This window comes from Phyllobates terribilis, unplaced genomic scaffold, assembly GCF_046119375.1.
Source record: "Phyllobates terribilis strain yellow unplaced genomic scaffold, ASM4611937v1 Scaffold_12__6_contigs__length_324123572, whole genome shotgun sequence".
Taxonomy (NCBI): domain Eukaryota; kingdom Metazoa; phylum Chordata; class Amphibia; order Anura; family Dendrobatidae; genus Phyllobates; species Phyllobates terribilis.
In genome coordinates, this window is record NW_027362772.1 from 95,857,321 (window position 1) to 95,929,409 (window position 72,089).

The following is a 72,089-nucleotide window of genomic DNA, read 5'->3' on the forward strand; positions in this document are numbered from 1 at the left end:
ACTATTCTGCTGGTGCAGTCACTGTGTACATACATTACATTACTGATCCTGAGTTACATCCTGTATTATACTCCAGAGCTGCACTCACTATTCTGCTGGTGCAGTCACTGTGTACATACATTACATTACTGATCCTGAGTTACATCCTGTATTATACTCCAGAGCTGCACTCTCTATTCTGCTGGTGTAGTCCCTGTGTACATACATTACATTACTGATCCTGAGTTACATCCTGTATTATACTCCAGAGCTGCACTCTCTATTCTGCTGCTGTAGTCACTGTGTACATACATTACATTACTGATCCTGAGTTACATCCTGTATTATACTCCAGAGCTGCACTCTCTATTCTGCTGGTGTAGTCACTGTGTACATACATTACATTACTGATCCTGAGTTACATCCTGTATTATACTCCAGAGCTGCACTCACTATTCTGCTGGTGCAGTCACTGTGTACATACATTACATTACTGATCCTGAGTTACATCCTGTATTATACTCCAGAGCTGCACTCACTATACTGCTGGTGCAGTCACTGTGTACATACATTACATTACTGATCCTGAGTTACATCCTGTATTATACCCCAGAGCTGCACTCACTATTCTGCTGGTGCAGTCACTGTGTACATACATTACATTACTGATCCTGAGATACCTCCTGTATTATACACCAGAGCTGCACTCACTATTCTGCTGGTGCAGTCACTGTGTACATACATTACATTACTGATCCTGAGATACCTCCTGTATTATACACCAGAGCTGCACTCACTATTCTGCTGGTGCAGTCACTGTGTACATACATTACATTACTGATCCTGAGATACCTCCTGTATTATACACCAGAGCTGCACTCACTATTCTGCTGGTGCAGTCACTGTGTACATACATTACATTACTGATCCTGAGATACCTCCTGTATTATACACCAGAGCTGCACTCACTATTCTGCTGGTGCAGTCACTGTGTACATACATTACATTACTGATCCTGAGATACCTCCTGTATTATACACCAGAGCTGCACTCACTATTCTGCTGGTGCAGTCACTGTGTACATACATTACATTACTGATCCTGAGTTACATCCTGTATTATACTCCAGAGCTGCAGTCACTATTCTGCTGGTGTAGTCACTGTGTACATACATTACATTACTGATCCTGAGTTACATCCTGTATTATACTCCAGAGCCGCACTCACTATTCTGCTGGTGCAGTCACTGTGTACATACATTACATTACTGATCCTGAGTTACATCCTGTATTATACTCCAGAGCTGCACTCACTATTCTGCTGGTGCAGTCACTGTGTACAAACCTTACATTACTGATCCTGAGTTGCATCCTGCATTATACTCCAGAGCTGCACTCACTATTCTGCTGGTGGAGTCACTGTGTCCATACATTACATTACTGATCCTGAGTTACCTCCTGTGTTATACTCCAGAGCTGCACTCACTATTCTGCTGGTGCATTCACTGTGTACATACATTACATTACTGATCCTGAGGTACATCCTGTATTATACTCCAGAGCTGCACTCACTATTCTGCTGGTGCATTCACTGTGTACATACATTACATTACTGATCCTGAGTTACCTCCTGTATTATACTCCAGAGCTGCACTCACTATTCTGCTGGTGTAGTCACTGTGTACATACATTACATTACTGATCCTGAGTTACATCCTGTATTATACTCCAGAGCTGCACTCACTATTCTGCTGGTGCAGTCACTGTGTACATACATTACATTACTGATCCTGAGTTACCTCCTGTATTATACCCCAGAGCTGCACTCACTATTCTGCTGGTGGAGTCACTGTGTACATACATTACATTACTGATCCTGAGTTACCTCCTGTATTATACTCCAGAGCTGCACTCACTATTCTACTGGTGCAGTCACTGTGTACATACATTACATTACTGATCCTGAGTTACATCCTGTATTATACTCCAGAGCTGCACTCACTATTCTGCTGGTGCAGTCACTGTGTACATACATTACATTACTGATCCTGAGTTACCTCCTGTATTATACTCCAGAGCTGCACTCACTATTCTGCTGGTGGAGTCACTGTGTACATACATTACATTACTGATCCTGAGTTACCTCCTGTATTATACTCCAGAGCTGCACTCACTATTCTACTGGTGCAGTCACTGTGTACATACATTACATTACTGATCCTGAGTTACATCCTGTATTATACTCCAGAGCTGCACTCACTATTCTGCTGGTGCAGTCACTGTGTACATACATTACATTACTGATCCTGAGTTACCTCCTGTGTTATACTCCAGAGCTGCACTCACTATTCTGCTGGTGCATTCACTGTGTACATACATTACATTACTGATCCTGAGTTACCTCCTGTATTATACTCCAGAGCTGCACTCACTATTCTGCTGGTGGAGTCACTGTGTACATACATTACATTACTGATCCTGAGTTACCTCCTGTATTATACTCCAGAGCTGCACTCACTATTCTACTGGTGCAGTCACTGTGTACATACATTACATTACTGATCCTGAGTTACATCCTGTATTATACTCCAGAGCTGCACTCACTATTCTGCTGGTGGAGTCACTGTGTACATACATTACATTAGTGATCCTGAGTTACCTCCTGTATTATACTCCAGAGCTGCACTCACTATTCTGCTGGTGTAGTCACTGTGTACATACATTACATTACTGATCCTGAGTTACATCCTGTATTATACTCCAGAGCTGCACTCACTATTCTGCTGGTGCAGTCACTGTGTACATACATTACATTACTGATCCTGAGTTACCTCCTGTATTATACCCAAGAGCTGCACTCACTATTCTGCTGGTGCAGTCACTGTGTACATACATTACATTACTGATCCTGAGTTACCTCCTGTATTATACTCCAGAGCTGCACTCACTATTCTGCTGGTGCAGTCACTGTGTACATACATTACATTACTGATCCTGAGTTACCTCCTGTATTATACTCCAGAGCTGCACTCACTATTCTGCTGGTGCAGTCACTGTGTACATACATTACCTTACTGATCCTGAGTTACATCCTGTATTATACTCCAGAGCTGCGCTCACTATTCTGCTGGTGCATTCACTGTGTACATACATTACATTACTGATCCTGAGTTACCTCCTGTATTATACTCCAGAGCTGCACTCACTATTCTGCTGGTGCATTCACTGTGTACATACATTACATTACTGATCCTGAGTTACATCCTGTATTATACTCCAGAGCTGCACTCACTATTCTGCTGGTGCAGTCACTGTGTACATACATTACATTACTGATCCTGAGTTACATCCTGTATTATACTCCAGAGCTGCACTCACTATTCTGCTGGTGGAGTCACTGTGTACATTACATTACTGATCCTTGGTTACCTCTCTGGGTTTTTCATGGTTTTACGTTCAGGGATAATTGAGACAATGTGTTAAGAAAATAACAGAAAGCGAAGTGTAAAAGCCTCAGGGTTTTATTATAATAATGACTTTGGTTTCCAGTTATAATATTTATTTATTATACACCTGGAATAATCTCCCCGATGATCAGTAATATTAGACGAGCGAGGGGTCTGCCTGTAAATGCTGCCATCTACTGGTCACACAGTAATTAGCAGGTTAATGAGTGATACATTCCAGTGTTTGACATTTTCTCACATCTTTCTACATTCTATATAGAGAGTAATAAACTCTGATTGTCTTTTCATGTCTGGCAGGCCTAATATGCTTTATCCTGAATCCGTCCCCCCGCTGTGTGCTCACTCCTGTCTGCTGAGCTGTGCACTTTTCGGGGATGTATTGAGTTATTGTGGGAGTGTTGGGACCTGGACCCCCACTGATCTGCAGGTCATTAAGGTATCGGCCAAATAGGAAAAATCATATCTAAAGTTTACATATGTTTTTAGTATTTCGGGGGTTGACAGTAATTTGTAATAAGTCAGCCATTGTGTCTTCTGCGGACCCCCACGCTGATGTCTATGAGATATAAATATACAAGCGCTCGCTTGCACTGGCCGACTTGCGGCTGTCGTTTTGCCAGTGATCGGCTGCTGGATTTCACGTTTCCATTAAAGAACAATACAGAGAATTCAATGTAACGAGTCTTTCTGGGTCGTTACCTCGATATTATTCTCCCCAGTCAGATGTAATTCTGCAATCTCAATCCTCCCGGTCTCCTGATAGCAGCAGCATTATGGGAGCGCAGCTCCGGCCACACGTCTGTAACAACCCTATCAGAATTCGCTTTACCATTATTGCACTTGTCATAGGAGAACGCGTCGCTCCAGGTCACGTGGTGACGGCGGCAGGTCCGAGGCGCTGGCTGTACAGGATGATGAGGGTTAATGTAGCCGACTGAGAAGACAGAAACTCCAGTTTTACCAGGAGCTTGTCTTAAGCCTCATTCACACCTGAGTATTTTGATTGGTATTTCAGAACCGGAATGGAAAGATTGGAATTTCTTTCTTGTTTTGGATCCAGTCCTGGGCTCATGAATACAGATTCAATTAACTGAGCAGAATACACAAATGTGAATGAGTCCAGCTATAGTTCTTGTAAGATAAAGGTGGTTTTGTTACACAATAGACTTGTAATTAGTGCAGAATCTTGCGGACGGCGACGCACCCAGCAAAGTGCGGGTGCAAAGCGGCCCCTGCATTACAGCAGCTTCTAACTCAATGATTAGGTCTCATTCACACGTCAAAGCAAATAAGTTTGCAATGCACGTTGAGGCCCGGAACAGGGTGTCGTGGCGATAGCCGCAGGGAGCAGGGGACGGGCTACGGGGAGCAGACTCCAGCGATATAAGTGCACATGTACGCTGGACGGATCCTGGTAAGGCTCTTCACTCACATCCAAAGTCAGAAAAGTAACATTAGATTCTGTAATGTAACAAAGTGAATCCTGTGCTGGTAACAATGTGGCACATCCCCGCACGGATCTGCACGCGGCCGGGGGACAATGGCTTCACTCAATTGTTGTAGTCTGAATTTTCATTATATATCGGGTCTCGGATTTCAAGCCGTTCAAAATAAAGTTTCTGATAAAAATGGATTTTTGTTAAAATAGTTTCCTAAAATGTATAAAACTTATTATTAAAACATTGTTCATCAGTGTCCAGGATCAGCGGAGAGGAAACGACATGAACCTCAGTGCATGTAGGGGTACTGCCATTCAGTCAGAGGAACGTGGGTTTCTTTAATGACCTGCGGTGACGTCCAGCGCAGGATGTAGTGAGGACCCCCGGGTTTGTCATTTGTTCCTGTTGAAAGAGTAAAATTATTTAGTCCAAGTGATGTAGAGAAAAATAAGGAACATGGTGACATCGAGGCCGCGCTCTAACCTGCAGGGAAAGGGGATCTGACAGTAGGATCAGCCCTACAAAGCGTCTATAGGGCCGCAGGTCACCTTTATATCTGCAGTCCTATGACTGCACCAGCAGAATAGTGAGTGCAGCTCTGGAGTATAATACAGGATGTAACTCAGGATCAGTAAGGTAATGTATGTACACAGTGACTGCACCAGCAGAATAGTGAATGCAGCTCTGGAGTATAATACAGGATGTAACTCAGGATCAGTAATGTAATGTATGTACACAGTGACTGCACCAGCAGAATAGTGAGTGCAGCTCTGGAGTATAATACAGGATGTAACTCAGGATCAGTAATGTAATGTATGTACACAGTGACTGCACCAGCAGAATAGTGAGTGCAGCTCTGGAGTATAATACAGGATGTAACCCAGGATCAGTAATGTAATGTATGTACACAGTGACTGCACCAGCAGAATAGTGAATGCAGCTCTGGAGTATAATACAGGATATAACTCAGGATCAGTAATGTAATGTATGTACACAGTGACTGCACCAGCAGAATAGTGAGTGCAGCTCTGGAGTATAATACAGGATGTAACTCAGGATCAGTAATGTAATGTATGTACACAGTGACTGCCCCAGCAGAATAGTGAGTGCAGCTCTGGAGTATAATACAGGATGTAACTCAGGATCAGTAATGTAATGTATGTACACAGTGACTGCACCAGCAGAATAGTGAGTGCAGCTCTGGAGTATAATACAGGATGTAACTCAGGATCAGTAATGTAATGTATGTACACAGTGACTGCACCAGCAGAATAGTGAGTGCAGCTCTGGAGTATAATACAGGATGTAACTCAGGATCAGTAATGTATGTACACAGTGACTGCACCAGCAGAATAGTGAATGCAGCTCTGGAGTATAATACAGGATATAACTCAGGATCAGTAATGTAATGTATGTACACAGTGACTGCACCAGCAGAATAGTGAGTGCAGCTCTGGAGTATAATACAGGATGTAACTCAGGATCAGTAATGTAATGTATGTACACAGTGACTGCCCCAGCAGAATAGTGAGTGCAGCTCTGGAGTATAATACAGGATGTAACTCAGGATCAGTAATGTAATGTATGTACACAGTGACTGCACCAGCAGAATAGTGAGTGCAGCTCTGGAGTATAATACAGGAGGTAACTCAGGATCAGTAATGTAATGTATGTACACAGTGACTGCACCAGCAGAATAGTGAGTGCAGCTCTGGAGTATAATACAGGAGGTAACTCAGGATCAGTAATGTAATGTATGTACACAGTGACTGCACCAGCAGAATAGTGAGCACAGCTCTGGAGTATAATACAGGATGTAACTCAGGATCAGTAATGTAATGTATGTACACAGTGACTGCACCAGCAGAATAGTGAGTGCAGCTCTGGAGTATAATACAGGATGTAACTCAGGATCAGTAATGTAATGTATATACACAGTGACTGCACCAGCAGAATAGTGAGAGCAGCTCTGGAGTATAATACAGGATGTAACTCAGGATCAGTAATGTAATGTATATACACAGTGACTGCACCAGCAGAATAGTGAGCGCAGCTCTGGAGTATAATACAGGAGGTAACTCAGGATGAGTAATGTAATGTATGTACACAGTGACTGCACCAGCAGAATAGTGAGTGCAGCTCTGGAGTATAATACAGGATGTAACTCAGGATCAGTAATGTAATGTATGTACACAGTGACTGCACCAGCAGAATAGTGAGTGCAGCTCTGGAGTATAATACAGGATGTAACTCAGGATGAGTAATGTAATGTATGTACACAGTGACTGCACCAGCAGAATAGTGAGTGCAGCTCTGGAGTATAATACAAGAGGTAACACAGGATCAGTAATGTAATGTATGTACACAGTGACTGCACCAGCAGAATAGTGAGTGCAGCTCTGGAGTATAATACAAGAGGTAACACAGGATCAGTAATGTAATGTATGTACACAGTGACTGCACCAGCAGAATAGTGAGTGCAGCTCTGGGGTATAATACAGGATATAACTCAGGATCAGTAATGTAATGTATGTACACAGTGACTGCACCAGCAGAATAGTGAGTGCAGCTCTGGAGTATAATACAGGATGTAACTCAGGATCAGTAATGTAATGTATGTACACAGTGACTGCACCAGCAGAATAGTGAGTGCAGCTCTGGAGTATAATACAGGATGTAACTCAGGATCAGTAATGTAATGTATGTACACAGTGACTGCACCAGCAGAATAGCGAGTGCAGCTCTGGGGTATAATACAGGATATAACTCAGGATCAGTAATGTAATGTATGTACACAGTGACTGCACCAGCAGAATAGTGAGTGCAGCTCTGGAGTATAATACAGGATGTAACTCAGGATCAGTAATGTAATGTATGTACACAGTGACTACACCAGCAGAATAGTGAGTGCAGCTCTGGGGTATAATACAGGATATAACTCAGGATCAGTAATGTAATGTATGTACACAGTGACTGCACCAGCAGAATAGTGAGTGCAGCTCTGGAGTATAATACAGGATGTAACTCAGGATCAGTAATGTAATGTATGTACACAGTGACTACACCAGCAGAATAGTGAGTGCAGCTCTGGGGTATAATACAGGAGGTAACTCAGGATCAGTAATGTAATGTATGCACACAGTGACTGCACCAGCAGAATAGTGAGTGCAGCTCTGGAGTATAATACAGGATGTAACTCAGGATCAGTAATGTAATGTATGTACACAGTGACTGCACCAGCAGAATAGTGAGTGCAGCTCTGGAGTATAATACAGGATGTAACTCAGGATCAGTAATGTAATGTATGTACACAGTGACTGCACCAGCAGAATAGTGAGTGCAGCTCTGGAGTATAATACAGGATGTAACTCAGGATCAGTAATGTAATGTATGTACACAGTGACTGCACCAGCAGAATAGTGAGTGCAGCTCTGGAGTATAATACAGGATGTAACTCAGGATCAGTAATGTAATGTATGTACACAGTGACTGCACCAGCAGAATAGTGAGTGCAGCTCTGGAGTATAATACAGGATGTAACTGAGGATCAGTAATGTAATGTATGTACACAGTGACTGCACCAGCAGAATAGTGAGTGCAGCTCTGGAGTATAATACAGGATGTAACTCAGGATCAGTAATGTAATGTATGTACACAGTGACTGCACCAGCAGAATAGTGAGTGCAGCTCTGGAGTATAATACAAGAGGTAACACAGGATCAGTAATGTAATGTATGTACACAGTGACTGCACCAGCAGAATAGTGAGTGCAGCTCTGGAGTATAATACAGGATGTAACTCAGGATCAGTAATGTAATGTATGTACACAGTGACTGCACCAGCAGAATAGTGAGTGCAGCTCTGGAGTATAATACAGGAGGTAACTCGGGATCAGTAATGTAATGTATGTACACAGTGACTGCACCAGCAGAATAGTGAGTGCAGCTCTGGGGTATAATACAGGATGTAACTCAGGATCAGTAATGTAATGTATATACGCAGTGACTGCACCAGCAGAATAGTGAGTGCAGCTCTGGAGTATAATACAGGATGTAACTCAGGATCAGTAATGTAATGTATGTACACAGTGACTGCACCAGCAGAATAGTGAGTGCAGCTCTGGAGTATAATACAGGATGTAACTCAGGATCAGTAATGTAATGTATGTACACAGTGACTACACCAGTAGAATAGTGAGCGCAGCTCTGGAGAATAATACAGGATATAACTCAGGATCAGTAATGTAATGTATGTGCACAGTGACTGCACCAGCAGAATAGTGAGTGCAGCTCTGGGGTATAATACAGGATGTAACTCAGGATCAGTAATGTAATGTATGTACACAGTGACTGCACCAGCAGAATAGTGAATGCAGCTCTGGAGTATAATACAGGATATAACTCAGGATCAGTAATGTAATGTATGTACACAGTGACTGCACCAGCAGAATAGTGAGTGCAGCTCTGGAGTATAATACAGGATGTAACTCAGGATCAGTAATGTAATGTATGTACACAGTGACTGCACCAGCAGAATAGTGAGTGCAGCTCTGGAGTATAATACAGGATGTAACTCAGGATGAGTAATGTAATGTATGTACACAGTGACTGCACCAGCAGAATAGTGAGTGCAGCTCTGGAGTATAATACAAGAGGTAACACAGGATCAGTAATGTAATGTATGTACACAGTGACTGCACCAGCAGAATAGTGAGTGCAGCTCTGGAGTATAATACAAGAGGTAACACAGGATCAGTAATGTAATGTATGTACACAGTGACTGCACCAGCAGAATAGTGAGTGCAGCTCTGGGGTATAATACAGGATATAACTCAGGATCAGTAATGTAATGTATGTACACAGTGACTGCACCAGCAGAATAGTGAGTGCAGCTCTGGAGTATAATACAGGATGTAACTCAGGATCAGTAATGTAATGTATGTACACAGTGACTGCACCAGCAGAATAGTGAGTGCAGCTCTGGAGTATAATACAGGATGTAACTCAGGATCAGTAATGTAATGTATGTACACAGTGACTGCACCAGCAGAATAGCGAGTGCAGCTCTGGGGTATAATACAGGATATAACTCAGGATCAGTAATGTAATGTATGTACACAGTGACTGCACCAGCAGAATAGTGAGTGCAGCTCTGGAGTATAATACAGGATGTAACTCAGGATCAGTAATGTAATGTATGTACACAGTGACTACACCAGCAGAATAGTGAGTGCAGCTCTGGGGTATAATACAGGATATAACTCAGGATCAGTAATGTAATGTATGTACACAGTGACTGCACCAGCAGAATAGTGAGTGCAGCTCTGGAGTATAATACAGGATGTAACTCAGGATCAGTAATGTAATGTATGTACACAGTGACTACACCAGCAGAATAGTGAGTGCAGCTCTGGGGTATAATACAGGAGGTAACTCAGGATCAGTAATGTAATGTATGCACACAGTGACTGCACCAGCAGAATAGTGAGTGCAGCTCTGGAGTATAATACAGGATGTAACTCAGGATCAGTAATGTAATGTATGTACACAGTGACTGCACCAGCAGAATAGTGAGTGCAGCTCTGGAGTATAATACAGGATGTAACTCAGGATCAGTAATGTAATGTATGTACACAGTGACTGCACCAGCAGAATAGTGAGTGCAGCTCTGGAGTATAATACAGGATGTAACTCAGGATCAGTAATGTAATGTATGTACACAGTGACTGCACCAGCAGAATAGTGAGTGCAGCTCTGGAGTATAATACAGGATGTAACTCAGGATCAGTAATGTAATGTATGTACACAGTGACTGCACCAGCAGAATAGTGAGTGCAGCTCTGGAGTATAATACAGGATGTAACTGAGGATCAGTAATGTAATGTATGTACACAGTGACTGCACCAGCAGAATAGTGAGTGCAGCTCTGGAGTATAATACAGGATGTAACTCAGGATCAGTAATGTAATGTATGTACACAGTGACTGCACCAGCAGAATAGTGAGTGCAGCTCTGGAGTATAATACAAGAGGTAACACAGGATCAGTAATGTAATGTATGTACACAGTGACTGCACCAGCAGAATAGTGAGTGCAGCTCTGGAGTATAATACAGGATGTAACTCAGGATCAGTAATGTAATGTATGTACACAGTGACTGCACCAGCAGAATAGTGAGTGCAGCTCTGGAGTATAATACAGGAGGTAACTCGGGATCAGTAATGTAATGTATGTACACAGTGACTGCACCAGCAGAATAGTGAGTGCAGCTCTGGGGTATAATACAGGATGTAACTCAGGATCAGTAATGTAATGTATATACGCAGTGACTGCACCAGCAGAATAGTGAGTGCAGCTCTGGAGTATAATACAGGATGTAACTCAGGATCAGTAATGTAATGTATGTACACAGTGACTGCACCAGCAGAATAGTGAGTGCAGCTCTGGAGTATAATACAGGATGTAACTCAGGATCAGTAATGTAATGTATGTACACAGTGACTACACCAGTAGAATAGTGAGCGCAGCTCTGGAGAATAATACAGGATATAACTCAGGATCAGTAATGTAATGTATGTGCACAGTGACTGCACCAGCAGAATAGTGAGTGCAGCTCTGGGGTATAATACAGGATGTAACTCAGGATCAGTAATGTAATGTATGTACACAGTGACTGCACCAGCAGAATAGTGAGTGCAGCTCTGGAGTATAATACAGGAGGTAACTCAGGATCAGTAATGTAATGTATGTACACAGTGACTGCACCAGCAGAATAGTGAGTGCAGCTCTGGAGTATAATACAGGATGTAACTCAGGATCAGTAATGTGATGTATGTACACAGTGACTGCACCAGCAGAATAGTGAGTGCAGCTCTGGAGTATAATACAGGATGTAACTCAGGATCAGTAATGTAATGTATGTACGCAGTGACTGCACCAGCAGAATAGTGAGTGCAGCTCTGGAGTATAATACAGGATGTAACTCAGGATCAGTAATGTAATGTATGTACGCAGTGACTGCACCAGCAGAATAGTGAGTGCAGCTCTGGAGTATAATACAGGATGTAACTCAGGATCAGTAATGTAATGTATGTACACAGTGACTGCACCAGCAGAATAGTGAGTGCAGCTCTGGAGTATAATACAGGATGTAACTCAGGATCAGTAATGTAATGTATGTACACAGTGACTGCACCAGCAGAATAGTGAGTGCAGCTCTGGAGTATAATACAGGATGTAACTCAGGATCAGTAATGTAATGTATGTACACAGTGACTGCACCAGCAGAATAGTGAGTGCAGCTCTGGAGTATAATACAGGATGTAACTCAGGATCAGTAATGTAATGTATATACACAGTGACTGCAGCAGCAGAATAGTGAGCGCAGCTCTGGAGTATAATACAGGAGGTAACTCAGGATCAGTAATGTAATGTATGTACACAGTGACTGCACCAGCAGAATAGTGAGTGCAGCTCTGGGGTATAATACAGGATGTAACTCAGGATCAGTAATGTAATGTATGTACACAGTGACTGCACCAGCAGAATAGTGAGTGCAGCTCTGGAGTATAATACAGGATGTAACTCAGGATCAGTAATGTAATGTATATACACAGTGACTGCAGCAGCAGAATAGTGAGCGCAGCTCTGGAGTATAATACAGGAGGTAACTCAGGATCAGTAATGTAATGTATGTACACAGTGACTGCACCAGCAGAATAGTGAGTGCAGTTCTGGGGTATAATACAGGATGTAACTCAGGATCAGTAATGTAATGTATGTACACAGTGACTGCAGCAGCAGAATAGTGAGTGCAGCTCTGGAGTATAATACAGGAGGTAACTCGGGATCAGTAATGTAATGTATGTACACAGTGACTGCACCAGCAGAATAGTGAGTGCAGCTCTGGAGTATAATACAGGATGTAACTCGGGATCAGTAATGTAATGTATGGACACAGTGACTGCACTCACTATTCTGCCAGAATGGAAAATGTCATTGATCAGACTAAGCCACTGCTTCCATCGCTCTGTGGTGCAGTTATTGCAGGCGTTGTCAGTGGAGCGGGGTCAGGGTGGGCTCTGTGACCTGCGGCGGTGCAGCCCCTTTTACCTGTTCTGACACATTCCTATAGTGACATTAGTGATTTGGGGAATAGTCGCTCTTCTGTGAGATCGGACCACACACCGGCCTTCGTGCCCCATCATTGGGCTTTGGGTTCCCATGAATGATCCGTGTCGCTTGATTTATGATCCTCGGACCACCCTCATATGACCCTTTACAGCAATCACTATTGGTTTTCTACACTTTGGGAGCAGTGATTTGTATCGGATTTCACACGATAGGACACAATTTAAGTGGGATCAGGACCCCGTACTCACCCGATGCACGTGATCCCCCGAAGGGCTGCTGAGCCACCACTGCCCCCGTGGACTTATCATTGATGTAGAAGTTTCCGGCAGCATTTCTCAGCGCTGCGGTCGCCTCCTGCACCATGCTCCTAAGTGCAATTATAATAGGATTTTACTGAAGAAAGAGAATCAGAGCCACAAAGACTGCGACACGGAACAGTCAGCGAGCAACGAGTCCAGCTGCAACGCGTCAGAGTCCAGCTGCAACGCGTCAGAGTCCAGCTGCAACGCGTCAGAGTCCAGCTGCAACGCGTCAGAGTCCAGCTGCAACGCGTCAGAGTCCAGCTGCAACGCGTCAGAGTCCAGCGCACGGGTAAAACTCACATGTGAAACTGCTTATAACTCCTATCACAAAGTTGTAGAAGTTGTCAATATTTACACAAATCTTATACTTTGTGACGTTTTCAGCGGAAGTTATTACTCTGTGATAAGGATCCGGGGTGCGATTTGGACGGTTCCCTAGAGATCAGACTGCGCTAGAACGAGCGCTACTGTATACGGGGGGCGGGGGGCAGATGCCGGCCGAACCATCGTTCAGCCCTCTGAGGGGGGCTCCATGTGGGGGCCGGCATCTCTGGACATACCCAGCTTTATCCTGAGACATTCATTGTCTGCAGGTGAGATAAGTCCAATCACTTCTGTAATCAATGCGGGTTTAATATTAACTGGACTCAGTAATAAAATCATTTACTGCAGATAAGAGAGGAGTTATCAGGAGAGTATAAAACCCCTGGAGACTAAAGATAAGAGAGTCTATATCGTTCCCCAGTATATAACCAGGGTGATACATTGTCTCTAGGCAGCTGCTGCTCTCTGTATTCTGCCAGGGTGATACATTGTCTCTAGGCGGCTGCTGCTCTCTGTATTCTGCCAGGGTGATACATTGTCTCTAGGCAGCTGCTGCTCTCTGTATTCTGCCAGGGTGATACATTGTCTCTAGGCGGCTGCTGCTCTCTGTATTCTGCCAGGGTGATACATTGTCTCTAGGCAGCTGCTGCTCTCTGTATTCTGCCAGGGTGATACATTGTCTCTAGGCGGCTGCTGCTCTCTGTATTCTGCCAGGGTGATACATTGTCTCTAGGCAGCTGCTGCTCTCTGTATTCTGCCAGGGTGATACATTGTCTCTAGGCAGCTGCTGCTCTCTGTATTCTGCCAGGGTGATACATTGTCTCTAGGCAGCTGCTGCTCTCTGTATTCTGCCAGGGTGATACATAGTCTCTAGGCAGCTGCTGCTCTCTGTATTCTGCCAGGGTGATACATAGTCTCTAGGCGGCTGCTGCTCTCTGTATTCTGCCAGGGTGATACATAGTCTCTAGGCAGCTGCTGCTCTCTGTATTCTGCCAGGGTGATACATTGTCTCTAGGCGGCTGCTGCTCTCTGTATTCTGCCAGGGTGATACATGGTCTCTAGGCAGCTGCTGCTCTCTGTATTCTGCACTATGAATAGCAGTGGATACAATTACACAGCAAGTACGCACTTATCCTGGGCGAACACTGCCCCCGTGAGGCTGTACGGCGAAGTGGAGTCGATCAGCTGCAGAACCTCTTTGTACTTATTCTCTGGGTAGACGTAAACAGTTAACACCGGTCCAAAGATTTCCTGCAGGAAAAATAAAGATGAATGTAGTTAATATTGGGCTATACGGCAATAATGGATGGTGCATGGCACGGTGCCCAGTACATGGCATCAGGTATATCACATTGCTTGCTTCTCATTGCAGCCTGGCATTGAGTATGGACGTTGTACAATTAGCGGGACATTATATAATTAGTAGGACCCGTTACCTCCGACATGATTTTCTCCTTCGGATCTTTGCTCTCGATAATCGTCGGCTCCACAAAGTATCCAACTCTGTCGTCGCACTTTCCCCCGGCCAGGACAGTCAGACCGGGGGTCTCCCGCGCGTGATTTATCCAGCCCTGGATCCGTCTGAATGACTGCGGGAAGGAGACACAGTGATCGCACCCACCCGGGCAGTGACAGCGCTGCAGGTATATAACTGCTGTACCCAGAGGTATACATATATACCGACATTCCGATAATATTCTGATATTCCAGAAAGTCTGAATATTCAGAATTCGTTTCCAGCAAAAAAAAAAATCGCCAAAAAATGTTGAAATTTTACAGACGGGAAATTTATAAATCTCATGAAATAACGCCCAGCTCTAGCTCTACAGCCCACCGAGAAACGGACCACCACGCATAAGGGCGTCAGGTCCTGGGGAGGGGGGAGCGTCAGGTCCTGGGGAGGGGGGGAGCAGGTTAGGGTGCAAGGTTCTGGGGATGGGAGACAGTGTTAGTCCCTGGAGAGGGTGGTGTGTGTGTGTGTGTGTGTGTGTGTGTGTGTGTGTGTGTGTGTGTGTGTGTGTGTGTGTGTGTGTGTGTGTGTGTGTGTGTGTGTGTGTGTGTGTGTGTATATTTCTCCTGGTTGTCTCCCTGCAATTATCAAGTCTTATTGATGTTGGATTACAGGATTTGTACACTTCTTGCAGGGTCTTCAGATATTCCGCCCCCTGGAGGAGGAGGCTGGTACTTGCCTTTTCATCAATGACGGCGGACATGAAGGTGCTGAAGTCATCTACAGGCTGGGAATTAAAGCAGAGAATCCAGGATCAGAGAATATCAGGATCCAACATTCGCTAATTTGTTACCCAAAGCTCCTAAGTTCTTGTCATGGATCAAAAAGCCGGGTGAGAACACGGACTAAATCCTCGCACAACCTCGGGCTTCTGCAGCGACGCGTCCCACCTGACAAGGAGCCGACGCCTCGATTCAATTACCGTACAGGGTTAGCGGCTGCTTACAATAAATTCTGCCGCTTTCCCCAACTCTGCATTTCCTCCTCCTCACTGACAGGATAAGAGGAGGCGGACGGTTCAGCAGGTATTAGCCGAGGCCCAACGCTGCCGCTAATCCCATCAGACACCGCTGAGCGCGTCCTGACGGGAGGAGGAATCCGCACTCACGTTCCCCACTTTGATCTTGCCATGCTCCTCCAGCAGCCGAGCTTTCATCTGGGGCCACAGAGAGTCCGGAGCGTAGAGCCGGGAGCAGGCCGAGCACTTCTGGCCGCTGTACTCGAAGGCCGAGCGGATCACGCCGTTCACCGCGCTTTCCACGTCGGCGGACTTGTGTACGAAGTGGAAGTTTTTTCCCCCACATTCTGCATAGGAAATAAAGCCAAATTATTAATGCTGTGACTGATGCTAATGTCTCCCCTCGCTGAGATACGGGGGGGGGGCTGTTTGCAATGCAAAAGTTAAATATGCAAATTGTCTCTTCAGAGAAGAAGAGGACTAGAACTCCAGCCTACTGCAAGCAGCGATCTAGGGTTCTAGTCCTCTTCCTTTTCTGATAATTTGCAACGATGTATCAGTGCAGGTAAAAGATCAGTGAAGCTCAAAGGGGATTGTCTGGATTAGACACAATTGTAACAAACACTCATCTGTGAGAATCATTAGATATGTTAGATGATGTAGGAGAGGGCGACTTTGCTTTTTCAAGTTTCCATGCTTAATATCACGTTATGGCGGCAATCTTGTGTTCTCACCTCCTGCCAAGCGTGGGAATGTCCGATACCGCTCCAGTTTCTCTGATACTTGTTTCCACAGATGCCTGAAGGTTCTGAGCAAAAACATATTAAAAAAAATTGTACAAATGCAAGAAATCAAGGACAAACCACATTCATTCAGTCTCATTACTTATTTTTAACGTGTGATTTCAGAAGTGTCCCCCTGGTGTATACAGGTCATTATGTGTGTTGGGAAATCTCCTGCCTTTTTTAGTTGCTCATTCGAAAAACGCACTGTTCATTGGCATCTTTAAATGCACAGCGGGCACGAGTATAAGAGAAGTAACGTGTTGCTATACGGTGTGCTGTTTTGTGTACTTCCACCATGCCGCCCTTGGTGCGGCCCATTACTTACGGAACGCTTCCGGTGAAGTTTATTCCGCAGAGGTGCTCCGAGCCGGTGACCGTGTCACCAAATACCGGGCCATCCGACGGCACAAACTGTATGATGTTAGGAGGGAGCCCGGCCTCTTGGAGGATTTTATACACGGCGTAATTGGACAGTATGGCGGTATCGCTGGGCTTCCATAGAACCACATTACCCTGGAGGAAGAAAGAACAATCAGTAATGGAAAAGATAACGAAGACCTGCAATGTGCCGATCACCTCTGGGGGGACCCTACACACCCAGAGAATAAAGGGGCACTATGCTCATAGAGCTCTATGTAACTCCGGTAAGAGAATAAGTGATTTTCTAATGATAGGTTTCCTTAATGCACAGCTGCTGAGCTGTTACAATGTATCAGTGTAGGAAAACCATCAGCCAGAAGTCTAGGACAGGAGAGACTTCAGCTCCCGCTCGGTTAGGCCATATTCACATGTAGCATAAGTGAATTTTTTTCCCCTCTCGCTTTTTTTTGTGCAGAAGTTATCACCTAAATTTATGGACCTGTGATAACTTCTCTTCACTGGTCAACTGTAAGATCCCTGGACTTGATACAATTGTGACAACCTCTGGGGTTTAGGATGTGTTTGCAGCCTCTAAATGTGCAAATGGTCTCTTCAGAGAGGAAGAGGACTAGAACTCCAGCACTACCTACTGGAAGTCCTATAGTTCTAGTCCTATTCCTCTCCGAAGAGACAATTTGCATATTCAAATTTCCCAGAAGAGCATGCATGGCTTACAAGTCTCCTCACTCTGACATGCCAGGCCTGGCTTGTCACTCTCCAATAGGAGAACCGTTACCCCTTAAAACCCTAGCCTTTAAATGGAAATGAGTTTCTATTTGCTGACCACAAGCAGATCCTGAAGCTGGTGTGTGGGACTGAAACGCGTTGTATACTAGAAAAATAGGCAATTACTTAATAGATGAGGAGTAAAACTTAATATTAGTGGGGGATAAAAGTAATAGGAGGAGCTGTCATGGAGTATAGAGAAAGTGGCGCAAGATAAATGGCGCCGAAATATCAGGAGAATATATTGGAGCAAACCGCGTGCTCTGATGATTTATTTGGGGCATTTCTGGCTATATTATGATAAAGCCAGAAATGTAAGGACGCATCATTCCCTGGAAGGATAATACTAGGTCAAGACACCTGCTGGAGCAAATGGAGTGGCGAAACATTTGCACTATTTTCCTTTATAATGGACACAAATCACACTTACCATCAAGGCCGGGGCCCCGGCCAGGTTCCCCCCAATAGCCGTGAAGTTAAATGGAGAAACAGCAGCGATAAACCCCTGAGGAAGACAGAGATGAATTTCAAGCTTTCGGGTATCTGCTTGCTTGGTGGCTTTTCTCTGTCCGCCGGTGTCCTACCTCCAGGCCCCGGTACACCATGGTGTTGGTGCTGATCGGCACACTGATCGGTTGTTCGTGTTGCACCTGCAGGGCAAATTTCGCATTGAACCGGAAAAAGTCGATAAGTTCGGCAGCAGCGTCGATCTCGGCCTGGATGACGGTCTTACCCTAAAAGAGAATTTGTAACTTATCGTGAGATTGGATTTATCATCTCATGTTCTTTTTTAGGAGACTGATGGCTTGAAGTTACAAGGCCAAGTCCTGAGGCTGCACTACTGAGACTAGTCTGTGAGGTGCGAGATGTATGTATCCAAATCACCCTCCACATCGATCACACACCATCACTCGGGCAGGATGTAGATATTGATGCAAAGGGCTGATGGATGTTTGATTTAAAAAAGTTTCTTTTTTTCTATGCTTAGTCTCGATAAAGAGCAAGAAAGAAGAGAGAGGAGGGAAGAGCGGATGTTACGTCGGGTTATTAAGCAATAAAACATTGGTTAATAAAGCTGCAGTGCGAAACGCGCGTCGGGGCGGCAGTGATGGTTGTTAGAAAGAAGAGAGAGGAGGGAAGAGCGGATGTTACGTCAGGTTATTAAGCAATAAAACATTGGTTAATAAAGCTGCAGTGCGAAACGCGCGTCGGGGCGGCAGTGATGGTTGTTAGAAAGAAGAGAGAGGAGGGAAGAGCGGATGTTACGTCGGGTTATTAAGCAATAAAACATTGCTTAATAAAGCTGCAGTGCGAAACGCGCGTCGGGGCTGCCGTGATGGTTGTTAGAAAGAAGAGAGAGGAGGGAAGAGCGGATGTTACGTCAGGTTATTAAGCAATAAAACATTGCTTAATAAAGCTGCAGTGCGAAACGCGCGTCGGGGCGGCCACGATGGTTGTTTCTTTTACATCATGGGTAAGATATAACACTTTACTTAGGTGACTTAGCCTTGTTTATAGGGGTCAATTCAGAATGTGTATTTGTACAAATGTGCGGCAGCCATCCTTGAACATTTGCATGCTTAGCAATAAAACATTGCAGATGTCTTCATTCGCCATCAATTTGTTACCTGGCCGATCATGGTCTTTGCCAGGATCTCCGCTCTTCTGGGGCCGCTAAGGAGATCGGCGGCTTTGAAGAAGATCTGTGCTCGATCCTCCACCGGCTTCAGGTCCCACTCCCTCCGCGCAGACAAGGAAGCGTTGACGGCCCGATTCAGCAGTGCCTGCGAACACAAACGACGATAGCTGTTCTCGTGTATCTCTCAAATATCAAAGATTTTCTTTTCTTCCTAATCTGCACAAACCCGACCCGCACTCACCGCGTCCGCGTAACAGTATTTGGCCACTTTGTGCGAATGGTGGAACGGCTGAAATGAGAAACAATTATTTTTTTAGGAGAGAACTCTGCTTTACGGGATTTTGGTTTCTATACTCTTCTGCGTTGCGTTAAAAGTTACATTTCAGAATTTCACTGGACAATCATCTATCTACAGTATACATCATTTACTGATCGATGGGGTCGGTGTCCCACCACTAGGACCCTCATCATTAGTTGCAACAGAATAAAATCTTCCTCTTCGGGCTCAATAATGGGAGATCTTACCGAGAGCTGGTACCGGACATCCTTCGTCCACACCTCTTCTCCCCCCACCACACAGGGGATTTCTTCCGTCTTGCCTTTAAGATCCTCGAGCGCCTATAGTCGTACAAAAAAAACGGCATAAAAATCAAATGCACCCGACATCTTTCTGGGCCAAGAACTCCAGACGATAAATGTCGCAACGTAAAACCTTTAGTCAATTATTGATGGAAGTAATCCAACTGACCTGAAAACAATGACACAAGCTAATAATTAAAGGGAACTTCCATCTTACGGCGTTTGCATTCCCTATCAGAAGTCTGAGATCTTAGGAAACGTAATCAATATTATTAGGTTACAGGACTATTCAATATTTGCCTAGTTTAAAAAAAAAACTAAGGTTCCAAAATCTAGAAGAATGTCCTTCTCTCTGGAGGAGCTTGTGCACTGCAGACTGACCACTGGGATCTGTGCAACATTTTATGGTAGCTGTAGGAGTGTTGTAGGGGAATTGCACACTTGCTGCCAGGGTCTCCAGCACATTATAGAGGGGTCTCGGCAGCAGGACGCTTGTAACAAAAAGGGAAGGCGCAAAGCAAAGAAATCTTTACTGGAAGCAGAAAACCCTTAAATGTAACAGAATCAGATCCTTACTTTCTGCAGAGCGGCTCTCTCGCGGCTGCCATGTTTAAACTCCAGGATTGGTTCATTCTTCACCTCGGCGGCCGCACAGTGATGGAAGCGGAGCCTGAAACCGAATGGATACAGGTTAGGATCCAGGAGCCCGGAGCCCCGAGCGTTCAGAGTACGTGACGGTGCAAGGACGGAGCGACGGCAACATTGGGGAACGAGCGGTGTCCCCGGAGCAAGAGCCACAAAGGAGGAGGAGAGACAGGTATTGAAGGGCTCAGCCTACAGACTGAGGTGTATGGGGGCTCCCGACTGTCCCCCAACACATGATAAGGATCCGGCATGTGTAATCTCGGACTGTCGAAACGTCTGGCCGCGGCGCACTCAGAGAACACGGGTCCTCGGCAAGTCTCCCCCATGTGTAAAGCACTGAAGCCTGCGGTGTTACAATGTATCCACGAGGTTATGTGTCCGATATCAGCGAGATACAATTGTTAATCATTTACTAGATGTGTGAAGTGCGGAGAAGCTGCAGATGGTTCACTAACAAAAACACCCACGGATCCAGCTGTGCCGCCATCACCGACCCGTGGGCAGCGACTTCTGAGAATGTGGTACGTTGTGCCAGGACGTTGTAGTTCACTTTGTCTGTGGTGGAGAGTCGGGGAGTTGTCAGTCCCCCAGTCCATGCATATGGCCATGATACAGATCTACATTGTACCTCCAATATCATTTTCTCCGCCATGATAGGTTGCATTATTCCTAATTCCATGATCCGTGTACGTGACGCGTTTCGCGTTAGACTAAACAAGTGAATAAGATTTATTGAATAATAAAAAATTACCCCAAACCTGTGCGTGACCCACCTAGAACTGAGAATGAGGTTTTATAAATCCTCACTGATTTCTACTCGTACACCTGAGGAAGGCTGGATGGCGGTGAAACGCGTAGGGTTTTTTTAATCAAAGGTTTTTATTACCTTTATCTGCACTCATTGGATTGATTTGCAAAGGGACAATAAATCCCCGGTGGTCCGGTATTTTTGGGGGGTTCGTCGCCCTTCTCTGTATTGGGGGACCGTTCCTGAAGATTTTCTCCCCAAATCGTGAATTGATACTTTGCACAATTGTGACATTTCTTTCCTTTTCGCACCATAAATCCACAATAGAATCCGCATGTGAACAATGATTTAATGTTGCGGGGGGGCATCACTTCATTTTTGATAAATGTCAATTGAAAGCCTGTTCTGCTCGCACGTGCCGCATCCACTGCAGAACTTCTTTAGCGAAATCTGAAGCACCAAAAACGGCTGAGGATTTTGCTGGATGACGTCTGCCGGACCCCGTCTCAGCCTCAGGGTGGGTCATAGTCCTCTTGGTGGTCTCATTTAGGCTGTTCACTGCTTTGAGAAGAGGTCACATAATACTCCTCTGACAGAAGCTGTGACGTAGCCCCCTGTATATATAGACATAGAGGGTCACCTGTATCCCCCTGTATGGAGCAGCGTGATCCACGGCTATAGGTCCCATGTAAGGACACAGCGATGTCTGAGCAGCCCCCCGCCCCAGGACCCTCGTAAAGCATATACTGGGGAGCAGATACTCAGGGCATATCGGCGCTGCCATATTCTACACCCCCCACCCCCGACGTGATAGTACTGATCATGGCACCCCCAGTAGTCACTAGTCCAGACCGATGCTGGTCTAATGACTGCAAGTAATGGGGGGAGCGGGGGCTTTCATTCTGTAATGGTAATAACTGGTCATACAGTGAGAGCGCCATGATGGGTGATGCTGGCAGTGCGGGCACAGGACGCAGAGGACCGGCAGTGGGGGCATAGCAGGAGGCGGAACTGGTAATGAGGGCACTACTGGGGTGGCACTGGTAATGAGGGCACTACTGGGGTGGCACTGGTAATGAGGGCACTACTGGGGTGGCACTGGTAATGAGGGCACTACTGGGGTGGCACTGGTAATGAGGGCACTACTGGGGTGGTACTGGTAATGAGGGCGGTGCAGGAAGTGGCACTGGTAATGAGGGTAGTGCAGAAGGTGGCACTGGTAATGAGGGCACTACTGGGGTGGCACTGGTAATGAGGGTATTACTGGGGTGGCACTGGTAATGAAGGCGGTGCAGGAAGTGACACTGGTAATGAGGGCACTACTGGGGTGGCACAGGTAATGAGAGTAGTGCAGGAGGTGGCACTGGTAATGAGGGCAGTGCAGGAGGTGGCACTGGTAATGAGGGCAGTGCAGGAGGTGGCACTGGTAATGAGGGCAGTGCAGGAGGTGGCACTGGTAATGAGGGCACTACTGGGGTGGCACTGGTAATGAGGGCAGTGTAGGAGGTGGCACTGGTAATGAGGACAGTGCAAGAGGTGGCACTAGTAATGAGGGCAGAGCAGGAGGTGGCACTGGTAATGAGGGCACTACTGGGGTGGCACTGGTAATGAGGGTAGTGCAGGAGGTGGCACTGGTAATGAGGGCAGTGCAGGGGGTGGCACTGGTAATGAGGGCAGTGCAGGGGGTGGCACTGGTAATGAGGGCAGTGCAGGGGGTGGCACTGGTAATGAGGGCACTACTGGGGTGGCACTGGTAATGAGGGCAGTGTAGGCGGTGGCACTGGTAATGAGGGCACTACTGGGATGGCACTGGTAATGAGGGTAGTGCAGGAGGTGGCATTGGTAATGTGGGCACTACTGGGGTGGCACTGGTAATGAGGGCAGTGTAGGGGGTGGCACTGGTAATGAGGGCACTACTGAGGTGGCACTGGTAATGAGGGCACTACTGGGATGGCACTGGTAATGAGGGTAGTGCAGGAGGTGGCATTGGTAATGAGGGCACTACTGGGGTGGCACTGGTATGAGGGCAGTGTAGGGGGTGGCACTGGTAATGAGGGCACTACTGAGGTGGCACTGGTAATGAGGGCACTACTGGGGTGGCACGGGTAATGAGGGCAGTGTAGGGAGTGGCACTGGTAATGAGGGCACTACTGAGGTGGCACTGGTAATGAGGGCACTACTGAGGTGGCACTGGTAATGAGGGTAGTGCAGGAGGTGGCATTGGTAATGAGGGCACTACTGGGGTGGCACTGGTAATGAGGGCAGTGTAGGGGGTGGCACTGGTAATGAGGGCACTACTGGGGTGGCACTGGTAATGAGGGCACTACTGGGGTGGCACTGGTAATGAGGGCAGTGTAGGGAGTGGCACTGGTAATGAGGGCACTACTGGGGTGGCACTGACAGCAGACCTTGTCTATGGCCATTATTGCGGTGCCCTATGGCGGGGGGCACTCGGCAGCACATGGGGCAGGTGGCAATGGTAATGAGGGCACTACTGGGATGGCACTGGTAATGAGGGTAGTGCAGGAGGTGGCACTGGTAATGAGGGCACTACTGGGGTGACACTGGTAATGAGGGCACTACTGAGGTGGCACTGGTAATGAGGGTAGTGCAGGAGGTGGCACTGGTAATGAGGGCAGTGTAGGGGGTGGCACTGGTAATGAGGGCACTACTGGGGTGGCACTGGTAATGAGGGCAGTGTAGGGAGTGGCACTGGTAATGAGGGCACTACTGGGGTGGCACTGACTATGGCCATTATTGCGGTGCCCTATGGCGGGGGGCACTCGGCAGCACATGAGGCAGGTGGCACTGCTTGTGTCCAGTATTGGGGGCACTCACCCCGCCCAGGGCCGGCTCAGGACCCTCCGCAGCTGCAGCATGTTCCTCTGTCAGTGACCGCCTGTCTGGGCTCCCCGTGCTCTCCACTCAGAGGAGGGGCCTCGCATGTATCGCTGCTCCCTATTGGTGGAGCGGAGGGGGAGGGGCTGGAGCCGCCTGACATCCGGGTGACATGGAGGCGCTGCTGCTGCTGCTGCACTCGGCCGCAGTGTCAGTACAGGACGGAGCGCAGCGGATACAATGTGACAGCTGAGACCGCAGCAGCCAATCAGGAGGCGCCTGACAGCGGCAGCGTCTGGACTGATCCATTCTGCTGTCATAGAGGGGGAGGTCGTGTCCTATCGCTTTATGTGGGTGTTTTTTCCGGCTCTGCCTCCGGGCGGCGCTGACATCACACCGGGTCACCGGCTATTGTTTCTTCCGTAGCGCTGTACGGGTCAGCACCCCCAGCGTAGTCAGAATGGTACAATCTGGGGGCCGGACCCGGACAGCCAATCACAGGACACACTGCAAAATTCCATCCAATGAGAATCCTCACAACGGGAGCCGCCCCTGTGCTCTGACCATATAAGGAAGAGGTGTGACGTCAGCGGTTTCCTTATTACGTCATAGCTTGAAATGAACAATTTACATTATAAATTAGATGTGATCTGTGGTTGGAAGAAGGAGGGGGTTGTGCGATATTCCCAGGGGTCCTGTGCGCCCCCAATAATGATTGTGACCCCAGAATGAGATACAGTCCACTCTTGTGTTTTTATATAATGTATTTTTTTTTTACCAAATTAATTTTTTCCAGACTTCCTACAATTATTACATTTTTTTTAAAGGGCTCGTCCAGTCCGGGGCGCTGATGGCAGCGCCCGTACATCGCCAGTTCTAGAATAGCTCGTGCAGCGCTCGTACATCGCCAGTTCTAGAATAGTTCGTGCAGCGCTCGTACATCGCCAGTTCTAGAATAGTTCGTGCAGCGCTCGTACATCGCCAGTTCTAGAATAGCTCGTGCAGCGCCTGTACATCGCCAGTTCTAGAATAGTTCGTGCAGCACCCGTACATCGCCAGTTCTAGAATAGTTCGTGCAGCGCTCGTACATCGCCAGTTCTAGAATAGCTCGTGCAGCGCCCGTACATCGCCAGTTCTAGAATAGTTCGTGCAGCGCTCGTACATCGCCAGTTCTAGAATAGCTCGTGCAGCGCTCGTACATCGCCAGTTCTAGAATAGCTCGTGCAGCGCCTGTACATCGCCAGTTCTAAAATAGTTCGTGCAGCGCTCGTACATCGCCAGTTCTAGAATAGTTCGTGCAGCGCTCGTACATCGCCAGTTCTAAAATAGTTTGTACAGCGCCCGTACATCGCCAGTTCTAGAATAGCTCGTGCAGCGCCCGTACATCGCCAGTTCTAGAATAGTTTGTGCAGCGCTCGTACATCGCCAGTTCTAGAATAGTTCGTGCAGCGCTCGTACATTGCCAGTTCTAGAATAGCTCGTGCAGCGCCCGTACATCGCCAGTTCTAGAATAGTTTGTGCAGCGCTCGTACATCGCCAGTTCTAGAATAGTTCGTGCAGCGCTCGTACATTGCCAGTTCTAGAATAGTTCGTGCAGCGCTCGTACATTGCCAGTTCTAGAATAGTTTGTGCAGCGCTCGTACATCGCCAGTTCTAGAATAGTTCGTGCAGCGCTCGTACATTGCCAGTTCTAGAATAGCTCGTGCAGCGCCCGTACATCGCCAGTTCTAGAATAGTTTGTGCAGCGCTCGTACATCGCCAGTTCTAGAATAGTTCGTGCAGCGCTCGTACATTGCCAGTTCTAGAATAGTTCGTGCAGCGCTCGTACATCGCCAGTTCTAGAATAGTTTGTACAGCGCCCGTACATCGACAGTTCTAGAATAGTTCGTGCAGCGCTCGTACATCGCCAGTTCTAGAATAGTTTGTACAGCGCCCGTACATCGACAGTTCTGGAATAGTTCGTGCAGCGCTCGAACATCGCCAGGAGGTAACTCAGGATCAGTAATGTAATGTATGTACACAGTGACTGCACCAGCAGAATAGTGAGTGCAGCTCTGGAGTATAATACAGGATGTAACTCAGGATCAGTAATGTATGTACACAATGACTGCACCAGCAGAATAGTGAGTGCAGCTCTGGAGTATAATACAGGAGGTAACTCAGGATCAGTAATGTAATGTATGTACACAGTGACTGCACCAGCAGAATAGTAAGTGCAACTCTGGAGTATAATACAGGAGGTAACTCAGGATCAGTAATGTAATGTATGTACACAGTGACTGCACCAGCAGAATAGTGAGTGCAGCTCTGGAGTATAATACCGGATGTAACACAGGATCAGTAATGTAATGTATGTACACAGTGACTGCACCAGCAGAATAGTGAGTGCAGCTCTGGAGTATAATACAGGAGGTAACTCAGGATCAGTAATGTAATGTATGTGCACAGTGACTGCACCAGCAGAATAGTGAGTGCAGCTCTGGAGTATAATACAGGATGTAACTCAGGATCAGTAATGTAATGTATGTACACAGTGACTGCACCAGCAGAATAGTGAGTGCAGCTCTGGAATATAATACAGGATGTAACACAGGATCAGTAATGTAATGTATGTACACAATGACTGCTCCAGCAGAATAGTGAGTGCAGCTCTGGAGTATAATACCGGATGTAACACAGGATCAGTAATGTAATGTATGTACACAGTGACTGCACCAGCAGAATAGTGAGTGCAGCTCTGGAGTATAATACAGGAGGTAACTCAGGATCAGTAATGTAATGTATGTACACAGTGACTGCACCAGCAGAATAGTGAGTGCAGCTCTGGAGTATAATACAGGATGTAACTCAGGATCAGTAATGTAATGTATGTACACAATGACTGCTCCAGCAGAATAGTGAGTGCAGCTCTGGAGTATAATACAGGATGTAACTCAGGATCAGTAATGTAATGTATGTACACAATGACTGCTCCAGCAGAATAGTGAGTGCAGCTCTGGAGTATAATACAGGATGTAACTCAGGATGAGTAATGTAATGTATGTACACAGTGACTGCACCAGCAGAATAGTGAGTGCAGCACTGGAGTATAATACAGGATGTAACTCAGGATCAGTAATGTAATGTATGTACACAGTGACTGCACCAGCAGAATAGTGAGTGCAGCTCTGGAGTATAATACAGGATGTAACTCAGGATGAGTAATGTAATGTATGTACACAATGACTGCACCAGCAGAATAGTGAGTGCAGCTCTGGAGTATAATACAGGAGGTAACTCAGGATCAGTAATGTAATGTATGTACACAGTGACTGCACCAGCAGAATAGTGAGTGCAGCTCTGGAGTATAATACAGGATGTAACTCAGGATCAGTAATGTATGTACACAATGACTGCACCAGCAGAATAGTGAGTGCAGCTCTGGAGTATAATACAGGAGGTAACTCAGGATCAGTAATGTAATGTATGTACACAGTGACTGCACCAGCAGAATAGTGAGTGCAGCTCTGGAGTATAATACAGGATGTAACTCAGGATTAGTAATGTAATGTATGTACACTGTGACTGCACCAGCAGAATAGTGAGTGCAACTCTGGAGTATAATACAGGATGTAACTCAGGATGAGTAATGTAATGTATGTACACAATGACTGCTCCAGCAGAATAGTGAGTGCAGCTCTAGAGTATAATACAGGATGTAACTCAGGATGAGTAATGTAATGTATGTACACAGTGACTGCACCAGCAGAATAGTGAGTGCAGCTCTGGAGTATAATACAGGAGGTAACTCAGGATCAGTAATGTAATGTATGTACACAGTGACTGCACCAGCAGAATAGTGAGTGCAGCTCTGGAGTATAATACAGGATGTAACTCAGGATGAGTAATGTAATGTATGTACAAAATGACTGCACCAGCAGAATAGTGAGTGCAGCTCTGGAGTATAATACAGGAGGTAACTCAGGATCAGTAATGTAATGTATGTACACAGTGACTGCACCAGCAGAATAGTGAGTGCAGCTCTGGAGTATAATACAGGATGTAACTCAGGATCAGTAATGTAATGTATGTACACAGTGACTGCACCAGCAGAATAGTGAGTGCAGCTCTGGGGTATAATACAGGATGTAACTCAGGGTCAGTAATGTAATGTATGTACACAGTGACTGCACCAGCAGAATAGTGAATGCAGCTCTGGAGTATAATACAGAAGGTAACTCAGGATCAATAATGTATGTACACAGTGACTGCACCAGCAGAATAGTGAGTGCAGCTCTGGAGTATAATACAGGATGTAACTCAGGATCAGTAATGTAATGTATGTACACAGTGACTGCACCAGCAGAATAGTGAGCACAGCTCTGGGTTATATTACAGGATGTAACTCAGGATCTGTAATGTAATGTATGTACACAGTGACTGGACCAGCAGAATAGTGAGTGCAGCTCTGGGGTATAATACAGGATGTAACTCAGGATCAGTAATGTAATGTATGTACACAGTGACTGCACCAGCAGAATAGTGAGAGCAGCTCTGGAGTATAATACAGGATGTAACTCAGGATCAGTAATGTATGTACACAGTGACTGCACCAGCAGAATAGTGAGTGCAGCTCTGGAGTATAATGCAGGATGTAACTCAGGATCAGTAATGTAATGTATGTACACAGTGACTGCACCAGCAGAATAGTGAGTACAGCTCTGGAGTATAATACAGGATGTAACTCAGGATCAGTAATGTAATGTAATGTACACAGTGACCGCACCAGCAGAATAGTGAGTGCAGCTCTGGAGTATAATACAGGATGTAACTCAGGATCAGTAATGTAATGTATGTACACAGTGACTGCCCCAGCAGAATAGTGAGCACAGCTCTGGGTTATATTACAGGATGTAACTCAGGATCTGTAATGTAATGTATGTACACAGTGACTGGACCAGCAGAATAGTGAGTGCAGCTCTGGGGTATAATACAGGATGTAACTCAGGATCAGTAATGTAATGTATGTACACAGTGACTGCCCCAGCAGAATAGTGAGCACAGCTCTGGGTTATATTACAGGATGTAACTCAGGATCTGTAATGTAATGTATGTACACAGTGACTGGACCAGCAGAATAGTGAGTGCAGCTCTGGAGTATACTACAGGAAATACAGGATGTAACTCAGGATCAATAATGTAATGTATGTACACAGTGACTGCACCAGCAGAATAGTGAGTGCAGCTCTGGAGTATAATACAGGATGTAACTCAGGATCAGTGATGTAATGTATGTACACAGTGACTGCCCCAGCAGAATAGTGAGCACAGCTCTGGGGTATAATACAGGATGTAACTCAGGATCAGTAATGTAATGTATGTACACAGTGACTGCACCAGCAGAATAGTGAGTGCAGCTCTGGGGTATAATACAGGATGTAACTCAGGATCAGTAATGTAATGTATGTACACAGTGACTGCCCCAGCAGAATAGTGAGCACAGCTCTGGGTTATATTACAGGATGTAACTCAGGATCTGTAATGTAATGTATGTACACAGTGACTGGACCAGCAGAATAGTGAGTGCAGCTCTGGGGTATAATACAGGATGTAACTCAGGATCAGTAATGTAATGTATGTACACAGTGACTGCACCAGCAGAATAGTGAGAGCAGCTCTGGAGTATAATACAGGATGTAACTCAGGATCAGTAATGTATGTACACAGTGACTGCACCAGCAGAATAGTGAGTGCAGCTCTGGAGTATAATACAGGATGTAACTCAGGATCAGTAATGTAATGTATGTACACAGTGACTGCACCAGCAGAATAGTGAGTACAGCTCTGGAGTATAATACAGGATGTAACTCAGGATCAGTAATGTAATGTAATGTACACAGTGACCGCACCAGCAGAATAGTGAGTGCAGCTCTGGAGTATAATACAGGATGTAACTCAGGATCAGTAATGTATGTACACAGTGACTGCACCAGCAGAATAGTGAGTGCAGCTCTGGAGTATAATACAGGACGTAACTCAGGATCAATAATGTAATGTATGTACACAGTGACTGCACCAGCAGAATAGTGAGTGCAGCTCTGGAGTATAATACAGGATGTAACTCAGGATCAGTGATGTAATGTATGTACACAGTGACTGCCCCAGCAGAATAGTGAGCACAGCTCTGGGGTATAATACAGGATGTAACTCAGGATCAGTAATGTAATGTATGTACACAGTGACTGCACCAGCAGAATAGTGAGTGCAGCTCTGGGGTATAATACTGGATATAACTCAGGATCAGTAATGTAATGTATGTACACAGTGACTGCACCAGCAGAATAGTGAGTGCAGCTCTGGAGTATAATACAGGATGTAACTCAGGATCAGTAATGTATGTACACAGTGACTGCACCAGCAGAATAGTGAGAGCAGCTCTGGAGTATAATACAGGATGTAAATCAGGATCAGTAATGTAATGTATGTACACAGTGACTGCCCCAGCAGAATAGTGAGTGCAGCTCTGGGGTATAATACAGGATGTAACTCAGGATCAGTAATGTAATGTATGTACACAGTGACTGCACCAGCAGAATAGTGAGAGCAGCTCTGGAGTATAATACAGGATGTAACTCAGGATCAGTAATGTATGTACACAGTGACTGCACCAGCAGAATAGTGAGTGCAGCTCTGGAGTATAATACAGGATGTAACTCAGGATCAGTAATGTAATGTATGTACACAGTGACTGCACCAGCAGAATAGTGAGTGCAGCTCTGGAGTATAATACAGGATGTAACTCAGGATCAGTAATGTAATGTATGTACACAGTGACTGCCCCAGCAGAATAGTGAGCACAGCTCTGGGTTATATTACAGGATGTAACTCAGGATCTGTAATGTAATGTATGTACACAGTGACTGGACCAGCAGAATAGTGAGTGCAGCTCTGGGGTATAATACAGGATGTAACTCAGGATCAGTAATGTAATGTATGTACACAGTGACTGCCCCAGCAGAATAGTGAGCACAGCTCTGGGTTATATTACAGGATGTAACTCAGGATCTGTAATGTAATGTAATGTACACAGTGACTGCACCAGCAGAATAGTGAGAGCAGCTCTGGAGTATAATACAGGATGTAACTCAGGATCAGTAATGTATGTACACAGTGACTGCACCAGCAGAATAGTGAGTGCAGCTCTGGAGTATAATACAGGATGTAACTCAGGATCAGTAATGTAATGTATGTACACAGTGACTGCACCAGCAGAATAGTGAGTACAGCTCTGGAGTATAATACAGGATGTAACTCAGGATCAGTAATGTAATGTAATGTACACAGTGACCGCACCAGCAGAATAGTGAGTGCAGCTCTGGAGTATAAAACAGGATGTAACTCAGGATCAGTAATGTATGTACACAGTGACTGCACCAGCAGAATAGTGAGTGCAGCTCTGGAGTATAATACAGGACGTAACTCAGGATCAATAATGTAATATATGTACACAGTGACTGCACCAGCAGAATAGTGAGTGCAGCTCTGGAGTATAATACAGGATGTAACTCAGGATCAGTGATGTAATGTATGTACACAGTGACTGCCCCAGCAGAATAGTGAGCACAGCTCTGGGGTATAATACAGGATGTAACTCAGGATCAGTAATGTAATGTATGTACACAGTGACTGCACCAGCAGAATAGTGAGTGCAGCTCTGGAGTATAATACAGGATGTAACTCAGGATTAGTAATGTAATGTATGTACACAGTGACTGCACCAGCAGAATAGTGAGTGCAGCTCTGGAGTATAATACAGGAGGTAACTCAGGATCAGTAATGTAATGTATGTACACAGTGACTGCACCAGCAGAATAGTGAGTGCAGCTCTGGAGTATAATACAGGATGTAACTCAGGATCAGTAATGTATGTACACAATGACTGCACCAGCAGAATAGTGAGTGCAGCTCTGGAGTATAATACAGAAAATAACTCAGGATCAGTAATGTAATTTATGTACACAGTGACTGCACCAGCAGAATAGTGAGTACAGCTCTGGAGTATAATACAGGAAGTAACTCAGGATCAGTAATGTAATGTAATGTACACAGTGACCGCACCAGCAGAATAGTGAGTGCAGCTCTGAAGTATAATACAGGATGTAACTCAGGATCAGTAATGTAATGCATGTACACAGTGACTGCACCAGCAGAATAGTGAGTGCAGCTCTGGAGTATAATACAGGATGTAACTCAGGATCAGTAATGTAATGTATGTACACAGTGACTGCACCAGCAGAATAGTGAGAGCAGCTCTGGAGTATAATACAGGATGTAACTCAGGATCAGTAATGTAATGTATGTACACAGTGACTGCCCCAGCAGAATAGTGAGCACAGCTCTGGGGTATAATACAGGATGTAACTCAGGATCAGTAATGTAATGTATGTACACAGTGACTGCACCAGCAGAATAGTGAGTGCAGCTCTGGGGTATAATACTGGATGTAACTCAGGATCAGTAATGTAATGTAATGTACACAGTGACCGCACCAGCAGAATAGTGAGTGCAGCTCTGGAGTATAATACAGGATGTAACTCAGGATCAGTAATGTATGTACACAGTGACTGCACCAGCAGAATAGTGAGTGCAGCTCTGGAGTATAATACAGGACGTAACTCAGGATCAATAATGTAATGTATGTACACAGTGACTGCACCAGCAGAATAGTGAGTGCAGCTCTGGAGTATAATACAGGATGTAACTCAGGATCAGTAATGTAATGTATGTACACAGTGACTGCCCCAGCAGAATAGTGAGCACAGCTCTGGGGTATAATACAGGATGTAACTCAGGATCAGTAATGTAATGTATGTACACAGTGACTGCACCAGCAGAATAGTGAGTGCAGCTCTGGGGTATAATACTGGATATAACTCAGGATCAGTAATGTAATGTATGTACACAGTGACTGCACCAGCAGAATAGTGAGAGCAGCTCTGGAGTATAATACAGGATGTAAATCAGGATCAGTAATGTAATGTATGTACACAGTGACTGCACCAGCAGAATAGTGAGCACAGCTCTGGGGTATAATACAGGATTTAACTCAGGATCAGTAATGTAATGTATGTACACAGTGACTGCACCAGCAGAATAGTGAGTGCAGCTCTGGAGTATAATACAGGATGTAACTCAGGATCAGTAATGTAATGTATGTACACAGTGACTGCCCCAGCAGAATAGTGAGCACAGCTCTGGGGTATAATACAGGATTTAACTCAGGATCAGTAATGTAATGTATGTACACAGTGACTGCACCAGCAGAATAGTGAGTGCAGCTCTGGAGTATAATACAGGATGTAACTCAGGATCAGTAATGTAATGTATGTACACAGTGACTGCACCAGCAGAATAGTGAGAGCAGCTCTGGAGTATAATACAGGATGTAACTCAGGATCAGTAATGTAATGTATGTACACAGTGACTGCAGCAGCAGAATAGTGAGTGCAGCTCTGGAGTATAATACAGGATGTAACTCAGGATCAGTAATGTATGTACACAGTGACTGCACCAGCAGAATAGTGAGTGCAGCTCTGGAGTATAATACAGGATGTAACTCAGGATCAGTAATGTAATGTATGTACACAGTGACTGCACCAGCAGAATAGTGAGTGCAGCTCTGGAGTATAATACAGGATGTAACTCAGGATTAGTAATGTAATGCATGTACACAGTGACTGCACCAGCAGAATAGTGAGTGCAGCTCTGGAGTATAATACAGGAGGTAACTCAGGATCAGTAATGTAATGTATGTACACAGTGACTGCACCAGCAGAATAGTGAGTGCAGCTCTGGAGTATAATACAGGATGTAACTCAGGATCAGTAATGTATGTACACAGTGACTGCACCAGCAGAATAGTGAGTGCAGCTCTGGAGTATAATACAGGATGTAACTCAGGATCAGTAATGTAATGTATGTACACAGTGACTGCACCAGCAGAATAGTGAGTGCAGCTCTGGAGTATAATACAGGATGTAACTCAGGATCAGTAATGTAATGTATGTACACAGTGACTGCCCCAGCAGAATAGTGAGCACAGCTCTGGGTTATATTACAGGATGTAACTCAGGATCTGTAATGTAATGTATGTACACAGTGACTGGACCAGCAGAATAGTGAGTGCAGCTCTGGGGTATAATACAGGATGTAACTCAGGATCAGTAATGTAATGTATGTACACAGTGACTGCCCCAGCAGAATAGTGAGCACAGCTCTGGGTTATATTACAGGATGTAACTCAGGATCTGTAATGTAATGTATGTACACAGTGACTGGACCAGCAGAATAGTGAGTGCAGCTCTGGGGTATAATACAGGATGTAACTCAGGATCAGTAATGTAATGTATGTACACAGTGACTGCACCAGCAGAATAGTGAGAGCAGCTCTGGAGTATAATACAGGATGTAACTCAGGATCAGTAATGTATGTACACAGTGACTGCACCAGCAGAATAGTGAGTGCAGCTCTGGAGTATAATACAGGATGTAACTCAGGATCAGTAATGTAATGTATGTACACAGTGACTGCACCAGCAGAATAGTGAGTACAGCTCTGGAGTATAATACAGGATGTAACTCAGGATCAGTAATGTAATGTAATGTACACAGTGACCGCACCAGCAGAATAGTGAGTGCAGCTCTGGAGTATAAAACAGGATGTAACTCAGGATCAGTAATGTATGTACACAGTGACTGCACCAGCAGAATAGTGAGTGCAGCTCTGGAGTATAATACAGGACGTAACTCAGGATCAATAATGTAATATATGTACACAGTGACTGCACCAGCAGAATAGTGAGTGCAGCTCTGGAGTATAATACAGGATGTAACTCAGGATCAGTGATGTAATGTATGTACACAGTGACTGCCCCAGCAGAATAGTGAGCACAGCTCTGGGGTATAATACAGGATGTAACTCAGGATCAGTAATGTAATGTATGTACACAGTGACTGCACCAGCAGAATAGTGAGTGCAGCTCTGGAGTATAATACAGGATGTAACTCAGGATTAGTAATGTAATGTATGTACACAGTGACTGCACCAGCAGAATAGTGAGTGCAGCTCTGGAGTATAATACAGGAGGTAACTCAGGATCAGTAATGTAATGTATGTACACAGTGACTGCACCAGCAGAATAGTGAGTGCAGCTCTGGAGTATAATACAGGATGTAACTCAGGATCAGTAATGTATGTACACAATGACTGCACCAGCAGAATAGTGAGTGCAGCTCTGGAGTATAATACAGAAAATAACTCAGGATCAGTAATGTAATTTATGTACACAGTGACTGCACCAGCAGAATAGTGAGTACAGCTCTGGAGTATAATACAGGAAGTAACTCAGGATCAGTAATGTAATGTAATGTACACAGTGACCGCACCAGCAGAATAGTGAGTGCAGCTCTGAAGTATAATACAGGATGTAACTCAGGATCAGTAATGTAATGCATGTACACAGTGACTGCACCAGCAGAATAGTGAGTGCAGCTCTGGAGTATAATACAGGATGTAACTCAGGATCAGTAATGTAATGTATGTACACAGTGACTGCACCAGCAGAATAGTGAGAGCAGCTCTGGAGTATAATACAGGATGTAACTCAGGATCAGTAATGTAATGTATGTACACAGTGACTGCCCCAGCAGAATAGTGAGCACAGCTCTGGGGTATAATACAGGATGTAACTCAGGATCAGTAATGTAATGTATGTACACAGTGACTGCACCAGCAGAATAGTGAGTGCAGCTCTGGGGTATAATACTGGATGTAACTCAGGATCAGTAATGTAATGTAATGTACACAGTGACCGCACCAGCAGAATAGTGAGTGCAGCTCTGGAGTATAATACAGGATGTAACTCAGGATCAGTAATGTATGTACACAGTGACTGCACCAGCAGAATAGTGAGTGCAGCTCTGGAGTATAATACAGGACGTAACTCAGGATCAATAATGTAATGTATGTACACAGTGACTGCACCAGCAGAATAGTGAGTGCAGCTCTGGAGTATAATACAGGATGTAACTCAGGATCAGTAATGTAATGTATGTACACAGTGACTGCCCCAGCAGAATAGTGAGCACAGCTCTGGGGTATAATACAGGATGTAACTCAGGATCAGTAATGTAATGTATGTACACAGTGACTGCACCAGCAGAATAGTGAGTGCAGCTCTGGGGTATAATACTGGATATAACTCAGGATCAGTAATGTAATGTATGTACACAGTGACTGCACCAGCAGAATAGTGAGAGCAGCTCTGGAGTATAATACAGGATGTAAATCAGGATCAGTAATGTAATGTATGTACACAGTGACTGCCCCAGCAGAATAGTGAGCACAGCTCTGGGGTATAATACAGGATTTAACTCAGGATCAGTAATGTAATGTATGTACACAGTGACTGCACCAGCAGAATAGTGAGTGCAGCTCTGGAGTATAATACAGGATGTAACTCAGGATCAGTAATGTAATGTATGTACACAGTGACTGCACCAGCAGAATAGTGAGAGCAGCTCTGGAGTATAATACAGGATGTAACTCAGGATCAGTAATGTAATGTATGTACACAGTGACTGCAGCAGCAGAATAGTGAGTGCAGCTCTGGAGTATAATACAGGATGTAACTCAGGATCAGTAATGTATGTACACAGTGACTGCACCAGCAGAATAGTGAGTGCAGCTCTGGAGTATAATACAGGATGTAACTCAGGATCAGTAATGTAATGTATGTACACAGTGACTGCACCAGCAGAATAGTGAGTGCAGCTCTGGAGTATAATACAGGATGTAACTCAGGATTAGTAATGTAATGCATGTACACAGTGACTGCACCAGCAGAATAGTGAGTGCAGCTCTGGAGTATAATACAGGAGGTAACTCAGGATCAGTAATGTAATGTATGTACACAGTGACTGCACCAGCAGAATAGTGAGTGCAGCTCTGGAGTATAATACAGGATGTAACTCAGGATCAGTAATGTATGTACACAATGACTGCACCAGCAGAATAGTGAGTGCAGCTCTGGAGTATAATACAGAAAATAACTCAGGATCAGTAATGTAATTTATGTACACAGTGACTGCACCAGCAGAATAGTGAGTACAGCTCTGGAGTATAATACAGGATGTAACTCAGGATCAGTAATGTAATGTAATGTACACAGTGACCGCACCAGCAGAATAGTGAGTGCAGCTCTGAAGTATAATACAGGATGTAACTCAGGATCAGTAATGTAATGCATGTACACAGTGACTGCACCAGCAGAATAGTGAGTGCAGCTCTGGAGTATAATACAGGATGTAACTCAGGATCAGTAATGTAATGTATGTACACAGTGACTGCACCAGCAGAATAGTGAGAGCAGCTCTGGAGTATAATACAGGATGTAACTCAGGATCAGTAATGTAATGTATGTACACAGTGACTGCACCAGCAGAATAGTGAGTGCAGCTCTGGAGTATAATACAGGATGTAACTCAGGATCAGTAATGTATGTACACAGTGACTGCACCAGCAGAATAGTGAGTGCAGCTCTGGAGTATAATACAGGACGTAACTCAGGATCAATAATGTAATGTATGTACACAGTGACTCCACCAGCAGAATAGTGAGTGCAGCTCTGGAGTATAATACAGGATGTAACTCAGGATCAGTAATGTAATGTATGTACACAGTGACTGCCCCAGCAGAATAGTGAGCACAGCTCTGGGGTATAATACAGGATGTAACTCAGGATCAGTAATATAATGTATGTACACAGTGACTGCACCAGCAGAATAGTGAGTGCAGCTCTGGGGTATAATACTGAATGTAACTCAGGATCAGTAATGTAATGTATGTACACAGTGACTGCACCAGCAGAATAGTGAGAGCAGCTCTGGAGTATAATACAGGATGTAACTCAGGATCAGTAATGTATGTACACAGTGACTGCACCAGCAGAATAGTGAGTGCAGCTCTGGAGTATAATACAGGATGTAACTCAGGATCAGTAATGTAATGTATGTACACAGTGACTGCACCAGCAGAATAGTGAGTACAGCTCTGGAGTATAATACAGGATGTAGCTCAGGATCAGTAATGTAATGTAATGTACACAGTGACCGCACCAGCAGAATAGTGAGTGCAGCTCTGGAGTATAATACAGGATGTAACTCAGGATCAGTAATGTATGTACACAGTGACTGCACCAGCAGAATAGTGAGTGCAGCTCTGGAGTATAATACAGGATGTAACTCAGGATCAGTAATGTAATGTATGTACACAGTGACTGCACCAGCAGAATAGAGAGTGCAGCTCTGGAGTATAATACAGGATGTAACTCAGGATCAGTAATGTAATGTAATGTACACAGTGACCGCACCAGCAGAATAGTGAGTGCAGCTCTGGAGTATAATACAGGATGTAACTCAGGATCAGTAATGTAATGTATGTACACAGTGACTGCCCCAGCAGAATAGTGAGCACAGCTCTGCAGTATAATACAGGATATAACTCAGGATCAGTAATGTAATGTATGTACACAGTGACTGCACCAGCAGAATAGTGAGTGCAGCTCTGGAGTATAATACAGGAGGTAACTCAGGATCAGTAATGTAATGTATGTACACAGTGACTGCACCAGCAGAATAGTGAGTGCAGCTCTGGAGTATAATACAGGATGTAACTCAGGATCAGTAATGTAATGTATGTACACAGTGACTGCACCAGCAGAATAGTGAGTGCAGCTCTGGGGTATAATACTGGATGTAACTCAGGATCAGTAATGTAATGTATGTACCCAGTGACTGCACCAGCAGAATAGTGAGTGCAGCTCTGGAGTATAATACAGGATGTAACTCAGGAGCAGTAATGTAATGTATGTACACAGTGACTGCACCAGCAGAATAGTGAGAGCAGCTCTGGAGTATAATACAGGATGTAACTCAGGATCAGTAATGTAATGTATGTACACAGTGACTGCACCAGCAGAATAGTGAGTGCAGCTCTGGAGTATAATACAGGACGTAACTCAGGATCAATAATGTAATGTATGTACACAGTGACTGCACCAGCAGAATAGTCAGTGCAGCTCTGGAGTATAATACAGGATGTAACTCAGGATCAGTAATGTAATGTATGTACACAGTGACTGCACCAGCAGAATAGTGAGTGCAGCTCTGGGGTATAATACTGGATGTAACTCAGGATCAGTAATGTAATGTATGTACACAGTGACTGCACCAGCAGAATAGTGAGAGCAGCTCTGGAGTATAATACAGGATGTAACTCAGGATCAGTAATGTATGTACACAGTGACTGCACCAGCAGAATAGTGAGTGCAGCTCTGGAGTATAATACAGGATGTAACTCAGAATCAGTAATGTAATGTATGTACACAGTGACTGCACCAGCAGAATAGTGAGTACAGCTCTGGAGTATAATACAGGATGTAACTCAGGATCAGTAATGTAATGTAATGTACACAGTGACCGCACCAGCAGAATAGTGAGTGCAGCTCTGGAGTATAATACAGGATGTAACTCAGGATCAGTAATGTATGTACACAGTGACTGCACCAGCAGAATAGTGAGTGCAGCTCTGGAGTATAATACAGGATGTAACTCAGGATCAGTAATGTAATGTATGTACACAGTGACTGCCCCAGCAGAATAGTGAGCACAGCTCTGGGGTATAATACAGGATGTAACTCAGGATCAGTAATGTAATGTATGTACACAGTGACTGCACCAGCAGAATAGTGAGTGCAGCTCTGGGGTATAATACTGGATGTAACTCAGGATCAGTAATGTAATGTATGTACCCAGTGACTGCACCAGCAGAATAGTGAGAGCAGCTCTGGAGTATAATACAGGATGTAACTCAGGATCAGTAATGTAATGTATGTACACAGTGACTGCACCAGCAGAATAGTGAGCACAGCTCTGGGGTATAATACAGGATGTAACTCAGGATCAGTAATGTAATGTATGTACACAGTGACTGCACCAGCAGAATAGTGAGTGCAGCTCTGGGGTATAATACTGGATGTAACTCAGGATCAGTAATGTAATGTATGTACACAGTGACTGCACCAGCAGAATAGTGAGTACAGCTCTGGGGTATAATACAGGAGGTAACTCAGGATCAGTAATGTAATGTATGTACACAGTGACTGCACCAGCAGAATAGTGAGTGCTGCTCTGGGGTATAATACAGGATGTAACTCAGGATCAGTAATGTATGTACACAGTGACTGCACCAGCAGAATAGTGAGTGCAGCTCTGGAGTATAATACAGGATGTAACTCAGGATCAGTAATGTAATGCATGTACACAGTGACTGCACCAACAGAATAGTGAGTGCAGCTCTGGAGTATAATACAGGATGTAACTCAGGATCAGTAATGTAATGTATGTACACAGTGACTGCACCAGCAGAATTGTGAGAGCAGCTCTGGAGTATAATACAGGATGTAACTCAGGATCAGTAATGTAATGTATGTACACAGTGACTGCACCAGCAGAATAGTGAGTGCAGCTCTGGAGTATAATACAGGATGTAACTCAGTATCAGTAATGTATGTACACAGTGACTGCACCAGCAGAATAGTGAGTGCAGCTCTGGAGTATAATACAGGATGTAACTCAGGATCAGTAATGTAATGTATGTACACAGTGACTGCACCAGCAGAATAGTGAGTGCAGCTCTGCAGTATAATACAGGATGTAACTCCGGATCAGTAATGTATGTACACAGTGACTGCACCAGCAGAATAGTGAGAGCAGCTCTGGAGTATAATACAGGAGGTAACTCAGGATCAGTAATGTAATGTATGTACACAGTGACTGCACCAGCAGAATAGTGAGTGCAGCTCTGGAGTATAATACAGGATGTAACTCAGGATTAGTAATGTAATGTATGTACACAGTGACTGCACCAGCAGAATAGTGAGTGCAGCTCTGGAGTATAATACAGGAGGTAACTCAGGATCAGTAATGTAATGTATGTACACAGTGACTGCACCAGCAGAATAGTGAGTGCAGCTCTGGGGTATAATACTGGATGTAACTCAGGATCAGTAATGTAATGTATGTACACAGTGACTGCACCAGCAGAATAGTGAGTACAGCTCTGGGGTATAATACAGGAGGTAACTCAGGATCAGTAATGTAATGTATGTACACAGTGACTGCACCAGCAGAATAGTGAGTGCTGCTCTGGGGTATAATACAGGATGTAACTCAGGATCAGTAATGTATGTACACAGTGACTGCACCAGCAGAATAGTGAGTGCAGCTCTGGAGTATAATACAGGATGTAACTCAGGATCAGTAATGTAATGCATGTACACAGTGACTGCACCAACAGAATAGTGAGTGCAGCTCTGGAGTATAATACAGGATGTAACTCAGGATCAGTAATGTAATGTATGTACACAGTGACTGCACCAGCAGAATTGTGAGAGCAGCTCTGGAGTATAATACAGGATGTAACTCAGGATCAGTAATGTAATGTATGTACACAGTGACTGCACCAGCAGAATAGTGAGTGCAGCTCTGGAGTATAATACAGGATGTAACTCAGTATCAGTAATGTATGTACACAGTGACTGCACCAGCAGAATAGTGAGTGCAGCTCTGGAGTATAATACAGGATGTAACTCAGGATCAGTAATGTAATGTATGTACACAGTGACTGCACCAGCAGAATAGTGAGTGCAGCTCTGCAGTATAATACAGGATGTAACTCCGGATCAGTAATGTATGTACACAGTGACTGCACCAGCAGAATAGTGAGAGCAGCTCTGGAGTATAATACAGGAGGTAACTCAGGATCAGTAATGTAATGTATGTACACAGTGACTGCACCAGCAGAATAGTGAGTGCAGCTCTGGAGTATAATACAGGATGTAACTCAGGATTAGTAATGTAATGTATGTACACAGTGACTGCACCAGCAGAATAGTGAGTGCAGCTCTGGAGTATAATACAGGAGGTAACTCAGGATCAGTAATGTAATGTATGTACACAGTGACTGCACCAGCAGAATAGTGAGTGCAGCTCTGGAGTATAATACAGGATGTAACTCAGGATCAGTAATGTAATGTATGTACACAGTGACTGCACCGGCAGAATAGTGAGTGCAGCTCTGGAGTATAATACAGGATGTAACTCAGGATCAGTAATGTATGTACACAGTGACTGCACCAGCAGAATAGTGAGTGCAGCTCTGGAGTATAATACAGGATGTAATTCAGGATCAGTAATGTATTGTATGTACACAGTGACTGCTCCAGCAGAATAGTGAGTGCAGCTCTGGAGTATAATACAGGATGTAACTCAGGATCAGTAATGTAATGTATGTACACAGTGACTGCACCAGCAGAATAGTGAGTGCAGCTCTGGAGTATAATACAGGATGTAACTCAGGATCAGTAATATAATGTATGTACACAGTGACTGCACCAGCAGAATAGTGAGTGCAGCTCTGGAGTATAATACAGGATGTAACTCAGGATCAGTAATGTAATGTATGTACACAGTGACTGCACCAGCAGAATAGTGAGTGCAGCTCTGGAATATAATACAGGAGGTTCCTCAGGATCAGTAATGTAATGTATGTACACAGTGACTGCACCAGCAGAATAGTGAGTGCAGCTCTGGAGTATAATACAGGAGGTAAGACAGGATCAGTAATGTAATGTATGTACACAGTGACTGCACCAGCAGAATAGTGAGCGCAGCTCTGGAATATAATACAGGATGTAACTCAGGATCAGTAATGTATGTACACAGTGACTGCACCAGCAGAATAGTGAGTGCAGCTCTGGAGTATAATACAGGATGTAACTCAGGATCAGTAATGTAATGTATGTACACAGTGACTGCACCAGCAGAATAGTGAGTGCAGCTCTGGGGTATAATTCAGGATGTAACTCAGGATCAGTAATGTAATGTATGTACACAGTGACTGCACCAGCAGAATAGTGAGTGCAGCTCTGGGGTATAATACTGGATGTAACTCAGGATCAGTAATGTAATGTATGTACACAGTGACTGCACCAGCAGAATAGTGAGTGCAGCTCTGGGGTATAATACAGGATGTAACTCAGGATCAGTAATGTAATGTATGTACACAGTGACTGCACCAGCAGAATAGTGAGTGCAGCTCTGGGATATAATTCAGGATGTAACTCAGGATCAGTAATGTAATGTATGTACACAGTGACTGCACCAGCAGAATAGTGAGTGCAGCTCTGGGGTATAATACTGGATGTAACTCAGGATCAGTAATGTAATGTATGTACACAGTGACTGCACCAGCAGAATAGTGAGTGCAGCTCTGGGGTATAATTCAGGATGTAACTCAGGATCAGTAATGTAATGTATGTACACAGTGACTGCACCAGCAGAATAGTGAGTGCAGCTCTGGGGTATAATACTGGATGTAACTCAGGATCAGTAATGTAATGTATGTACCCAGTGACTGCACCAGCAGAATAGTGAGAGCAGCTCTGGAGTATAATACAGGATGTAACTCAGGATCAGTAATGTAATGTATGTACACAGTGACTGCACCAGCAGAATAGTGAGCACAGCTCTGGGGTATAATACAGGATGTAACTCAGGATCAGTAATGTAATGTATGTACACAGTGACTGCACCAGCAGAATAGTGAGTGCAGCTCTGGAGTATAATACAGGATGTAACTCAGGATCAGTAATGTAATGTATGTACACAGTGACTGCACCAGCAGAATAGTGAGTGCAGCTCTGGGGTATAATACTGGATGTAACTCAGGATCAGTAATGTAATGTATGTACACAGCGACTGCACCAGCAGAATAGCGAGAGCAGCTCTGGAGTATAATACAGGATGTAACTCAGGATCAGTAATGTAATGTATGTACACAGTGACTGCACCAGCAGAATAGTGAGTACAGATCTGGAGTATAATACAGGATGTAACTCAGGATCAGTAATGTAATGTAATGTACACAGTGACCGCACCAGCAGAATAGTGAGTGCAGCTCTGGAGTATAATACAGGATGTAACTCAGGATCAGTAATGTAATGCATGTACACAGTGACTGCACCAACAGAATAGTGAGTGCAGCTCTGGAGTATAATACAGGATGTAACTCAGGATCAGTAATGTAATGTATGTACACAGTGACTGCACCAGCAGAATTGTGAGAGCAGCTCTGGAGTATAATACAGGATGTAACTCAGGATCAGTAATGTAATGTATGTACACAGTGACTGCACCAGCAGAATAGTGAGTGCAGCTCTGGAGTATAATACAGGATGTAACTCAGGATCAGTAATGTATGTACACAGTGACTGCACCAGCAGAATAGTGAGTGCAGCTCTGGAGTATAATACAGGATGTAACTCAGGATCAGTAATGTAATGTATGTACACAGAGACTGCACCAGCAGAATAGTGAGTGCAGCTCTGGAGTATAATACAGGATGTAACTCAGGATTAGTAATGTAATGTATGTACACAGTGACTGCACCAGCAGAATAGTGAGTGCAGCTCTGGAGTATAATACAGGAGGTAACTCAGGATCAGTAATGTAATGTATGTACACAGTGACTGCACCGGCAGAATAGTGAGTGCAGCTCTGGAGTATAATACAGGAGGTAACTCAGGATCAGTAATGTAATGTATGTACACAGTGACTGCACCAGCAGAATAGTGAGCGCAGCTCTGGGGTATAATACAGGATGTAACTCAGGATCAGTAATGTAATATATGTACACAGTGACTGCACCAGCAGAATAGTGAGTGCAGCTCTGGAGTATAATACAGGATGTAACTCAGGATCAGTAATGTAATGTCTGTACACAGTGACTCCACCAGCAGAATAGTGAGAGCAGCTCTGGAGGATAATACAGGAGGTAACTCAGGATCAGTAATGTAATGTATGTACACAGTGACTGCACCGGCAGAATAGTGAGTGCAGCTCTGGAGTATAAAACAGGATGTAACTCAGGATCAGTAATGTATGTACACAGTGACTGCACCAGCAGAATAGTGAGTGCAGCTCTGGAGTATAATACAGGATGTAATTCAGGATCAGTAATGTATTGTATGTACACAGTGACTGCTCCAGCAGAATAGTGAGTGCAGCTCTGGAGTATAATACAGGATGTAACTCAGGATCAGTAATGTAATGTATGTACACAGTGACTGCACCAGCAGAATAGTGAGTGCAGCTCTGGAGTATAATACAGGATGTAACTCAGGATCAGTAATATAATGTATGTACACAGTGACTGCACCAGCAGAATAGTGAGTGCAGCTCTGGAGTATAATACAGGATGTAACTCAGGATCAGTAATGTAATGTATGTACACAGTGACTGCACCAGCAGAATAGTGAGTGCAGCTCTGGAATATAATACAGGAGGTTCCTCAGGATCAGTAATGTAATGTATGTACACAGTGACTGCACCAGCAGAATAGTGAGTGCAGCTCTGGAGTATAATACAGGAGGTAAGACAGGATCAGTAATGTAATGTATGTACACAGTGACTGCACCAGCAGAATAGTGAGCGCAGCTCTGGAATATAATACAGGATGTAACTCAGGATCAGTAATGTATATACACAGTGACTGCACCAGCAGAATAGTAAGTGCAGCTCTGGAGTATAATACAGGATGTAACTCAGGATCAGTAATGCAATGTATATACACAGTTACTGCACCAGCAGAATAGTGAGTGCAGCTCTGGAATATAATACAGGAGGTAACTCAGGATCAGTAATGTAATGTACGTACACAGTGACTGCACCAGTAAAATAGTGAGTGCAGCTCTGGAGTATAATACAGGATGTAACTCATGATCAGTAATGTAATGTATGAACACAGTGACTGCACCAGTAGAATGGTGAGTGCAGCTCTGGAGTATAATACAGGAGGTAACTCAGGATCAGTAATGTAATGTATGTACACAGTGACTGCACCAGCAGAATAGTGAGTGCAGCTCTGGAGTATAATAAAGGAGGTAACTCAGGATCAGTAATGTAATGTATGTACACAGTGACTGCACAAGCAGAATAGTGAGTGCAGCTCTGGGGTATAATACAGGATGTAACTCAGGATCAGAAATGTAATGTATGTACACAGTGACTGCACCAGCAGAATAGTGAGTGCAGCTCTGGAGTATAATAAAGGAGGTAACTCAGGATCAGTAATATAATGTATGTACACAGTGACTGCACAAGGAGAATAGTGAGTGCAGCTCTGGGGTATAATACAGGAGGTATCTCAGGGTCAGTAATGTAATGTATGTACACAGTGACTCCACCAGCAGAATAGTGAGTGCAGCTCTGGAGTATAATACAGGAGGTAACTCAGGGTCAGTAATGTAATGTATGTACACAGTGACTGCACCAGCAGAATAGTGAGTGCAGCTCTGGAGTATGATACAGGAGGGAACTCAGGATCAGTAATGTAATGTATGTACACAGTGACTGCACCAGCAGAATAGTGAGTGCAGCTCTGGAGTATAATACAGGAGGTAACTCAGGGTCAGTAATGTAATGTATGTACACAGTGACTGCACCAGCAGATTAGTGAGTGCAGCTCTGGAGTATAATACAGGAGGGAACTCAGGATCAGTAATGTAATGTATGTACACAGTGACTGCACCAGCAGAATAGTGAGTGCAGCTCTGGAGTATAATACAGGAGGTAACTCAGGGTCAGTAATGTAATGTATGTACACAGTGACTGCACCAGCAGAATAGTGAGTGCAGCTCTGGAGTATAATACAGGAGGGAACTCAGGATCAGTAATGTAATGTATGTACACAGTGACTGCACCAGCAGAATAGTGAGTGCAGCTCTGGGGTATAATACAGGAGGGAACTCAGGATCAGTAATGTAATGTATGTACACAGTGACTGCACCAGCAGAATAGTGAGTGCAGCTCTGGAGTATAATACAGGAGGGAACTCAGGACCAGTAATGTAATGTATGTACACAGTGACTGCACCAGCAGAATAGTGAGTGCAGCTCTGGAGTATAATACAGGAGGTAACTCAGGATCAGTAATGTAATGTATGTACACAGTGACTGCACCAGCAGAATAATGAGTGCAGCTCTGGAGTATAATACAGGAGGGAACTCAGGATCAGTAATGTAATGTATGTACACAGTGACTGCACCAGCAGAATAGTGAGTGCAGCTCTGGAGTATAATACAGGAGGGAACTCAGGATCAGTAATGTAATGTATGTACACAGTGACTGCACCAGCAGAATAGTGAGTGCAGCTCTGGAGTATAATACAGGATGTAACTCAGGATCAGTAATGTAATGTATGTACACAGTGACTGCACCAGCAGAATAGTGAGTGCAGCTCTGGGGTATAATACAGGATGTAACTCAGGATCAGTAATGTAATATATGTACACAATGACTGCACCAGCAGAATAGTGAGTGCAGCTCTGGGGTATAATACAGGATGTAACTCAGGATCAGTAATGTAATGTATGTACACAGTGACTGCACCAGCAGAATAGTGAGTGCAGCTCTGGGGTATAATACAGGAGGTAACTCAGGATCAGTAATGTAATGTATGTACACAGTGACTGCACCAGCAGAATAGGGAGTGCTGCTCTGGAGTATAATACAGGATGTAGCACAAGATCAGTAATGTAATGTATGTACACAGTGACTGCACCAGCAGAATAGTGAGTGCAGCTCTGGGGTATAATACAGGATGTAACTCGGGATCAGTAATGTATGTATGTACACAGTGACTGCACCAGCAGAATAGTGAGTGCAGCTCTGGAGTATAATACATGATGTAACTCAGGATCAGTAATGTAATGTATGTACACAGTGACTGCACAAGCAGAATAGTGAGTGCAGCTCTGGAGTATAATACAGGATGTAACTCAGGATCAGTAATGTAATGTATGTACACAGTGACTGCACCAGCAGAATAGTGAGTGCAGCTCTGGAGTATAATACAGGAGGCAACTCAGGATCAGTAATGTAATGTATGTACACAGTGACTGCACAAGCAGAATAGTGAGTGCAGCTCTGGAGTATAATACAGGATGTAACTCAGGATCAGTAATGTAATATATGTACACAGTGACTGCTCCAGTAGAATAGTGAGTGCAGCTCTGGAGTATAATACAGGAGGTAACTCAGAGTCAGTAATGTAATGTATGTACACAGTGACTGCACCAGCAGAATAGTGAGTGCAGCTCTGGAGTATAATACAGGATGTAACTCAGGATCAGTAATGCAATGTATGTACACAGTGACTGCACCAGCAGAATAGTGAGTGCAGCTCTGGAGTATAATACAGGAGGTAACTCAGGATCAGTAATGTAATGTATGTACACAGTGACTGCACGAGTAGAATAGTGAGTGCAGCTCTGGAGTATAATACAGGATGTAACTCAGGATCAGTAATGTATGTACACAGTGACTGCACCAGCAGAATAGTGAGTGCAGCTCTGGAGTATAATACAGGATATAACTCAGGATCAGTAATGTAATGTATGTACACAGTGACTGCACCAGCAGAATAGTGAGTGCAGCTCTGGAGTATAATACAGGATGTAACTCAGGATCAGTAATGTAATGTATATACACAGTGACTGCACCAGAAGAATAGTGAGTACCGCTCTGGAGTATAATACAAGATGTAACTCAGGATCAGTAATGTAATGTATGTACACAGTGACTGCACCAGCAGAATAGTGAGTGCAGCTCTGGAGTATAATACAGGATGTAATTCAGGATCAGTAATGTATTGTATGTACACAGTGACTGCTCCAGCAGAATAGTGAGTGCAGCTCTGGAGTATAATACAGGATGTAACTCAGGATCAGTAATGTAATGTATGTACACAGTGACTGCACCAGCAGAATAGTGAGTGCAGCTCTGGAGTATAATACAGGATGTAACTCAGGATCAGTAATATAATGTATGTACACAGTGACTGCACCAGCAGAATAGTGAGTGCAGCTCTGGAGTATAATACAGGATGTAACTCAGGATCAGTAATGTAATGTATGTACACAGTGACTGCACCAGCAGAATAGTGAGTGCAGCTCTGGAATATAATACAGGAGGTTCCTCAGGATCAGTAATGTAATGTATGTACACAGTGACTGCACCAGCAGAATAGTGAGTGCAGCTCTGGAGTATAATACAGGAGGTAAGACAGGATCAGTAATGTAATGTATGTACACAGTGACTGCACCAGCAGAATAGTGAGCGCAGCTCTGGAATATAATACAGGATGTAACTCAGGATCAGTAATGTATGTACACAGTGACTGCACCAGCAGAATAGTGAGTGCAGCTCTGGAGTATAATACAGGATGTAACTCAGGATCAGTAATGTAATGTATGTACACAGTGACTGCACCAGCAGAATAGTGAGTGCAGCTCTGGGGTATAATTCAGGATGTAACTCAGGATCAGTAATGTAATGTATGTACACAGTGACTGCACCAGCAGAATAGTGAGTGCAGCTCTGGGGTATAATACTGGATGTAACTCAGGATCAGTAATGTAATGTATGTACACAGTGACTGCACCAGCAGAATAGTGAGTGCAGCTCTGGGGTATAATACAGGATGTAACTCAGGATCAGTAATGTAATGTATGTACACAGTGACTGCACCAGCAGAATAGTGAGTGCAGCTCTGGGGTATAATTCAGGATGTAACTCAGGATCAGTAATGTAATGTATGTACACAGTGACTGCACCAGCAGAATAGTGAGTGCAGCTCTGGGGTATAATACTGGATGTAACTCAGGATCAGTAATGTAATGTATGTACACAGTGACTGCACCAGCAGAATAGTGAGTGCAGCTCTGGGGTATAATTCAGGATGTAACTCAGGATCAGTAATGTAATGTATGTACACAGTGACTGCACCAGCAGAATAGTGAGTGCAGCTCTGGGGTATAATACTGGATGTAACTCAGGATCAGTAATGTAATGTATGTACACAGTGACTGCACCAGCAGAATAGTGAGAGCAGCTCTGGAGTATAATACAGGATGTAACTCAGGATCAGTAATGTAATGTATGTACACAGTGACTGCACCAGCAGAATAGTGAGCACAGCTCTGGGGTATAATACAGGATGTAACTCAGGATCAGTAATGTAATGTATGTACACAGTGACTGCACCAGCAGAATAGTGAGTGCAGCTCTGGGGTATAATACTGGATGTAACTCAGGATCAGTAATGTAATGTATGTACACAGCGACTGCACCAGCAGAATAGCGAGAGCAGCTCTGGAGTATAATACAGGATGTAACTCAGGATCAGTAATGTAATGTATGTACACAGTGACTGCACCAGCAGAATAGTGAGTACAGCTCTGGAGTATAATACAGGATGTAACTCAGGATCAGTAATGTAATGTAATGTACACAGTGACCGCACCAGCAGAATAGTGAGTGCAGCTCTGGAGTATAATACAGGATGTAACTCAGGATCAGTAATGTAATGCATGTACACAGTGACTGCACCAACAGAATAGTGAGTGCAGCTCTGGAGTATAAAACAGGATGTAACTCAGGATCAGTAATGTAATGTATGTACACAGTGACTGCACCAGCAGAATTGTGAGAGCAGCTCTGGAGTATAATACAGGATGTAACTCAGGATCAGTAATGTAATGTATGTACACAGTGACTGCACCAGCAGAATAGTGAGTGCAGCTCTGGAGTATAATACAGGATGTAACTCAGGATCAGTAATGTATGTACACAGTGACTGCACCAGCAGAATAGTGAGTGCAGCTCTGGAGTATAATACAGGATGTAACTCAGGATCAGTAATGTAATGTATGTACACAGTGACTGCACCAGCAGAATAGTGAGTGCAGCTCTGCAGTATAATACAGGATGTAACTCAGGATCAGTAATGTAATGTATGTACACAGAGACTGCACCAGCAGAATAGTAAGTGCAGCTCTGGAGTATAATACAGGATGTAACTCAGGATTAGTAATGTAATGTATGTACACAGTGACTGCACCAGCAGAATAGTGAGTGCAGCTCTGGAGTATAATACAGGAGGTAACTCAGGATCAGTAATGTAATGTATGTACACAGTGACTGCACCGGCAGAATAGTGAGTGCAGCTCTGGAGTATAATACAGGAGGTAACTCAGGATCAGTAATGTAATGTATGTACACAGTGACTGCACCAGCAGAATAGTGAGCGCAGCTCTGGGGTATAATACAGGATGTAACTCAGGATCAGTAATGTAATGTATGTACACAGTGACTGCACCAGCAGAATAGTGAGTGCAGCTCTGGAGTATAATACAGGATGTAACTCAGGATCAGTAATGTAATGTATGTACACAGTGACTCCACCAGCAGAATAGTGAGAGCAGCTCTGGAGTATAATACAGGAGGTAACTCAGGATCAGTAATGTAATGTATGTACACAGTGACTGCACCGGCAGAATAGTGAGTGCAGCTCTGGAGTATAAAACAGGATGTAACTCAGGATCAGTAATGTATGTACACAGTGACTGCACCAGCAGAATAGTGAGTGCAGCTCTGGAGTATAATACAGGATGTAATTCAGGATCAGTAATGTATTGTATGTACACAGTGACTGCTCCAGCAGAATAGTGAGTGCAGCTCTGGAGTATAATACAGGATGTAACTCAGGATCAGTAATGTAATGTATGTACACAGTGACTGCACCAGCAGAATAGTGAGTGCAGCTCTGGAGTATAATACAGGATGTAACTCAGGATCAGTAATATAATGTATGTACACAGTGACTGCACCAGCAGAATAGTGAGTGCAGCTCTGGAGTATAATACAGGATGTAACTCAGGATCAGTAATGTAATGTATGTACACAGTGACTGCACCAGCAGAATAGTGAGTGCAGCTCTGGAATATAATACAGGAGGTTCCTCAGGATCAGTAATGTAATGTATGTACACAGTGACTGCACCAGCAGAATAGTGAGTGCAGCTCTGGAGTATAATACAGGAGGTAAGACAGGATCAGTAATGTAATGTATGTACACAGTGACTGCACCAGCAGAATAGTGAGCGCAGCTCTGGAATATAATACAGGATGTAACTCAGGATCAGTAATGTATATACACAGTGACTGCACCAGCAGAATAGTAAGTGCAGCTCTGGAGTATAATACAGGATGTAACTCAGGATCAGTAATGCAATGTATATACACAGTTACTGCACCAGCAGAATAGTGAGTGCAGCTCTGGAATATAATACAGGAGGTAACTCAGGATCAGTAATGTAATGTACGTACACAGTGACTGCACCAGTAAAATAGTGAGTGCAGCTCTGGAGTATAATACAGGATGTAACTCATGATCAGTAATGTAATGTATGAACACAGTGACTGCACCAGTAGAATGGTGAGTGCAGCTCTGGAGTATAATACAGGAGGTAACTCAGGATCAGTAATGTAATGTATGTACACAGTGACTGCACCAGCAGAATAGTGAGTGCAGCTCTGGAGTATAATAAAGGAGGTAACTCAGGATCAGTAATGTAATGTATGTACACAGTGACTGCACAAGCAGAATAGTGAGTGCAGCTCTGGGGTATAATACAGGATGTAACTCAGGATCAGAAATGTAATGTATGTACACAGTGACTGCACCAGCAGAATAGTGAGTGCAGCTCTGGAGTATAATAAAGGAGGTAACTCAGGATCAGTAATATAATGTATGTACACAGTGACTGCACAAGGAGAATAGTGAGTGCAGCTCTGGGGTATAATACAGGAGGTATCTCAGGGTCAGTAATGTAATGTATGTACACAGTGACTCCACCAGCAGAATAGTGAGTGCAGCTCTGGAGTATAATACAGGAGGTAACTCAGGGTCAGTAATGTAATGTATGTACACAGTGACTGCACCAGCAGAATAGTGAGTGCAGCTCTGGAGTATGATACAGGAGGGAACTCAGGATCAGTAATGTAATGTATGTACACAGTGACTGCACCAGCAGAATAGTGAGTGCAGCTCTGGAGTATAATACAGGAGGTAACTCAGGGTCAGTAATGTAATGTATGTACACAGTGACTGCACCAGCAGATTAGTGAGTGCAGCTCTGGAGTATAATACAGGAGGGAACTCAGGATCAGTAATGTAATGTATGTACACAGTGACTGCACCAGCAGAATAGTGAGTGCAGCTCTGGAGTATAATACAGGAGGTAACTCAGGGTCAGTAATGTAATGTATGTACACAGTGACTGCACCAGCAGAATAGTGAGTGCAGCTCTGGAGTATAATACAGGAGGGAACTCAGGATCAGTAATGTAATGTATGTACACAGTGACTGCACCAGCAGAATAGTGAGTGCAGCTCTGGGGTATAATACAGGAGGGAACTCAGGATCAGTAATGTAATGTATGTACACAGTGACTGCACCAGCAGAATAGTGAGTGCAGCTCTGGAGTATAATACAGGAGGGAACTCAGGATCAGTAATGTAATGTATGTACACAGTGACTGCACCAGCAGAATAGTGAGTGCAGCTCTGGAGTATAATACAGGAGGTAACTCAGGATCAGTAATGTAATGTATGTACACAGTGACTGCACCAGCAGAATAATGAGTGCAGCTCTGGAGTATAATACAGGAGGGAACTCAGGATCAGTAATGTAATGTATGTACACAGTGACTGCACCAGCAGAATAGTGAGTGCAGCTCTGGAGTATAATACAGGAGGGAACTCAGGATCAGTAATGTAATGTATGTACACAGTGACTGCACCAGCAGAATAGTGAGTGCAGCTCTGGAGTATAATACAGGATGTAACTCAGGATCAGTAATGTAATGTATGTACACAGTGACTGCACCAGCAGAATAGTGAGTGCAGCTCTGGGGTATAATACAGGATGTAACTCAGGATCAGTAATGTAATATATGTACACAATGACTGCACCAGCAGAATAGTGAGTGCAGCTCTGGGGTATAATACAGGATGTAACTCAGGATCAGTAATGTAATGTATGTACACAGTGACTGCACCAGCAGAATAGTGAGTGCAGCTCTGGGGTATAATACAGGAGGTAACTCAGGATCAGTAATGTATGTATGTACACAGTGACTGCACCAGCAGAATAGGGAGTGCTGCTCTGGAGTATAATACAGGATGTAGCACAAGATCAGTAATGTAATGTATGTACACAGTGACTGCACCAGCAGAATAGTGAGTGCAGCTCTGGGGTATAATACAGGATGTAACTCGGGATCAGTAATGTATGTATGTACACAGTGACTGCACCAGCAGAATAGTGAGTGCAGCTCTGGAGTATAATACATGATGTAACTCAGGATCAGTAATGTAATGTATGTACACAGTGACTGCACAAGCAGAATAGTGAGTGCAGCTCTGGAGTATAATACAGGATGTAACTCAGGATCAGTAATGTAATGTATGTACACAGTGACTGCACCAGCAGAATAGTGAGTGCAGCTCTGGAGTATAATACAGGAGGCAACTCAGGATCAGTAATGTAATGTATGTACACAGTGACTGCACAAGCAGAATAGTGAGTGCAGCTCTGGAGTATAATACAGGATGTAACTCAGGATCAGTAATTTAATATATGTACACAGTGACTGCTCCAGTAGAATAGTGAGTGCAGCTCTGGAGTATAATACAGGAGGTAACTCAGAGTCAGTAATGTAATGTATGTACACAGTGACTGCACCAGCAGAATAGTGAGTGCAGCTCTGGAGTATAATACAGGATGTAACTCAGGATCAGTAATGCAATGTATGTACACAGTGACTGCACCAGCAGAATAGTGAGTGCAGCTCTGGAGTATAATACAGGAGGTAACTCAGGATCAGTAATGTAATGTATGTACACAGTGACTGCACGAGTAGAATAGTGAGTGCAGCTCTGGAGTATAATACAGGATGTAACTCAGGATCAGTAATGTATGTACACAGTGACTGCACCAGCAGAATAGTGAGTGCAGCTCTGGAGTATAATACAGGATATAACTCAGGATCAGTAATGTAATGTATGTACACAGTGACTGCACCAGCAGAATAGTGAGTGCAGCTCTGGAGTATAATACAGGATGTAACTCAGGATCAGTAATGTAATGTATATACACAGTGACTGCACCAGAAGAATAGTGAGTACCGCTCTGGAGTATAATACAAGATGTAACTCAGGATCAGTAATGTAATGTATGTACACAGTCACTGCACCAGCAGAATAGTGAGTGCAGCTCTGGAGTATAATACAGGATGTAACTCAGGATCAGTAATGTAATGTATGTACACAGTGACTGCACCAGCAGAATAGTGAGTGCAGCTCTGGAGTATAATACAGGAGGTTACTCAGGATCAGTAATGTAATGTATGTACACAGTGACTGCACCAGCAGAATAGTGAGTGCAGCTCTGGAGTATAATACAGGAGGTAACTCAGGATCAGTAATGTAATGTATGTACACAGTGACTGCACCAGCAGAATAGTGAGTGCAGCTCTGGAGTATAATACAGGATGTAACTCAGGATCAGTAATGTAATGTATGTACACAGTGACTGCACAAGCAGAATAGTGAGTGCATCTCTGGAGTATAATACAGGAGGTAACTCAGGATCAGTAATGTAATGTATGTACACAGTGATTGCACAAGCAGAATAGTGAGTGCAGCTCTAGAATATAATACAGGAGGTAACTCAGGATCAGTAATGTAATGTATGTACACAGTGACTGCACCAGCAGAATAGTGAGTGCAGCTCTGGAGTATAATACAGGATGTAACTCAAGATCAGTAATGTAATATATGTACACAGTGACTGCACCAGCAGAATAGTGAGTGCAGCTCTTGAGTATAATACAAGATGTAACTCAGGATCAGTAATGTAATGTATGTACACAGTGACTGCACAAGCAGAATAGTGAGTGCAGCTCTGGAACATAATACAGGATATAACTCAGGATCAGTAATGTAATGTATGTACACAGTGACTGCACCATAAGAATAGTGAGTGCAGCTCTGGAGTATAATACAGGATGTAACTCAGGATCAGTAATGTAATGTATGTACACAGTGACTGCACCATAAGAATAGTGAGTGCAGCTCTGGAGTATAATACAGGATGTAACTCAGGATCAGTAATGTAATGTATGTACACAGTGACTGCACCAGCAGAATAGTGAGTGCAGCTCTGGAGTATAATACAGGATGTAACTCAGGATCAGTAATGTAATGTATGTACACAGTGACTGCACAAGCAGAATAGTGAGTGCAGCTCTGGAATATAATACAGGAGGTAACTCAGGATCAGTAATGTAATGTATGTACACAGTGACTGCACCAGCAGAATAGTGAGTGCAGCTATGGAGTATAATACAGGAGGTAACTCAGGATCAGTAATGTATATACACAGTGACTGCACCAGCAGAATAGTAAGTGCAGCTCTGGGGTATAATACAGGATGTAACTCAGGATCAGTAATGTATATACACAGTGACTGCACCAGCAGAATAGTAAGTGCAGCTCTGGGGTATAATACAGGAAGTAACTCAGGATCAGTAATGTAATGTATGTACACAGTGACTGCACCAGTAGAATAGTGAGTGCAGCTCTGGAGTATAATACAGGATGTAACTCAGGATCAGTAATGTAATGTATGTACACAGTGACTGCACCAGCAGAATAGTGAGTGCAGCTCTGGAGTATAATACAGGATGTAACTCAGGATCAGTAATGTAATGTATGTACACAGTGACTGCACCAGCAGAATAGTGAGTGCAGCTCTGGAGTATAATACAGGAGGTAACTCAGGATCAGGTATGTAATGTATGTACACAGTGACTGCACCAGCAGAATAGTGAGTGCAGCTCTGGAGTATAATACAGGATATAACTCAGGATCAGTAATGTAATGTATGTACACAGTGACTGCACCAGCAGAATATTGAGTGCAGCTCTGGAGTATAATACAGGATATAACTCAGGATCAGTAATGTAATGTATGTACACAGTGACTGCACCAGCAGAATAGTGAGTGCAGCTCTGGGGTATAATACAGGATGTAACTCAGGATCAATAATGTAATGTATGTACACAGTGACTGCACCAGCAGAATAGTGAGTGCAGCTCTGGAGTATAATACAGGAGGTAACTCAGGATCAATAATGTAATGTATGTACACAGTGACTGCACCAGCAGAATTGTGAGTGCAGCTCTGGGGTATAATACAGGATGTAACTCAGGATCAGTAATGTAATGTATGTACACAGTGACTGCACCAGCAGAATAGTGAGTGCAGCTCTTGGGTATAATACAGGAGGTAACTCAGCATCAGTAATGTAATGTATGTACACAGTGACTGCACCAGCAGAATAGTGAGTGCAGCTCTGGAGTATAATACAGGATGTAACTCAGGATCAGTAATGTAATGTATGTACACAGTGACTTCACCAGCAGAATAGTGAGTGCAGCTCTGGAGTATAATACAGGATGTAACTCAGGATCAGTAATGTAATGTATGTGCACAGTGACTGCACCTGCAGAATAGTGAGCGCAGCCCTGGAATATAATACAGGAGGTAACTCAGGATCAGTAATGTAATGTATGTACACAGTGACTGCACCAGCAGAATAGTGAGTGCAGCTCTGGAGTATAATACAGGATGTAACTCAGGATCAGTAATGTAATGTATGTGCACAGTGACTGCACCAGCAGAATAGTGAGTGCAGCTCTGGAGTATAATACAGGATGTAACTCAGGATCAGTAATGTAATGTATGTACACAGTGACTTCACCAGCAGAATAGTGAGTGCAGCTCTGGAGTATAATACAGGATGTAACTCAGGATCAGTAATGTAATGTATGTGCACAGTGACTGCACCAGCAGAATAGTGAGTGCAGCTCTGGAGTATAATACAGGATGTAACTCAGGATCAGTAATGTAATGTATGTACACAGTGACTGCACCAGCAGAATAGTGAGTGCAGCTCTGGAGAATAATACAGCATGTAACTCAGGATCAGTAATGTAATGTATGTACACAGTGACTGCACCAGCAGAATAGTGAGTGCAGCTCTGGAGAATAATACAGGATGTAACTCAGGATCAGTAATGTAATGTATGTGCACAGTGACTGCACCAGCAGAATAGTGAGTGCAGCTCTGGAGTATAGTACAGGAGGTAACTCAGGATCAGTAAAGTAATTTATGTACACAGTGACTGCACCAGCAGAATAGTGAGTGCAGCTCTGGAGTATAATACAGGATGTAACTCAAGATCAGTAATGTAATGTATGTATACAGTGACTGCACCAGCAGAATAGTGAGTGCAGCTCTGGAGTATAATACAGGATGTAACTCAGGATCAGTAAAGTAATGTATGTATACAGTGACTGCACCAGCAGAATAGTGAGTGCAGCTCTGGAGTATAATACAGGAGGTAACTCAGGATCAGTAATGTAATGTATGTACACAGTGACTGCACCAGCAGAATAGTGAGTGCAGCTCTGGAGTATAATACAGGATTTAACGCAGGATCAGTAACGTAATGTATGTACACAGTGACTGCACCAGCAGAATAGTGAGTGCAGCTCTGGAGTATAATACAGGATGTAACTCAGGATCAGTAATGTAATGTATGTACACAGTGACTGCACCAGCAGAATAGAGAGTGCAGCTCTGGAGTATAATACAGGAGGTAACTCAGGATCAGTAATGTAATGTATGTACACAGTGACTGCACCAGCAGAATAGTGAGTGCAGCTCTAGGGTATAATACAGGAGGTAACTCAGGATCAGGTATGTAATGTATGTACACAGTGACTGCACCAGCAGAATAGTGAGTGCAGCTCTGGGGTATAATACAGGATGTAACTCAGGATCAATAATGTAATGTATGTACACAGTGACTGCACCAGCAGAATAGTGAGTGCAGCTCTGGAGTATAATACAGGAGGTAACTCCGGATCAATAATGTAATGTATGTACACAGTGACTGCACCAGCAGAATAGTGAGTGCAGCTCTGGAGTATAATACAGGACGTAACTCAGGATCAGTAATGTAATGTATGTACACAGTGACTGCCCCAGCAGAATAGTGAGTGCAGCTCTGGAGTATAATACAGGAGGTAACTCAGGATCAGTAATGTAATGTATGTACACAGTGACTGCACCAGCAGAATAGTGAGTGCAGCTCTGGGGTATAATACAGGATGTAACTCAGGATCAGTAATGTAATGTATGTACACAGTGACTGCTCCAGCAGAATAGTGAGTGCAGCTCTGGAGTATAATACAGGATGTAACTCAGGATCAGTAATGTAATGTATGTACACAGTGACTGTACCAGCAGAATAGTGAGTGCAGCTCTGGGGTATAATACAGGAGGTAACTCAGCATCAGTAATGTAATGTATGTACACAGTGACTCCACCAGCAGAATAGTGAGCGCAGCTCTGCAGTATAATACAGGATGTAACTCAGGATCAGTAATGTAATGTATGTACACAGTGACTTCACCAGCAGAATAGTGAGCGCAGCCCTGGAATATAATACAGGATGTAACTCAGGATCAGTAATGTAATGTATGTACACAGTGACTGTACCAGCAGAATAGTGAGTGCAGCTCTGGGGTATAATACAGGAGGTAACTCAGCATCAGTAATGTAATGTATGTACACAGTGACTGCACCAGCAGAATAGTGAGTGCAGCTCTGGAGAATAATACAGGATGTAACTCAGGATCAGTAATGTAATGTGTGTACACAGTGACTACACCAGCAGAATAGTGAGTGCAGCTCTGGAGAATAATACAGGATGTAACTCAGGATCAGTAATGTAATGTATGTGCACAGTGACTGCACCAGCAGAATAGTGAGTGCAGCTCTGGAGTATAGTACAGGAGGTAACTCAGGATCAGTAAAGTAATTTATGTACACAGTGACTGCACCAGCAGAATATTGAGTGCAGCTCTGCAGTATAATACAGGATATAACTCAGGATCAGTAATGTAATGTATGTGCACAGTGACTACACCAGCAGAATAGTGAGTGCAGCTCTGGAGTATAATACAGGAGGTAACTCAGGATCAATAATGTAATGTATGTACACAGTGACTGCACCAGCAGAATAGTGAGTGCAGCTCTGGAGTATAATACAGGATGTAACTCAGGATCAATAATGTAATGTATGTACACAGTGACTGCACCAGCAGAATAGTGAGTGCAGCTCTGGAGTATAATACAGGAGGTAACTCAGGATCAATAATGTAATGTATGTACACAGTGACTGCACCAGCAGAATAGTGAGTGCAGCTCTGGAGTATAATACAGGACGTAACTCAGGATCAGTAATGTAATGTATGTACACAGTGACTGCACCAGCAGAATAGTGAGTGCAGCTCTGGGGTATAATACAGGATGTAACTCAGGATCAGTAATGTAATGTATGTACACAGTGACTGCACCAGCAGAATAGTGAGTGCAGCTCTGGGGTATAATACAGGAGGTAACTCAGCATCAGTAATGTAATGTATGTACACAGTGACTCCACCAGCAGAATAGTGAGCGCAGCTCTGCAGTATAATACAGGATGTAACTCAGGATCAGTAATGTAATGTATGTACACAGTGACTTCACCAGCAGAATAGTGAGTGCAGCTCTGGAGTGTAATACAGAATGTAACTCAGGATCAGTAATGTAATGTATGTGCACAGTGACTGCACCTGCAGAATAGTGAGTGCAGCTTTGGGGTATAATACAGGATGTAACTCAGGATCAGTAATGTAATGTATGTACACAGTGACTGCACCAGCAGAATAGTGAGTGCAGCTCTGGAGAATAATACAGGATGTCACTCAGGATCAGTAATGTAATGTATGTGCACAGTGACTGCACCAGCAGAATAGTGAGTGCAGCTCTGGAGTATAGTACAGGAGGTAACTCAGGATCAGTAAAGTAATTTATGTACACAGTGACTGCACCAGCAGAATAGAGAGTGCAGCTCTGGAGTATAATACAGGAGGTAACTAAGGATCAGTAATGTAATGTATGTATACAGTGACTGCACCAGCAGAATAATGAGTGCAGCTCTGGAGTATAATACAGGATGTAACTAAGGATCAGTAATGTAATGTATGTATACAGTGACTGCACCAGCAGAATAGTGAGTGCAGCTCTGGAGTATAATACAGGAGGTAACTCAGGATCAGTAATGTAATGTATGTACACAGTGACTGCACCAGCAGAATAGTGAGTGCAGCTCTGGAGTATAATACAGGATGTAACTAAGGATCAGTAATGTAATGTATGTATACAGTGACTGCACCAGCAGAATAATGAGTGCAGCTCTGGAGTATAATACAGGATGTAACTCAGGATCAGTAAAGTAATGTATGTATACAGTGACTGCACCAGCAGAATAGTGAGTGCAGCTCTGGAGTATAATACAGGAGGTAACTCAGGATCAGTAATGTGATGTATGTACACAGTGACTGCACCAGCAGAATAGTGAGTGCAGCTCTGGAGGATAATACAGGAGGTAACTCAGGATCAGTAACATAATGTATGTACACAGTGACTCCACCAGCAGAATAGTGAGTGCAGCTCTGGAGTATAATACAGGATGTAACTCAGGATCAGTAATGTAATGTATGTACACAATGACTGCACCAGCAGAACAGTGAGTGCAGCTCTGGAGTATAATACAGGATGTAACTCAGGATCAGTATTGTAATGTATGTACACAGTGACTGCACCAGCAGAATAGTGAGTGCAGCTCTGGAGTATAATACAGGATGTAACTCAGGATCAGTAATGTAATGTATGTACACAGTGACTGCACCAGCAGAATAGTGAGTGCAGCTCTGGAGTATAATACAGGATGTAACTCAGGATCAGTAATGTAATGTATGTACACAATGACTGCACCAGCAGAATAGTGAGTGCAGCTCTGGAGTATAATACAGGAGGTAACTCAGGATCAGTAATGTAATGTATGTACACAGTGACTGCACCAGCAGAATAGTGAGTGCAGCTCTGGAGTATAATACAGGATGTAACTCAGGATCAGTATTGTAATGTATGTACACAGTGACTGCACCAGCAGAATAGTGAGTGCAGCTCTGGAGGATAATACAGGATGTAACTCAGGATCAGTAATGTAATGTATGTACACAGTGACTGCACCAGCAGAATAGTGAGTGCAGCTCTGGAGTATAATACAGGATGTAACTCAGGATCAGTAATGTGATGTATGTACACAGTGACTGCACCAGCAGAATAGTGAGTGCAGCTCTGGAGTATAATACAGGATGTAACTCAGGATCAGTAATGTAATGTATGTACACAGTGACTGCACCAGCAGAATAGTGAGTGCAGCTCTGGAGTATAATACAGGATGTAACTCAGGATCAGTAATGTAATGTATGTACACAATGACTGCACCAGCAGAATAGTGAGTGCAGCTCTGGAGTATAATACAGGAGGTAACTCAGGATCAGTAATGTAATGTATGTACACAGTGACTGCACCAGCAGAATAGTGAGTGCAGCTCTGGAGTATAATACAGGATGTAACTCAGGATCAGTATTGTAATGTATGTACACAGTGACTGCACCAGCAGAATAGTGAGTGCAGCTCTGGAGGATAATACAGGATGTAACTCAGGATCAGTAATGTAATGTATGTACACAGTGACTGCACCAGCAGAATAGTGAGTGCAGCTCTGGAGGATAATACAGGATGTAACTCAGGATCAGTAATGTGATGTATGTACACAGTGACTGCACCAGCAGAATAGTGAGTGCAGCTCTGGAGGATAATACAGGATGTAACTCAGGATCAGTAATGTAATGTATGTACACAGTGACTGCACCAGCAGAATAGTGAGTGCAGCTCTGGAGTATAATACAGGATGTAACTCAGGATCAGTAACGTAATGTATGTGCACAGTGACTGCACCAGCAGAATAGTGAGTGCAGCTCTGGAGTATAATACAGGATGTAACTCAGGATCAGTAATGTAATGTATGTACACAGTGACTGCACCAGCAGAATAGTGAGTGCAGCTCTGGAGTATAATACAGGATGTAACTCAGGATCAGTAATGTAATGTATGTACACAATGACTGCACCAGCAGAATAGTGAGCGCAGCTCTGGAGTATAATACAGGATGTAACTCAGGATCAGTAATGTAATGTATGTACACAGTGACTGCTCCAGCAGAATAGTGAGTGCAGCTCTGGAGGATAATACAGGATGTAACTCAGGATCAGTAATGTAATGTATGGACACAGTGACTGCACCAGCAGAATAGTGAGTGCAGCTCTGGAGTATAATACAGGATGTAACTCAGGATCAGTAATGTAATGTATGTACACAGTGACTGCACCAGCAGAATAGTGAGTGCAGCTCTGGAGTATAATACAGGATGTAACTCCGGATCAGTAATGTAATGTATGTACACAGTGACTGCACCAGCAGAATAGTGAGTGCAGCTCTGGAGTATAATACAGGATGTAACTCAGGATCAGTAATGTAATGTATGTACACAGTGATTGCACCAGCAGAATAGTGAGTGTAGCTCTGGAGGATAATACAGGATGTAACTCAGGATCAGTAATGTAATGTATATACACAGTGACTCCACCAGCAGAATAGTGAGTGCAGCTCTGGGGTATAATACAGGATATAACTCAGGATCAGTAATGTAATGTATGTACACAGTGACTGCACCAGCAGAATAGTGAGTGCAGCTCTGGAGTATAATACAGGATGTAACTCAGGATCAGTAACGTAATGTATGTACACAGTGACTGCACCAGCAGAATAGTGAGTGCAGCTCTGGAGTATAATACAGGATGTAACTCAGGATCAGTATTGTAATGTATGTACACAGTGACTGCACCAGCAGAATAGTGAGTGCAGCTCTGGAGTATAATACAGGATGTAACTCAGGATCAGTAATGTAATGTATGTACACAATGACTGCACCAGCAGAACAGTGAGTGCAGCTCTGGAGTATAATACAGGATGTAACTCAGGATCAGTATTGTAATGTATGTACACAGTGACTGCACCAGCAGAATAGTGAGTGCAGCTCTGGAGTATAATACAGGATGTAACTGAGGATCAGTAATATAATGTATGTACACAATGACTGCACCAGCAGAACAGTGAGTGCAGCTCTGGAGTATAATACAGGATGTAACTCAGGATCAGTATTGTAATGTATGTACACAGTGACTGCACCAGCAGAATAGTGAGTGCAGCTCTAGAGAATAATACAGGATGTAACTTAGGATCAGTAATGTAATTTATGTACACAGTGACTGCACCAGCAGAATAGTGAGTGCAGCTCTGGAGTATAATACAGGATGTAACTCAGGATCAGTAATGTAATGTATGTACACAATGACTGCACCAGCAGAATAGTGAGCGCAGCTCTGGAGTATAATACAGGATGTAACTCAGGATAAGTAATGTAATGTATGTACACAGTGACTGCACCAGCAGAATAGTGAGTGCAGCTCTGGAGTATAATACAAGATGTAACTCAGGATCAGTAATGTAATGTATGTACACAGTGACTGCACCAGCAGAATAGTGAGTGCAGTTCTGGAGTATAATACAGGAGGTAACTCAGGATCAGTAATGTAATGTATGTACACAGTGATTGCACCAGCAGAATAGTGAGTGCAGCTCTGGAGTATAATACAGAATGTAACTCAGGATCAGTAATGTAATGTATGTACACAGTGACTGCACCAGCAGAATAGTGAGTGCAGCTCTGGAGTATAATACAAGATGTAACTCAGGATCAGTAATGTAATGTATGTACACAGTGACTGCACCAGCAGAATAGTGAGTGCAGCTCTGCAGTATAATACAGGAGGTAACTCAGGATCAGTAATGTAATGTATGTACACAGTGACTGCACCAGCAGAATAGTGAGTGCAGCTCTGCAGTATAATACAGGAGGTAACTCAGGATCAGTAATGTAATGTATGTACACAGTGACTGCACCAGCAGAATAGTGAGTGCAGCTCTGGGGTATAATACAGGAGATAACTCAGGATCAGTAATGTAATGTATGTACACAGTGACTCCACCAGCAGAATAGTGAGCGCAGCTCTGGAGTATAATACAGGATGTAACTCAGGATCAGTAATGTAATGTATGTACACAGTGACTGCACCAGCAGAATAGTGAGTGCAGCTCTGGAGGATAATGCAGGATGTAACTCAGGATCAGTAATGTAATGTATGTACACAGTGACTGCACCAGCAGAATAGTGAGTGCAGCTCTGGAGGATAATGCAGGATGTAACTCAGGATCAGTAATGTAATGTATGTACACAGTGACTGCACCAGCAGAATAGTGAGTGCAGCTCTGGAGGATAATGCAGGATGTAACTCAGGATCAGTAATGTAATGTATGTACACAGTGACTGCACCAGCAGAATATTGAGTGCAGCTCTGGAGTATAATACAGGATGTAACTCAGGATCAGTAATGTAATGTATGTACACAGTGACTCCACCAGCAGAACAGTGAGTGCAGCTCTGGAGTATAATACAGGAGGTAACTCAGGATCAGTAATGTAATGTATGTACACAGTGACTGCACCAGCAGAATAGTGAGTGCAGCTCTGGGGTATAATACAGGATGTAACTCAGGATCAGTAATGTAATTTATGTACATAGTGACTGCACCAGCAGAATAGTGAGCGCAGCTCTGGAGTATAATACAGGATGTAACTCAGGATCAGTAATGTAATGTATGTACACAGTGACTGCACCAGCAGAATAGTGAGTGCAGCTCTGGAGTATAATACAGGATGTAACTCAGGATCAGTAATGTAATGTATGTACACAGTGACTGCACCAGCAGAATAGTGAGTGCAGCTCTGGAGTATAATACAGGATGTAACTCAGGATCAGTAATGTAATGTATGTACACAGTGACTGCACCAGCAGAATAGTGAGTGCAGCTCTGGAGTATAATACAGGATGTAACTCAGGATCAGTAATGTAATGTATGTACACGATGACTGCACCAGCAGAATAGTGAGTGCAGCTCTGGAGTATAATACAGGAGGTAACTCAGGATCAGTAATGTAATGTATGTACACAGTGACTCCACCAGCAGAATAGTGAGTGCAGCTCTGGGGTATAATACAGGATGTAACTCAGGATCAGTAATGTAATGTATGTACACAGTGACTGCACCAGCAGAATAGTGAGTGCAGCTCTGGAGTATAATACAGGATGTAACTCAGGATCAGTAATGTAATGTATGTACACAGTGACTGCACCAGCAGAATAGTGAGTGCAGCTCTGGAGTATAATACAGGATGTAACTCAGGATCAGTAATGTAATGTATGTACACAGTGACTGCACCAGCAGAATAGTGAGTGCAGCTCTGGAGTATAATACAGGATGTAACTCAGGATCAGTAATGTAATGTATGTACACGATGACTGCACCAGCAGAATAGTGAGTGCAGCTCTGGAGTATAATACAGGAGGTAACTCAGGATCAGTAATGTAATGTATGTACACAGTGACTCCACCAGCAGAATAGTGAGTGCAGCTCTGGAGTATAATACAGGATGTAACTCAGGATCAGTAATGTAATGTATGTACACTGTGACTGCACCAGCAGAATAGTGAGTGCAGCTCTGGAGTATAATACAGGATGTAACTCAGGATCAGTAATGTAATGTATGTACATAGTGACTGCACCAGCAGAATAGTGAGTGCAGCTCTGGAGTATAATACAGGAGGTAACTCAGGATTAGTAATGTAATGTATGTACACAGTGACTGCACCAGCAGAATAGCGAGTGCTGCTCTGGAGTATAATACAGGATGTAACTCCGGATCAGTAATGTAATGTATGTACACAGTGACTGCACCAGCAGAATAGTGAGCGCAGCTCTGGAGTATAATACAGGATGCAACTCAGGATCAGTAATGTAATGTATGTACACAATGACTGCACCAGAAGAATAGTGAGCGCATCTCTGGAGTATAATACAGGATGTAACTCAGGATCAGTAATGTAATGTATTTACACAGTGACTGCACCAGCAGAATAGTGAGTGCAGCTCTGGAGTATAATACAGGAGGTAACTCAGGATCAGTAATGCAATGTATTTACACAGTGACTGCACCAGCAGAATAGTGAGTGCAGCTCTGGATTATAATACAGGAGGTAACTCAGGATCAGTAATGTAATGTATGTACACAGTGACTGCACCAGCAGAATAGTGAGTGCAGCTCTGGAGTATAATACAGGATGTAACTCAGGATCAGTAATGTAATGTATGTACACAGTGACTGCACCAGCAGAATAGTGAGTGCAGCTCTGGAGTATAATACAGGATGTAACTCAGGATCAGTAATGTAATGTATGTACACAGTGACTGCACCAGCAGAATAGTGAGTGCAGCTCTGGAGTATAATACAGGATGTAACTCAGGATCAGTAATGTAATGTATGTACACAGTGACTGCACCAGCAGAATAGTGAGTGCAGCTCTGGAGTATAATACAGGAGGTAACTCAGGATCAGTAATGTAAGTACACAGTGACTGCACCAGCAGAATAGTGAGTGCAGCTCTGGAGTATAATACAGGATGTAACTCAGGATCAGTAATGTAATGTATGTACACAGTGACTGCACCAGCAGAATAGTGAGTGCAGCTCTGGAGGATAATACAGGATGTAACTCAGGATCAGTAATGTAATGTATGTACACAGTGACTGCACCAGCAGAATAGTGAGTGCAGCTCTGGAGGATAATACAGGATGTAACTCAGGATCAGTAATGTAATGTATGTACACAATGACTGCACCAGCAGAATAGTGAGTGCAGCTCTGGAGTATAATACAGGATGTAACTCAAGATCATTAATGTAATGTATTTACACAGTGACTGAACCAGCAGAATAGTGAGTGCAGCTCTGGAGTATAATACCGCATGTAACTCAGGATCAGTAATGTAATGTATGTACACACTGACTGTACCAGCAGAACAGTGAGTGCAGCTCTGGAGTATAATACAGGAAGTAACTCAGGATCAGTAATGTAATGTATGTACACAGTAACTGCACCAGCAGAATAGTGAGTGCAGCTCTGGAGTATAATACAGGATGTAACTCAGGATCAGTAATGTAATGTATGTGCACAGTGACTGCACCAGCAGAATAGTGAGTGCAGCTCTGGAGTATAATACAGGATGTAACTCCGGATCAGTAATGTAATGTATGTATACAGTGACTGCACCAGCAGAACAGTGAGTGCAGCTCTGGAGTATAATACAGGATGTAACTCAGGATCAGTAATGTAATGTATATACACAGTGACTGCACCAGCAGAATAGTGAGTGCAGCTCTGGAGAATAATACAGGATGTAACTCAGGATCAGTAATGTAATATATGTACACGGTGACACCACCAGCAGAATACTGAGTGCAGCTCTGGAGTATAATACAGGATGTAACTCCGGATCAGTAATGTAATGTATGTATACAGTGACTGCACCAGCAGAATAGTGAGTGCAGCTCTGGTGTATAATACAGGATGTAGCTCAGGATCAGTAATGTAATGTATGTACATAGTGACTGCACCAGCAGAATAGTGAGTGCAGCTCTGGAGTATAATACACGATGTAACTCAGGATCAGTAATGTATGTAGACAGTGACTGCACCAGCAGAATAGTGAGTGCAGCTCTGGAGTATAATACAGGATGTAACTCAGGATCAGTAATGTAATGTATGTACACAGTGACTGCACCAGCAGAATAGTGAGTACAGCTCTGGAGTATAATACAGGATGTAACTCAGGATCAGTAATGTAATGTATGTACACAGTGACTGCACCAGAAGAATAGTGAGTGCTGCTCTGGAGTATAATACAGGAGGTAACTCAGGATCAGTAATGTAATGTATGTACACAGTGACTGCACCAGCAGAATAGTGAGTGCAGCTCTGGAGTATAATACAGGAGTTAACTCAGGATCAGTAATGTAATGTATGTACACAGTGACTGCACCAGCAGAATAGTGAGTGCTGCTCTGGAGTATAATACAGGAGGTAACTCAGGATCAGTAATGTAATGTATGTACACAGTGACTGCACCAGCAGAATAGTGAGTGCAGCTCTGGAGTATAATACAGGAGTTAACTCAGGATCAATAATGTAATGTATGTACACAGTGACTGCACCAGCAGAATAGTGAGTGCAGCTCTGGAGTATAATACAGGATGTAACTCAGGATCAGTAATGTAATGTATGTACACAGTGACTGCACCAGCAGAATAGTGAGTGCAGCTCTGGAGTATAATACAGGATGTAACTCAGGATCAGTAATGTAATGTATGTACACAGTGACTGCACCAGCAGATTACTGAGTGCAGCTCTGGAGTATAATACAGGATGTAACTCAGGATCAGTAATGTAATGTATGTGCACAGTGACTGCACCAGCAGAATAGTGAGTGCAGCTCTGGAGTATAATACAGGAGGTAACTCAGGATCAGTAATGTATGTACACAGTAACTGCACCAGCAGAATAGTGAGTGCAGCTCTGGAGTATAATACAGGATGTAACTCAGGATCAGTAATGTATGTACACAGTGACTGCACCAGCAGAATAGTGAATGCAGCTCTGGAGTATAATTCAGGAGGTAACTCAGGATCAGTAATGTAATATATGTGAACAGTGACTGCACCAGCAGAATAGTGAGTGCAGCTCTGGAGTATAATACAGGATGTAACTCAGGATCAGTAATGTAATGTATGTGCACAGTGACTGCACCAGCAGAATAGTGAGTGCAGCTCTGGAGTATAATACAGGAGGTAACTCAGGATCAGTAATGTAATGTATGTACACAGTGACTGCACCAGCAGAATAGTGAGTGCAGCTCTGGAGTATAATACAGGATGTAACTCAGGATCAGTAATGTAATGTATGTACACAGTGACTGCACAAGCAGAATAGTGAGTGCAGCTCTGGAGTATAATACAGGAGGTAACTTAGGATCAGTAATGTAATTATGTACACAGTGACTGCACCAGCAGAATAGTGAGTGCAGCTCTGGAGTATAATACAGGAGGTAACTCAGGATCAGTAATGTAATGTATGTGCACAGTGACTGCACCAGCAGAATAGTGAGTGCAGCTCTGGAGTATAATACAGGAGGTAACTCAGGATCAGTAATGTAATGTATGTACACAGTGACTGCACCAGCAGAATAGTGAGTGCAGCTCTGGAGTATAATACAGGATGTAACTCAGGATCAGTAATGTAATGTATGTACACAGTGACTGCACAAGCAGAATAGTGAGTGCAGCTCTGGAGTATAATACAGGATGTAACTCAGGATCAGTAATTTAATGTATGTGCACAGTGACTGCACCAGCAGAATAGTGAATGCAGCTCTGGAGTATAATACAGGAGGTAACTGAGGATCAGTAATGTAATGTATGTACAGTGACTGCACCAGCAGAATAGTGAGTGCTGCTCTGGAGTATAATACAGGATGTAACTCAGGATCAGTAATGTAATGTATGTACACAGTGACCGCACCAGCAGAATAGTGAGTGCAGCTCTGGAGTATAATACAGGATGTAACTCAGGTTCAGTAATGTAATGTATGTACACAGTGACTGCACCAGCAGAATAGTGAGTGCAGCTCTGGAGTATAATACAGGATGTAACTCAGGATCAGTAATGTAATGTATGTACACAGTGACCGCACCAGCAGAATAGTGAGTGCAGCTCTGGAGTATAATACAGGATGTAACTCAGGATCAGTAATGTAATGTATGTACACAGTGACTGCACCAGCAGAATAGTGAGTGCTGCTCTGGAGTATAATACAGGAGGTAACTCAGGATCAGTAATATAATGTATGTACACAGTGACTGCACCAGCAGAATAGTGAGTGCAGCTCTGGAGTATAATACAGGAGTTAACTCAGGATCAATAATGTAATGTATGTACACAGTGACTGCACCAGCAGAATAGTGAGTGCAGCTCTGGAGTATAATACAGGATGTAACTCAGGATCAGTAATGTAATGTATGTACACAGTGACTGCACCAGCAGAATAGTGAGTGCAGCTCTGGAGGATAATACAGGATGTAACTCAGGATCAGTAATGTAATGTATGTACACAGTGACTGCACCAGCAGATTACTGAGTGCAGCTCTGGAGTATAATACAGGATGTAACTCAGGATCAGTAATGTAATGTATGTGCACAGTGACTGCACCAGCAGAATAGTGAGTGCAGCTCTGGAGTATAATACAGGAGGTAACTCAGGATCAGTAATGTATGTACACAGTAACTGCACCAGCAGAATAGTGAGTGCAGCTCTGGAGTATAATACAGGATGTAACTCAGGATCAGTAATGTATGTACACAGTGACTGCACCAGCAGAATAGTGAATGCAGCTCTGGAGTATAATTCAGGAGGTAACTCAGGATCAGTAATGTAATATATGTGAACAGTGACTGCACCAGCAGAATAGTGAGTGCAGCTCTGGAGTATAATACAGGATGTAACTC

At 43.8% G+C, this 72,089-nt stretch overlaps 1 protein-coding gene across 2 annotated transcripts; it reads right to left on the reverse strand.

The window, feature by feature from the left end:
- Positions 1-3,481: 3,481 nt before the first annotated feature.
- Positions 3,482-24,720, reverse strand: ALDH4A1 (aldehyde dehydrogenase 4 family member A1). 2 transcript variants are annotated; one of them, XM_073656177.1, is made up of 15 exons: positions 24,490-24,720; positions 20,835-20,928; positions 20,205-20,297; positions 19,921-19,968; positions 19,669-19,824; positions 18,625-18,774; positions 18,471-18,545; positions 17,220-17,407; positions 16,844-16,917; positions 16,260-16,456; positions 15,831-15,878; positions 15,078-15,230; positions 14,771-14,892; positions 13,264-13,382; positions 3,482-5,286 (listed from the first exon to the last, which is right to left on the reverse strand). In XM_073656177.1, exons 1-15 carry the CDS (start codon positions 24,528-24,530, stop codon positions 5,174-5,176), a joined length of 1,671 nt encoding a protein of 556 aa, XP_073512278.1. In that variant the 5' UTR covers positions 24,531-24,720; the 3' UTR covers positions 3,482-5,173. The 2 variants fall into 2 exon arrangements, with proteins under 2 accessions (XP_073512278.1, XP_073512279.1); XM_073656178.1 differs by lacking the exon at positions 13,264-13,382.
- Between the last annotated feature and the right edge of the window lie 47,369 nt (positions 24,721-72,089).

Excerpts from the sequence above, each read along its gene's own strand:
- ALDH4A1 (XM_073656177.1), bottom strand. The coding sequence starts at position 24,530 with ATGCTGCAGCTGCGGAGGGTCCTGAGCCGGCCCTGGGCGGG. Across the intron at positions 20,929-24,489 it reads CTGAGCCGGCCCTGGGCGGG|GCTCCGCTTCCATCACTGTG; the intron begins GTGAGTGCCCCC and ends ATTCGGTTTCAG. Across the intron at positions 16,457-16,843 it reads ATTCCCACGCTTGGCAGGAG|AATGTGGGGGAAAAAACTTC; the intron begins GTGAGAACACAA and ends TTTCCTATGCAG.